Below are 66,338 nucleotides of genomic sequence, written 5' to 3' on the forward strand. Positions count from 1 at the left end.
AGCGGTGGTGGCTGCTTCAAGCTGTCGAGACACTGCGTCTGGGCCGAAATGCCCTGGCTGCCCTCCAACGAAATCTCTTCGCTTCTCAAGCGTTGGGTGGCCGCATGAGATGGCCGCAGACTCGCAGCAAATAGTCTGCAGTGCTACCCGCAGAGAGGCAGGATGAAAGCAGGTCAGCGCTGTGCTGGCGCCTTAGAACAAGCGCGCTCATGCTTGACCTATCAAAACCAAGCCGGGTCGCCCTGGGGGTTATCGAGCAGAGATCAGTCAATCAGAAGGAGGGCGGGAGAATAACTCATGGCCATGGCCCGGCCTGCTTCGTACGGCGTCTGTTCCCGTCATGCAGCCAGCGGCTGTTGCCACGGTTCCATCGTGGTGCGGGTTTGACAGAGAGTGACTAAGCGCCGGCTGTTGCCAGAGCTCGATCTGATGGCGAGGCAGGAGACTGGCGTTGGGACACACAAAACCAAAGCTGTCGGGGGTTGGAGATCCTTTTGTTGAAACAAGGCCTAAGGTGGTATCCATAGAGCAGCCGATGCGCGCGCATCAATGCATCCCGAGAACGTGCCACATCGTGGAGATGCCACTGCATCACGATTGGAATGTGTTGGACGGGAGCGGCGGCGAGAAGCGCTGTTAGACGCTGAATCGTGCATCGAAGGGTCGTCCAGATTGGGTGGTGGTCGGATTGCTCTGGTGTTTGAGAAGCAGCAGGACAGGGGAGCTGACAGAAGGTTAATTGGAAAGCTTGCTGGAGTCCTGACATGGAGGACGATTTCATCAGGGCGTCTATGTCTATCCACTCTCAAACAGTTGTGCCCTGTACTTCCAAGACTTCGTACGACATGCCAGATCGTGATCCTCGCTGACGAAGCCTCCCCCAGCTCCATGTGCAAGCCACCCCAGATCTTCGCCGGACGGAAATGGCAGCGATTTGCGCGTTGAGAAGCATTGGGCAACCTCCGTCGCCTGAAGTAATATTGCTTTGGCGACTGCTTGTTCTGGCTAACCAAAGCCTTCATTTCAAGAGAACCAGCCAGGTGAATATGCAATCTCACCGCATCTCCTGCTCTGCACGTCTGTCCGTATTCATCGTGCCCTGAATTCAGCGCCGAGCAGGGACTCGACAATAGCGCCGCGGTATTCTCTCGACCGCCACGTCGCTGCGATTCCTGGTGTCCGCTCCTGATCTCCATGGGCGAGCCAGCATCAAGCTCTGGGACAAGGGATCGCGTCATTCCCCGGTTTTTGGGCCCTCACTCTCCCCCGTACTCGTATGTAGTACTTGTCATGCTCGTAGCCGATAGCACACGCAAAACCACGCGAACGGTAACGGCCAGCCGAGTGGGAAAGTGAGCAACAACAAGACCATCCATCGTGACCTGTTTTCTGGGTTTCTGGGAGCTCGAGGCCGAGGCTAATGACCTGAATCACCGACCGGAAGGAAGCTTAACAGGGCCCGGTCCAACCACGCCGCCTGTCGCGTCCCAGCATCTCCATCTCGTTCACTAGCACCAGTGACTTGTCAGCGAGCTAGGGACGTTCGGCCATCCCAAGCCTCTGGGACCAGTTCGCGCGATGCCGTGGATGGGTTGATGGGTTTCGCTCGTCCATGCCACTCTCTCTTGTGCCCTCAAGCCGCCCTTAGCACCGAACCTGGGCGCCCCGGCCAATCAGCTGGACACAGCGCTTCGTGCTGCGTACGTGGCTGTCGAATCACAGTCGTTCCCGACGACCAAAGCGGCCTAGCAGAAGCGCCCGGAGATCTTCCCCTTGAACCACAAGACCTTGGATATTATGCGGTAGCCGTACGAAGCACGGAAGTACGAAGCAGTCAGTCAGCGGGATTGAGTCTCACCCCTCGTCCAAGGACTTACCATGCCGTTGCTAGCAGTCACGTAGGACTGACTGTATCCGCTGCTGGCCAGCTGAGTCCTGCTTTTTTTTCTCTTTGCTTTTTCTCCTTCGTGCCCTGTGACGTGGCAAAGCTGAGCGAAATAATAGTGTTAAAGAGAAGAGACGCCCTTGAAGTCGTCAAGTCTACGGGGTGCCTTCGATAGCTGTAATACGGCAGCAGTCACTGAGCGCTGCACCTTCTGCTTTAGCGCTCAAGTGGTCCTAGGCGTGCACCTGGAGTACTTACCTAGTACCTCCCCAAGCGAGCATCTGCCGCCGCTCCAATGGTCGCATCCGCGTACCCGTGCGCACACCCCCTCCGCTTCGCGCTGCTTTAACAGGCAAACGCCCCTCTGGTTCCCCGTTCCTTCCCTCAGTGGATTTGGAGCTCTGGTGGTGCCTGCCTGCACTTTGAGCCTCCGTCATCACCATCACCAACAGGCAAGAGCCGGAGCAGAGTCAGAGCCAGAGCCAGAGCCAGTTCGTTCTTTCCAGGGAGATCCATCCGGCTCCCTCGCTGATGCCTGGATCTTCTTTTCTCCCTCTTTTCTTTTGCCTTCTCTTCCTTTGTAATCTCCAACCTCGAATCGTCACCATCATTCGTTCTCACTTCGACCCTGTAATCTCTTCGTTTCTGCTTCTTCTGCTTCTGCTTCTGCTTCTGCTTCTTCCGCTTTGTCCACCTTGTGCTTCTTGTCTCGGCGCCAAAAAAGAGCCCTTTCAGCGCACGGCGCATAGGCCACGACGTCAACCCACCCAGGCACAGGAGCAGCAACCTCAGGCCTCTCGTCGAACGAACAGCCAATTTCCTTCTCGCGCGCTCCGTCTTCCACTGCATCCCCTGCTCCCACCCCCCCTTGGGGAATCCTCCTTGCGGCCTCGTCCAATCCGCTCAACCATCGGCCAGCCTGCAATCGGCGTCGAGCGGCAGGGATATCCAGCGCCCCATCCAGGCCACCGGCGCATATCCAAAACACAGCCCCTACCCGAGCCTTACACTGCCTGCGCTGCTTTGACTGGCTCTTCTCAAACAAGCCAAACCCCGTCTCGCCTTTGCCGCCAAACCCCTCGTCCGCCGGGGTCTGCTGTCTCTGACGCTCTCCAACACCCCTCCTTAGGAACACGCCCCCCGTCCGCTGCTACTGCTCTGACTTCTGCCAACCGTCCAACACAATATAATCACCGCGGTCTGCCTTCTTCGTCCCCGCCAACTTTTTCTCTGGCCTCATCTCGTTGCGTATCTTTCTCTTGAAGGGCATCACTGGTTATAGCTTTGAAGCCTTGAGGCTTACAAGCTGCCACGACCGCTTCCCGTCTCTTATCCCATTTACCTTACTTAACTCCGGCCATCGTCGACTACCACCAGCCCACCACTACTACTACGGGATTAGAAGAACAACTGGAATTCACCACTCACAAGCAAGCACTCTCGCACAACCGAAGTCATCGCTTGCGTATCATTCACGCCTTCTTGTCATCAACTACCAGTCATCTCAACAACCACCGCCATCATGCCCGCAGCCACAGCCAGGCCCAAGCTGGGCAAGCTCGCTACCCCAGTGACGAGCACCTTTCCCTCGGACGTACATTCAGCAACCGCGGCCACTCCTCGGTCTGCTCTACCGTTCGCCTACAAGCCTGACCCAAGCTATATCAAGACACCCATTAGCCCACCATTGGCCTACACCGACTTCCTGTCCAAGGCCCTTACGCTCGGCTCACCGGCTTTTGCACCGGGCGAGATCTCCCCCGAGTCCGCACCGACATCTGCCGCCAGCGACAAGTCGGAGACGTCCTCGACCGACGAGCGCCCCTCTCCGACTTCAAGCGCCGCCAGCAGCAAACCCTCGTCGCCAGCGTCGGCGACGGCGGTCCCTCCCACTCCATTCACGGCGCCTCTCCCCATGTCGGCTCCTCCTACTGGAGCGCATTGCTTTCCCAGCTTGAAAGTGCCGCCCAGTCCTGCCATCTCCAATCTCGACTCTCCCATGAGCTCGAGACTCATCGGCTCTCCGTTTAGCGCGGGATCCATCCACTCCGTGTTCGATTGGGACGCCGCTCTCAAGGCTCGCCTGGAAGCGAAGAAGCCAAAGTCGTCACGGAGTGTACGGCACATCCGGGAGGTGGTGACGAGAACCGTCACCTACACGCCCAAGATGGAGCCTGCTCCCCGAGGCAAGAGACGGAAGGTGGAGTAACGAGGAGAGGAGAGGGAAAGCATGCTCCGAAGCATGCTTGAATCACACAACGCCTCCGACACTCTGCTTCTACCACATCTCGTTTTGGTGATGGCGATGCTATCCTCCTGCACACTTTTAACTAACCAACACCCCAACTGTATACCAACCATGATCGACGACACTGGGTGTTTTCACTTCTTGTCTTCCCGACTGCACGTCTCCCTGGAGGAGACCCAAAAAAGCATGATGCCAGAGAATTGGAAGGGTGAGCTGCTTCCAATTCTCGTTTTATTATTTTTTTCACGAAACCTTCAGCACTAATACGCTGGTCGAAGCTGAAGTCGACGATGTGATGGATTACATTTTGGACCTGGGAGGGTCCCGGAATGACACTGCTACTGGCGTATCATGGACGAGTGGTGGGGGGAGTTTTCTATTATTATCTGTTCCCATCTCCATGTCGGCTATCTCGATATCATTTTCTTTTGTTATCGCATTCCTCCATTGTGTGAGGGCCTGCGAGGGTGGAGGCTTTTTGTTTGCTGTTCTTCTGCTTTGGAGGAACAAGGGATTTCCTTCGGAGTTTGTTGGCGTTTTTTCTTCTTCTGGCACGGATCCTCGACATCTGGCGGGCGCTTCTGCAACGCTTCCGCAACGCATCGACCAGCTCGATAGTCAAGCCGAGGCCAGGGCTAGACTGTGGATAATGGTCTGCTCGAGTCTGGGCGGGGGCCGGCAGAGGGTCAGGCGATGCCGCGTGTGTCACCGGGAGCGGGAACCAAGAGGGGCCGGTTGTTTGCGAGGTCGCATAGAGTCGGGGTCGGCGGAGGCAGTTTTCACCCTTGGATAACCAGACGGGCCAGCTGCACAGCGCAGACAGCATGCCCGTAACGCGCATTTATACACTACTTAGAGAGACAGGGAAAAGACTATTGAATGAATGACTGCAACAAAGAGCGTGCTCTGTAGCGCATTGTGACGGCGCTGATGGGTGCGGTATTCTCCGATTGCGACGCAAGATGGGCCATGGCAGATGGGTTATGACATGTATATCCATCAATTTGCCCAGTCTTACGACATGTCGTCGGGATGGCTTGCAGGTAGTGCTCCCGTGCGGTGCGAAGAGCCAATCTCGGTATAAGAGGCCTCGTTCATTCGCTGCCGTGGTGACGCTTTACCCTTTTGTGCCCTCTTTCTCTACAGCAGTACTCCGTAATGGCGCTCCTCTATATTATTTCACGCAAAGCTGCAGTACTGGTGCCATGGCAAAGTGGAAGAGTGAGAGTGCGAGAGAGACTGGGGAGGATTGGTGGTCGCACAGGCGGTCGCATGAGGGTGGGCGCCTGAGCATGTGCGATGACTCGGAGTGGGATGGGGACTTTGTATGCGCATGTGCAAGGGCCTTTTCTCTCTCCCTCCCTCTCTCTCTCCCTCTGCCCTCTTGTCTGCTGGTATTATGGAGAGGGATGTAATACTTTGGTAAGTGAACATTTGGTAAACGAGGGGTGAGGATATGCAATAGTAGTTTGCTTTGATGTCTGGAGCTGGGGCCGTTTGGTTTCGGTGCTTTGTTTGCTTTTGTGCAAAGTTACCTAGGGCTTGCGTGTAGTATTCGAGGAGAGGGAGGAATCATGCCGTAGAACCGTAGGGACTCTGATAAGCCCTGTTCTACCATCCTTCTCTTGTGCGTCAATGGCTGCTATGAGATATATCGACGGATACAAGAAGACCCTCTTTGTTTGAAGGACCCCCTTCAGGGACACGTCCTCCGGAAATCCACGCCCTCAGAGAAACAAGGACAGACGTTGACATTCCGACTCCCGTAGGCCCGTTCACTTTGTCCCGTATAGTAGCATCATGCTATAGTAGCAGTAGTAGTAATATGGTGAGCGCTTGTGCGTGTGCGCGGCCGAGTGGATGAGTCTAAGGCCGGATAATGGGCCGGGGCGGGAAGATGCTTCCCGCTAGGTCGCGATGCGAGAGGCCACCGAGTTGCTGCTTAATACTTTTGCTTATTTTACCACTTGCTTGTACAAGTATGCTAGTATCCCGCCTGTCATGTTTTGTGATGTTTCGTTCTTGTGGCTTTCTGGTTGTTGGTATTGTTTCCTCCATCTTGCATCGTGACGCCGTGATTTGGTGTGCCGCCCTGTTTCGTTTCGTCGAGTCGTCTATAATATCTCGCTGAGCGGCTATTCACACGTCTTGTTCCTTGCCAATATGGATCGATAGGCTGTGGACTCAAGAAACACAGCATAACAAGCAAGCGCATATTCCTCCCTTTCCTTCTGGCTGGGCCGTAGCGAATGAGAACCGCCCAAGTAAGTCTTCGTCTATCTTTTTTTCGTTCGAGTTCGTCCGTCAGTCCCCCTTGCAACAACTCTTGTCAATCTCATAAACTCTCGTCGTTCAAGCATTCATTCTCCCTGTCGTGCATGGGCTTAGGTCATCATCATCCATCTCTTCCACACGCCCCCCCTCTTCTCTCCCTCCCTCCTTCATCAAGGGGGACAAAGATGCTCGTCATAGCAGCGTGCCGTCTCTGCTCGAATCTCCTCTCCTTGGCTGCTGCTGCTGCTGCTGCTGTTGTTGTTGTTGCTCTTCCACCAATTTGTCCCTTCTCCAGGTTCCCCATGCTTCTTTGTCCTGTATGTGAACTTGCAAAGCAGCTTCCATCCTTTTTCGATCGACTACACCCACCAATTCCTTCATCCTTCTCCCGGACACACCATCCGTCGTGCGTCGTGACGTTTGCCGACGTCACTGCTCACACACCCTCTCTCTCACTTCCGCCTCCGTCAACCACAGTAGGTACTCCTCCATACCCCTGTCTCCTCTTCGTAGTCTAGGACCTGGGGCTAAAAAAAAAGCCAAGCAAAGTCATCGTGAGAGAGAGAGAGAGAGAGCCAGTCAGCCTTAAAGCGGCGTCCCGCCCCAAGAAGAAACGATCCCAGTGCCACCCCTGTTCGTGCCAAAGCGGACCTCTAAGCGCCGTTGAGCTCCCGCAGGCCCGCACCATTGGCCGGCGTGGAGATGTCTGTCACCCACCCGTCAGGTCCAGTGTCCATGATTGGCCGGGATCTAAGCGCCCTGATATGTGGGCAACACATTCATGTTCAAGACAATACAGACACACTAAGCCGTCGCTTCCTGTGGCTTTCGGAAGGGGGCCCTTTTTCTGCCTGTTGCTGCTGTAGCCTTTCATGATGCCTGTCGTTTTGTCTGTATGGCCTGTGCGAGGGCGTATGTCGGCAGTATGTACGCAGACGTCTTCTTATGGAGCAATCTTCATGTAATTCGTAGGGCCCTTCTCTTGCTGTGACAGTGCATGTGGCGAGAGATTGCTGTAGCTGCTTCGAGCGGCGCTTGCCTACTCGTCTACCTTCGAGCAAAGTAACTAGGAAGCAGTACACAGCAACAATAGAGAAGGGGAGGGCAGGTAGCCATAAGCACCCATTTCCAGGCTCCGAATCTGTCCGTAATGTCAAGATATGGTAGAGAGACAGCAAGAAGCAAAAAACTCAATAAGCGAAGGCTGCCTCGTGGGCATAAAATGGACCCAAAGTCCAACTATCGTCCCCTCCGCAAGGGGCCGCCGGTTTAGTGCTGAGATTTCCATCTTTCTTTTTTCGACCATGGCTCTCGTCAGGCGAGGCCAACTGCCGAGTTACCACGCAAAAGGTAATTCTCCTTCACGCGAGGCCTCTTGTCCGCGGGACTAGCATCGGTTCACCGCCGTGCTGGGACTCTCTAAGCTTCTCTCTGTCCTCCACCACAACCCCCCCTGCTTGCTTTGCTCTTTGCTTAGCCTGCTCTGCTGTCACATCCCTCTCAACAAGTCGATTCGAACTCGACACATCGCTGTCCCACCAGGCTATGTGTGTTGGTTCGTCGTGCTGTTAGAGCCATAATGTGACGGTCGGTCATGCGAGTCACGCTGTTTCGATGTCGCCATGTCTTCTCATTGGTCCCGGTTTCCCGTCAGACTAGCAAGATTCTCTCGAGAATCCTACCCATTTGTATGATGAGTGGTCCTGAAACGCGAGAGCACAGAGAGGCAGGGGTGGTCCTGGCCCGTATCACCTCTGCTGAAACCGGGTTAAGCCGACATTGGAAGAAGAAGAGGACTGCAGAGGAGCTTCCGCGCCGCCCAGATGGAACATTCTGAGACAGGTTCCATTGCTGCTATATTTGGAACCACGCACACGCACGCACGACCGACGGTGACGGAAGCACCTTCGTTTCCATATCACACGGAGCTCCGGTGGGGACCCCTCTCCATAAACCACCGGGGAACAGCATCCCACATCCCACGAAGGTCTTCATTCTCTCGCGACTCGCAGCTGCACATGGCAAATCAAGATCATCCCGCCGGGGCTTCGATGGCTAGGTTTCCCAAGTCGCCAGGGTGGGAGGAGCAGGTCAATGTCCACGCCTCCATCTCCACCCTTTGCGTTGAGCACCCTCCATCCATCACAACTGAAAGTATATCCCCCTCCCTCTTCTCCATCGCAAGGCATACAATCCTGTAAGCGACTCAATGCGGGCGAATGGCTACTAGTCCACTTCTCTGATCTCCTTTGCGACGGCGTTGCAAAGAGCGACTTTGACCCCGGCTCCAGTGAGGACGTGGATCCATAGGCGCTGCGTGTCGCTCAATCTGTCGTTTGCGCTCTTGACCTCTACAAACATGACCTCGCCCTTTGCCCTTCCCGGCTCCTCGTCTGGGGCGTCTGCTTCGTCGCTCTCCGCCAGTCGCCAAAGGACAAGGTCCGGAATGCCTCCACCTCTCTGTCTGTATTCCTGTGCCATCACCTTGCATAAAGCGGCTAAGGCGCTACCTTGGAAGCAGCGCACTAGTTCCGTCAAGTCCTCCACCTCGAAATCCCAATTGAGCCCTATCACACTGGTTCGTCGTTCATGCTCCTTGTCCCATACCCCACGAAGGATCCGTTCGCCCTCTCCATTGGCAATCTCCACGAGTCGATGGTTGATCTCCGAGGCCCGGGCAGGGAAGAAGGCGTCCGTGTGCAAGTCCAGCGGGCAAGTCTGAAAGGCCGTCTGGAAAACGTTGGGGATGTAGAAAAACAAGATGTCGTAGAACAGATACGCAAACAGGGTACGAATGATACCCCCCTCAGCATGGTAACCCTTCCACCCCTGTGACCGAAAGTGACCAAGACACATCTCTTCCACGCTGCACTCACCGCCAGAGTTTGATTCGTCCAACCAAATGGTTCTGGTGCTTGGAGCCTGTCCTCCTGGCCTCGGTGGGGTAGTTCGCTTCAGTTGGATCCCTTCAACGGATAGCTCCAAGGGGTCAACAAGTCGTACATGTCCAAAGTCATGTTGAAGGCGTTTGGGAATCCGGAGCCTCTTTTCCAGTTTGACCAATCGCTTCTGTAGGTCATAATGGTGTATGAGATGGCAATCGGGGTCTTGAAGTCCTGTCTCACAGGTCGAGACTGCTATGGCTCTCCATCGCTTCTTCTGTTGCTCCAAGTCGTTGGTGACAGGGTTTGGGTCGAGACTGGCCATGTAGTGTTCTTCCAGTAGAGCCTTGCGTTGATACCACGCCCCCCTCCGAGCCAGGTGAAAAAGCCGTTGATCCAGCAACTCAGTCAACAATTCATGTTCTTTGAGGTACTGCTTTAGTTTGCCAAAGACAAATGCGGCCTTGACGAGGATTCGCGTGTATGAATGAGCGGGATTGAATCTCCGGAGATAGGCGCCCTCCCCCATTTCGTAGACTCGCCGCTCTTTCTCCGTTTCTTCTTCAACCAAGGCTTTCCAGCGGGGATACACCCGCTCAAAGATGTTGAGAATTTTCTGTGAGCCTCTTTCATCCAGGGGTCCGTTCGATTCAAGCACACCATCCACTTCCGCTTCCATGTGTATCGCCGCCTCATATTCCAACAGGTGAGATCGAGACGCGAATATTGTTGAAGACCGACAGACGAGGTACTCGGGAAAACTCCGTCTAGCAATCTTGGCCAGTATAATCGTCGTCAGGGACTTCTCCGTCCATTCTGTAGATCTGTAGAAGACCAAGTGAACCCTCTCAAACAATTTGAATGTGACAGGCGATATTCGAATGCACGAGCCAACAATGGCCAGAATCTTGGCTAGAAAGTGCTGCTCCCGATTCGAATCTTCCCTCTTCAGCTTGCCTACTGCTGATATGGCAGGGTCGTTTCTTCCAGAGGTGCTCGAATCCCCGCTATTCTGTCTACTGATACCCAGGGCCATTAGGCCGGTCTGTTGCTGGCTCATCCGGCACAAGGCCCTGATCATGTCCGCCTTCGTCTTGCCTTGGACTTTGGCTTCTTTGGCTAGAGCTTTGAGCTCGTCGAGGTACAGGAGCGAGGCGGCTTCCTCGACTGTATCGAGATGGTCTTCCGAGGCATCGGCAAACGAAAAAGTATCGCAATCATCGGGGGTTTCCAGGTTCACAGATGGCAGCTGGCTGTCTACGAGCGGCTCTGCTTCGTCTTCTGGAGGTAGAGGTCGACGTTCCTGAAGCGTAGCAATGGCACTGCTATGATCCGAGATATCGTTGAAATACCCTAGACGAGACGAACGATGCCACGCCGCAGTTTTCCGGAGAAACAGCCGAACGTACCTATCCTCTCCGTTGAGTAGACGAAGGCTTGGATGACATGGGTGAGGACTCACAAGTATTGAGCCTGGTAGTCCAATTTTCTCCATTGGTTGAAAATCTCTCTCTCTTTGCTACTGAATAGGGAGGATTCTTCCTCCAAGACCGTATCTAACGCAAGGTTGAATGCATCGACATAGATCGAGCTTCTTCCTTTCACCCATAACGGAGCAGGCTTTCCTTCTGCACTCTCTTCTCCGGCATTGTTCTGAGAAGATTTGAGAGCCTCATATTCTTCGATTGCTTCCTGGTTGGCCTCGGTTGGCGGCAGGGCATTCTCGAAATCAGTGACTCGGTCCTTGTTCCGGCGCTGGTCCTTTTCATCCAGAACTCTCTCTGTAGATAAAACTTTCGGGTGATCGTCTTCGACTGAAAGCGCACTCGGCTCCTCAGTCTCCGAAGCTGAATCATTGTCCCTCTTCATCCGCTTGGAAGGCCTCCCCGCGACAGTTGATGCACGGCGACTCGAGTTCCCAGCATCTTGGCCCTCAGCATTAGCTTTCGGAAGCCGTTTCACAAAAGCATCCATAATACCCCATTTCAGGAGCAGAACTTCTGAGCATTTGTCAGCCCAAAGGTAAGAAAGAAAGACGTTGAAAAAAGAGAGCCTTGCACAAGCAAAGAGACAGTTTGACGCGGAGGCGTGAATCAGCTAAACGCGAAGTCAGCTGACCCTCTCCAGGCAATTAAGTGCACCGTCTCCACCAACAAGCTTCAAGCTGCTTTCTCGAAAGCGGCATGGCAGCTTTCCTTTCATTCCAGCCTGAAAACAACCAATTGGGCAACTTCTACACCTCCGAATTTCCATAATCATGGCGGACGAGGATACAAGATCAGCACCGGATGTTCCGCAAGTGTCCATCAATGACGAGGCCTCGAATCTGCCGTCCACGCAGCAGAGCCAAGGGAACGCAGACGTGACGATGGCTGATGTACCGACAGACCAAGCAGTAAGACCCGTCTACTATTATATTCATATGTTCTCGTGATTTTGAGACGCTTCTTTGATTGACTGACAAGCATAGCAGTCACCGGCACCGGCTGCTTTCGCTCACAGCCCAGCTCCTGGCCGGACAGGGACTCCGGCGCAAGGATCAAGAGCTCCTTCGGCGCACCCAGACTCGGGATTCATGATGCCTTCCGAGGCGCCTCCGCATGGTGATTCGACACGGCGATACCTGAACACAAAGGTTACCGGTGTTTTGTTGGAAGGAATGAAGATGTTGGCCAAGGAAAAGTAAGTCAATGCGCGGGAGGCTTTCACAAGCTCAGTATTCTTTGACAGTTTTAACAATCCATGTAGGCCGGAAGACCCTCTGCGAGTGTTAGGCGAGTACTTGATACAGCGATCAAAGGAGATGGAAGGTACAGGGTGATTCAATTCATGTGCACGCGTCATTAGAACATGGGACAAGGCACGTTGAAGGCGTTTGAGGATTTCAGATTACGGATCAGGGATTTCAGGATACCCAGAGCACATCTATATCATTGAGCAGTCCAATTGCTTTCGATTTGAGCATCTTTGACTGCCGCAGCTCGGTGTTTCACGACCGACGCAGAAGAATCATGGCTCTAAATGCAGCTTTTCCATAAATGTCCCAAACTCCAAGACCCGAGAACCCCTCCACGACCATGACCGTGACCCTGGCCAGATAACCTGTCGTCCCTCTTTTTGTTTTGTTCCCTCGCTTAAGCGACAATGGTGCTGGCAGTAGCGGACTCGTACTTCCAGGTGGGGGGCAGGACACCGACGGTCTTGTAGTAACGGGCCAGACGGTGGATACGGGACTCGATGAGAATGAGGCGGAACTTGGAGTCCTTGTCCTTGCGGTTGCGCTCAAGGTGCTTGCGGACAGCGACAGCCTAGCGAATTTCTTGTCAGTAATCCGTCGTTTCAAAGAAGATACAACTCTTTCTGAGCATTGCCAAATCTCACCTTCTTGATCAGCATGTACAGGTCCTCAGGAATGTCGGGGGCGAGGCCTATTAGATCACTCTGTCAGTCATGACCAAACAGAGGCACATGAGAGAAGTATCTCATGGAAGATTGTATATAAAAGTCGAGAGGCAGAGTAATGCATGCGTCGGTTCGAAAACATGACACTCTTTCTTTCGCTCTTTGTTCAGGGTTCCGTACCGTTGGACTTGAGGATACGCAGAATTCGGTTACCTGCAAGTTAGAGTTAGCCAAAAAGTTCCCCATTATAGCCTTTCTCGTGGAAATCCGCCCTATCATCCAAAAACTTACCAGTGACGACCTTGACCTGGGAGATGCCGTGGGAGTCACGCAGGACAACACCGATCTGGGAGGGAGTGGCACCCTTCTTGGCCAGCTTGCAGATCTGGTCGACGACCTGCTCGGGGGTGGTCTTGAGCCACGAGGGAGCAGAGCGGGAGTAGGGGATGGCGGAGGCTGAAATGCCCTTGCCCTTGCTGTGAAGACGACCCATCTTGGCTGGTTTATGGAGGTGATGCTGCTTGCTGCTGGACGATGCAAGAAAGTTTGTCGAGGGAGCTGGTCGCGAAAGTTTGATAGTAGCAGGTAGCAAAAGGCGGAACAGTGGCCGTGGGTGTGGCTGGTGAGCCGCTTGCCTTGATTTCCGCTCGAGCACGTGACTTATCCTTAGTCTCTTCAGCCTCGATGTCTCGACCCGCCATTATCTTTCTGTCCAAATTTTTTCCCGCGAAGAGAAGAAAAGGCTTCTGACGCGCTGCGTCTTGCTTCCTCAACGCCTCTCCTCTCTTACCCAGATATTACTGAAAGTAAGGAATGGTACAGAGGTGCATTTGAGCCGGCGAGCACATCGTACACTTTAGTTACGTTGAACTGGTAAGCTACTTCTCTCCTTTTGCGCAAGCTCCTTATGATATCGCGATGCCTTCATGGCAATGCTTTTATGATGACACGAACACATTTTGTTTTATTTTGGCACCTCTTATGTTAGACCTCCTTCGGGTGGTCAATGAATGGACCGGACTTCTGATCCTCGACACTCATTTCACATGTTTCTGCAAAAGACCGCTTCATGCAATAGACGGCTAACATGAAGCAAACAGACACAGATTTACACCAAGTTCCATAGCGATAGTGCCGTAGTAATCCTAATATGACTTTGACATTCCATACCTGTTTGCCTACAATTGAGCCTTGATCCTTTCTTCTTCGCAGCCACATGCGAAAGCACACAAACGCCGTCCTGTTTTTTATGTTTTCGTCCTCGTGTTCCTGCTTGGTAACATCCGAAGTACGTTTGATCATCAAACCTGCAACGCTCCGCCCCTTAACCAAAGCTATCATCAATTTCAATTCACATGGTCGCAGATGTGACTGTCGTGAGCCACTATCAGATACTCATTGAACTGCGGACTACCTTGCCCAGATATTACAGCTGGTGTGCTTTACCAGGCACCGACTTCGAAATTCTCCTGTTGCGGGTGTTAGCTTTCCTCTTTTCTCCTTTTCAACGTGGAGGACAATGGTAGAGTAGACGAACCTCTGGGAAATACGTGGATACCACAGTTCGGTCGGCAAACTTTCTGCCAGCAAGAGCTGTGAGGGCTTTGGTGGCTGACTCTACGGAATCGAACTTGACGAATATCTTGCCCACACCGGCGGATTGTCTGCTGCCGCCAGTCGGCCTGGGTACCTTGAGCTCCACAACCTTGCCAAACTTGGCACACTCGTCCTGGACATCCTCACAGATTTCTGCATCTCGCGTTAGAATCCCAACAGCAAAATAACCGGTCGACTTGACATACCTTCGTAATCATCGTTGTCCAAGAGCTCTTCGGGAGTGACCATGTTCAGAAGCTGAATGACGGAGCTCCTCTCAATGTCGTTGGACGTTTGAGAAGCAAGGCCGCTAATGGCAGTGATGCCCACGTCGAAATTGGCCACCTGGGTTGGTCCAATGCTGGCCTTTGTCACCTTGAGCTTCTTGCCGGCAACATCCATTCCGTTGAGGCTGTTAAGGGCAGGCTCGTTGGCCGAAGAAGGGTCAAGGTACTCGGTAAACGCGATGCCCTTGATTCGCAGTTAGCACGGCTTTCCCTGCCAAATGTCTGCAACGAAGCGTGACTCACCCTGGACTCTTCCGTACTCCGATCCTTCACCAGGACGAATGACTTGGGTTTACCAAATGCGGCGAGGAGTTCGATAATCTGCTCCTCATTAAGGAAAGTGGGGATGTTGGTGATGCACAGCTTGTGCACAGTATCAGGGACGACGTTGGAGATGACCTCGGGGTCGTAGGGAATATCGTCTGGGATGCCGGGCATGACATAGTCCTTGGGTCTGCGAATGTTCAAGCCAGGACTGCCGCCATTAGCGGTGCCGTTTTGCGCATCCTCAGCTTCCATGGTAATGCCATCAAGTGCGAGCGCAACGGTTGCGTCAGACGCATTCCGAAATTCCACCACGGCAAATGCTTTGTCTTGAGAAAACTGGCAGTTGACACAGGGGTCAGGGGTCTCAATGACGTTCAAGCCATTCAGCTGTAGGTTGAAGAACGAGGTTAAAGCCTCTTCGGTCACCCCGCTTGGGACGTTATAGACCAGCAGACGTTTGGCCTGTCGAGAGTTGCTAGCTTTCAGACCGGCGCTGCTGACTTGACCACCGGGCTGGGTCATAAAGGCTTGCAGCTTCGTGGGATCCATCGGCTGCTGGCGAGGAGCTCCTGGAAGGGGGAACATGCCGGAGAGCTTGGCCTGCTCAGCCGTCACGAGATCGTAGCCAGGGGGCTTAATATCCCACTGCGTCAGGCGGCGCTTGCGCTCGAGGATAGGCACGACGTCCGTCAGGTCAGGAGTGGGTTCTCGTTTCTTGGGGGGCGACGGACTGCGGCGTGCCTGCTCTTGCTTTATGAAGGCATCATCACGCCTGTCCCGGTCTCGGCCTCCTCGTCGGCGGTCGTCGTAGGGGTCTCGATCTCGCCGGCTGGGTCTGTCATCGTCGTCACGTCGAGCATCTCGGCGGTAGGAGCCGCGATCACGGTCCCAGTCCCGATCGCCTCGGCGGTCGCGCGCTGATGAGTATCTGTCCTCGCGCTCTCGGTCGCGGTGGTTGCGGCTTGACGAGTATGCATCGCCGTCCTCTCCTCGACGATGTCCACGATGGTCCGGTGATCGAGAGCGTCGGCGGTCGCGGTCTCTGTGACGGTCGCGGCGGTCATCCCTGTCACCTCTAGGGCCCTGCAGCAAACACGATTAGACATGGCGGGTGGAAGCAGCAAATTTGGCATACGAACAGGATAATCTCGGTTTCTTCGCCCCCCATCTGTTCGACGCGAAACTCTGGTTAGCACAGGCGCCTAAAAAGAAGAAGAGACGGCGTCGGACGCGTGTCGTTGTTTACCTCGAGATGAATAGCTGTCGCCGTTCATGATGGACTTGTCTTATCGCTAACGCCAGCGACCGAGCACCGTCTTGAGATTGATGATGCCGGATATCGTGGCGGGCAAAACGGCAGATGAGGTCGCTGCAGATGTTCTTGGCTAGAAGCTCCTTTGCCAATTCGTTGCATCAAAGGCGAGGCTGGAGCTTTTTTGCAGCATGGGCGCTAGTCCGCCTTGGCGCTAGCGGGCCACTCTGCGCCGGCGAGCCTGTCGGATTATCTGCGGCTAGTGCTTTAGTGACGCGCTCAGGGACCCTCGAGGCTCCCTAGCGGCCCCCTATCAAGTAATGCGCTGGACAGGCGTTAAAGTGAACGACTTTCGTTGCTGGCGTATCAAATTGATAATACAGCGTTAACCTGGAGTTCATCTTCCGCCTACCTACTCTTATCAAAATCACCTTGAGGGCTCGACGAGTTGGCTGGAATGGCGATGACACATGTTGCTAGTTGGCGCAAGTTGCCGGTCAGCCTGGCAGAGCTCTGCATAGACACGACGTTGCGGTGCGGCCAGTCGTTTAGGTGGCGGAAACTCAACGATGAATGGTTTGCCTCACTCGAAAGTGCCTTTTTGCCATGCCTTACGTTGTTGACTGACGAAAATACCTTAGGACCTGCACCTTACATGGGAGGATATTATCTCTGAAGCAAGATGCAACACACCTGCACTACAAAGCGACATGGCCGGCACATCAGGCAGAGGCTCCATCATTCAAGGACGACACGGAAGATCTACTTCGCCACTACTTCAGCTTGAACATAGATCTTGCTTCGCTGTATCAACAATGGTCTAAAGATGACCCCAACTTTCGAAAAAAGGCACCGCAGTTTACAGGAGTCCGCATCCTGAACCAGGATGCATGGGAGGCCCTGATATGCTTCATATGCAGCAGCAACAACAATATATCCCGAATATCTCAGATGGTGAGTCGATACAAGGAAGAATCACTCTTCGATGCTTGGACTAACAAAAGTCAATTCTAGGCGCACAAACTCTGCAAATACTATGGCCCATTAATAGGCCACATTGATGGAGAAGCCATGCACGACTTCCCAACCCCAGAGGCGCTCACAGACAAGACAGTCGAGACTCGGCTAAGAGAGCTCGGCTTTGGGTATCGTGCCAAGTACATTGCAGAAACGGCGCGCATCATTGCACAGGACAAACCTCCAGCATGGCTAGACTCTCTGCGAAACCCGGATTTCCCTGCCTTCAATGCTGTGGCGGTATCAGACGGATCGCAATCCACCTACAAAGATGCCCAGACTGCATTACTTTCGCTGACCGGCGTGGGCCCAAAGGTGGCCGACTGCGTGTGCTTGATGGGCCTGGGATGGGGAGAGTCAGTGCCAGTTGATACGCATGTCCTACAGATTGCCCAGCGGGACTACCGCTTCGGCAAAAAGGGCCCCAAGACAATCAACAAGGCCATGTATGATGCCATTGGCGATCATTTCAGAAGCATATGGGGCAAATATGCGGGCTGGGCTCATTCAGTCTTGTTCACAGCCGACTTGCGCGAGTTTTCAGGGCGTATCAAGGTGGAAAAGGTCGAGAAGGTCGAGGAGGTCGAAGAACTTCCGAAAGGAGAAGATATGTCGCCCACAAAAGAGAAGCCTTCGAGGAAAAGGAAAACAACTGTCAAGGTGGAGGAGATACGTGTGAAAGAGGAGGATACCAAAGACGGAGTCATCTTAGAAATAGAGACGGCAGTCAAGAGGAGACGCACAAGATCTCGGCCATAAATAAAAAGATTCGAGTGCTATTTCATGCATTCGCCGTCTCTAATCGCATTGATCAAACGAGCTTATTCATACATTAAATACGTCTCCTCCTTCCATCATATTCTGCTTGTTTCCTGGCCGAATGCACTCCGTGATGCGAAGCAATTGTAGTTGCATTGGTTGCCCCTTTACGTAAGCTCATTGTTAGGCAGAACTCGAGGAGTCGCGCCACGCCGGGTAAACGCCGGGAGCTTCCGTTGGCGGTAGACTTTTTGCCGCCTCACGTCAAAGCTTGGCCTGCAATCCCTATCCAAGCATCCAAAGCCTTCGCAGCAGCCACACCTCCATGCGCAACGATCTCGTTGGGACCACTTCAAGCACGTTAGAACCGGGATGAAGCAGCAAGGTCGATGAGCCAAGATGTCTGATGCGGATTTCGAGACCATCAAGAGGCTCCAGCAGGAGCGCAACGCCGCGGCAGCCTCGTCCAAGAGCTCTCGCGCGTTGGCAGCCTCGAACCAACGCACCGACTCGACGAAGCAGCGGCTCACCGACAGCGCGGACAGCGTTCTGTACGACACGCAGGGGGGCGACAAGTTTGCGGGATATCACACGTCCCTGCCCATGGGAGATGATGACGATGAGATGGCAGACGGCGACAACACGCGTAGGCTCGTGGGCCAGTACACAGCCTCGCGCGAGATGATTGACGAGTTTGCCCGCGGCGATGGCGTCGAAGAAGACGACATCCTCGCCGGCAAGGGCGAGAAGAGCGGGCGCATCGCTGACCGCGAGACTGATTACCAGAAGCGAAGGTTCAACCGCGTGCTCACGCCGACCCGAGCCGATCCTTTTGCTGAGAACCGACAGGCCGGCGCCGCGGAGAATGGAACCAGCTATCGGGAGATTATGGAGATGCGCGAGCTCGAGCGCGAGGAGATGCGTGTGAAGCAGGCTATTCAGGCAGAGTCGACGAACAACCACGATGACGAGGAGCTCAAGCCAACGCTCGCCGAGGGCGACAAGGAAAACGCAGAGGCGGGTTCCACCGAGGCTGTTACGTCGGTACGCAAGCGTAAGAAGCGATGGGACGTCTCGACAACGCCTGCCGGAGAAGAGGAGGCCAAGGAGGAGGCTGCAGCTGAAGCCAAGTCCAAGCGCTCCCGTTGGGACCAGACCCCATCTGTTCCGGCCCCCGGTGCCATGGAGGCTCCCAAGAAGCGCTCGCGATGGGATCAGGCACCCTCTGCAACCCCGATGGGCAATCAAGGCCTTGCAACCCCCATGCACCCGTCGCAGGCTGCCCCGATGCCCACGACCTTTGGCACCGATATCTCTGGACGGAATGCGCCCCTGAGCGACGAAGAGCTCGATCTGCTCCTGCCTGGCGAAAAGGAGGGCTACAAGATCCTAGAACCCCCTCCGGGTTACGAACCCGTCCGGGCTCCGGCTCACAAATTGATGGCGACCCCCGCACCTCAGACTGGCTTCATGATGCAGGACCCTGACCAAGTCAGACTTGGTGGAAAGCCGATGCCAGCTGAGATCCCGGGGGTTGGCGACTTGCAATTCTTCAAGCCCGAGGACATGGCCTACTTTGGCAAGCTCACAGACGGCGCTGATGAGAACGCCCTTAGCGTGGACGAGCTCAAGGAGCGCAAGATCATGAGATTGCTCCTCAAGATTAAAAACGGAACCCCACCGATGCGAAAGACGGCCCTTCGACAGATTACGGACAATGCTAGACAGTTCGGTGCCGGTGCCCTGTTTGACCAGATTCTTCCACTGCTGATGGAAAAGTCGTTGGAGGACCAGGAGCGACATCTGCTCGTCAAGGTCATCGACCGAATTCTCTACAAGCTGGACGACTTGGTACGCCCATATGTGCACAAGATTCTCGTCGTCATCGAGCCGCTCCTGATCGACCAAGACTACTACGCCCGAGTCGAAGGTCGTGAAATCATCTCCAACCTCAGCAAAGCAGCAGGTCTTGCAACCATGATAAGCACGATGCGACCCGACATTGACCACGTCGACGAGTACGTCCGTAACACGACCGCCCGAGCATTCGCTGTTGTGGCCTCTGCCCTCGGCATTCCCGCACTGCTGCCTTTCCTCAGAGCCGTGTGCCGAAGCAAGAAGTCCTGGCAAGCCAGACACACTGGAGTCAAGATTGTTCAGCAGATTCCCATCCTGATGGGATGTGCAGTGCTTCCCCACCTCAAGGGCCTGGTCGACTGCATTGCCCCCAATCTGAGCGATGAGCAGACGAAAGTCAGAACCGTTACTAGTTTGGCCATTGCTGCCCTTGCTGAGGCCTCGAACCCGTATGGTATCGAGAGCTTTGACGACATCCTCAACCCACTGTGGACTGGCGCTCGTAAGCAACGAGGAAAGGGACTGGCTGGCTTCCTCAAGGCCGTGGGATACATCATCCCTCTCATGGACGAAGAGTATGCCAACTACTACACCAGCCAGATCATGGAGATTCTGCTGCGAGAGTTTGCCTCGCCCGATGAAGAGATGAAGAAGGTGGTGTTGAAGGTGGTGTCTCAATGCGCGGGCACCGAGGGAGTCACGGCCGGTTACCTGAAGGAGCATGTCCTGGACGAATTCTTCAAGAGCTTCTGGGTCCGGCGAATGGCTCTCGACAAGCGCAACTACAAGCAGGTCGTCGAGACCACGGTCGACATTGGCCAGAAGGTTGGCGTGAGCGAGATTCTGGAGAGGATCGTTAACAACCTCAAGGATGAGAGCGAGGCCTACCGAAAGATGACTGTGGAGACGGTTGAAAAGGTTGTGGCCAGTCTGGGTGCTGCGGACATTGGCGAGCGTCTCGAGGAACGCCTGATTGACGGCATCCTTCACGCGTTCCAGGAACAGAGCGTCGAAGACATTGTCATGCTCAACGGCTTTGGTTCGGTGGTCAACGCCCTTGGAACCCGCTGCAAGCCATACCTGCCGCAAATCGTGAGCACAATCCTCTGGAGGCTCAACAACAAGTCTGCCACTGTCCGCCAGCAGGCCGCCGACCTCATCTCGCGAATCGCCATGGTGATGAAGCAGTGTGGAGAGGATGCCCTCATGGGCAAGCTGGGTATTGTCTTGTACGAGTATCTGGGTGAAGAGTATCCCGAAGTTCTCGGATCGATCTTGGGAGCCCTGCGATCCATCGTCACCGTCGTGGGTATTTCTCAGATGCAGCCGCCCATCAAAGACCTGCTCCCTCGGTTGACCCCCATTCTACGAAACCGACACGAAAAGGTGCAGGAGAACACGATTGATCTGGTGGGACGTATTGCCGATCGCGGCCCCGAGAGTGTCAACGCCCGAGAGTGGATGAGAATTTGCTTTGAGCTGCTTGATATGCTCAAGGCTCACAAGAAAGGAATTCGACGAGCGGCAAACAACACCTTCGGTTTCATTGCCAAGGCCATTGGTCCCCAGGACGTTCTGGCCACGCTGCTGAACAACCTGAGGGTGCAGGAGCGACAGTCGCGTGTCAACACGGCCGTTGCTATTGGCATCGTCGCCGAGACCTGTGCCCCCTTCACTGTCCTGCCAGCCCTCATGAACGAATATCGCGTGCCTGAGCTCAACGTCCAGAATGGCGTGCTCAAGTCGCTGTCTTTCCTGTTTGAATACATTGGCGAAATGGCCAAGGACTACGTCTACGCCGTCACGCCCCTTCTGGAGGATGCCCTTACAGACCGAGACCAGGTTCATCGCCAGACGGCCGCATCGGTTGTCAAGCACATTGCTCTGGGCGTTGTTGGCCTCGGCTGCGAAGATGCCATGATTCATCTGCTCAACCTGCTCTATCCCAACCTGTTTGAGACCAGTCCCCACGTCATTGACCGCATCATCGAAGCCATCGAGGCCATCCGTGTGGCCGCTGGCCCTGGCCTGGTCCTCAACTACGTGTGGGCTGGGCTTTTCCACCCAGCGAGAAAGGTGCGGACGCCCTACTGGCGTCTTTACAACGATGCCTACGTCGCCGCGGCCGATGCCATGGTGCCATATTACCCCAACCTGGACGACGAGCTCATGGACCGGCCGGAGCTGGCCATTGTTTTGTGATTTTTGCCATGCCATGCTACGTACGATGAAAAGCTGGCAGGGAGACAACTTTTCGTATAATAAGGGGTTTATAGCAAGTTGGGATAGGGGATATTCTGATTTTGCTTGGTTTTTCTTTCTAATAACGCACAAGGGTGGACTACAAGTGGCATGCGTTTAGGCGTTTTCATGTTAGAGTACCAAAAGAAAAGAAGGTGTGCTTTTTCCACTCCCCGTTGTCTTTACAGTGAGATGAACCTATGGATACCGTGTGTATAGCGACGCGTGATGTTGTAAATGCCCAGATTGTTTTGTCCTTGTATGATGGGGCTACACTCGCGGTCAAGTCGAGTTTCTTCAGTTGCAACGTCATACTACCTGTTTGAGCTGTATGTTGGAGAGACAATTGCTGCCCTTTTCTATCGGTGTTGGTATGATGTTATTCGAGCCAACCCGTAGAAAGCTATTCCTGTATAAAGTCCTCCGCTCAGATAGATGCGCGCTTACTATTTGGGAGGAGGGGCGATGTCAATTATTCGCGGCGATAGTATCAAAACGGTCCCTTTTCATGCACAGATGAATCCATGCAGCCCACATTGTGATAGAAGATGAGCTTGGGCAAACGATATGCGTAGTTAACAATACTCTACGAGAAGACGCATACACGCTCCAAGCGTCGATATACTCGAGCAGTGTGACGTTCTTGTTGCGAATTCCATTCAGACACTCCATCTTGTAGGCGTATCATCACTTGAGCCCTACGTGGCCCCATGAGATGTAGAATTACGAAATGGTTCAATCTCTTCCTTGAGTATGTCTATCAAACTCTTTTAACTCTTTCAACTCTTTCAACTCTTTCAACTCTTTCAACTCTCGGTCTCTTAACATCTTGCTACTTATCTCTCTCTCTCTCTCTCTCTCTCTTTTATAGCTGGACTCTTCCCCACTCTCTCTTTCCTAGTTGAATTCTTCCTCTCTCTGTCCTTATGAGCTGGCAAAGCGCTTTTCCAATTCTTAAAAACAGGATAGATGACGTCTCTAGTATGGACTATCCCATGACCTATCTCTTCCAATCACTTATACACGATGCTCTAGATAATATCAGATCCCTCGATGGCTGATTATCCCATCTCAATAAACGTTACGCAGGCGCTCTGGTCATTAACTGTCCGCTAGAGGCCATCACGCACGCCCAGAGAGAGCTTCGGTCGGTTTTGTCCAAACCACGTTTGCCCTTCCTTGACTGGCCAACGGCAAAATCTATGAATTTATGTGATTTATTTCATTCTACTATATATATAATACGTGGACTCCGTAACATGGCCCCCTGACTTGACCGCTGAGGCGAAGCACATTTCTGGTAACAATGGAAGCAGCTTGGAAATCCTCCAGCGGAACTACCTAGAGAAGAATAGTATGGAGACGGGGGCAGCACTTCGGAGATTGATAGACAAAACATGCTCAGATGCCCACATGGAGAAATCAACCTCTTGGCAGGCACAAGTTTAAAAAAAACCGTTAGATGTTCAGTGGAGTGCGTGGTTTGTTGATACGTGAACTGCCCTGTATGTGGATGAATCCCAAGAGAAACATAGTCCACTTTTCCAGATACTAGATGCGTTGTCGGACTCAGCTCCCAAAGCCCGGAATCATTCGTCCGGGATAAAAGTTGACTGACTGACTAAGGTCATATACTGGGTAGGAAACCGAAAAAAAAGAACGCAAAACTACGCCTATCCATGATTCAATGATAGTGAATGACTAGCGAAAGAAAGAGAAGGCAAAGAATGGGGGTTTCTGGAGAAAGAAAAAAACGGTGTGGTGTTTTTGATTACGCGGCTTGTGGGCTGAGAAAGTTGCTTTTGGTGGAAACGTTGGAGATTTGAATCGCAGACGCGGCCGTGGCTTGGCTTGTTACAGATTATTTTTAGAAGAACAAACTTGGGCTTATCCTGCCGCCAAGAGATGCAACTTGGAGATTGCTTGAGCAGATTCTCTCAAGGTCCCCTTAACAGTTCCCATAACAGTTCCCAGTTCTATTATGCTATCTGCACTCCGTAGTTGGGATATCAAAGTGCCTCTGCAACGTTAGCCCTGGATTGGAGGGCGGCGGCCGGATACAGTGTGCTATCAAAATCCCATCCAGATGATGCCTATGGCTTTCTCAAGGCGGCCGAAAGCGCCCATTCAATATGCTCACAACCCTCCTTTCTCCTATCAGAGCCAGTCGCATGAACTGCCGTCCTCTTCTCTACAGTGAGAGTTAAGGGTCCGACCGTTTATTGCTTCCTTCTAGTGAACCTCCTTTCGAACCCTTCGAAATCCAACGCCAAAGAATCATTCGAGCGGCTGAGGCAAAAGCCACCCACGTTGGAGGCTTACTCCAAAGTCAAGCCTTCACGCCATTACTCCATTGTTCCTTTCTCAACAGCCCTCCTAGAAACTAGGCAAGCCACCACCAGGTCCCATTGCCTACTACGTCGGTGGCCATGCTTAAATACGCCAGAGGCTTGCTTTGACAGGACGGAAACACCATCGCCTTGCCGACACACGAGGCAAGTACTTGACTTTGGACGTCGATAAATCTCAATGTCCGCGAGTACGAAGCCAGCCGTTATGATGAGTGCAGCCTCGGCATCATCAGGCGGCTCCCTATGTATGCTAACGGAGAAATAATACAGCGCATGTCCACTGGAGTGCAGCGCAAGTTGCGCTAATGAAAACTCCGGAGCCTACAAGCCCACAGCGACGCACTGTGTACGTACCTGCGTCACAGTGCGTGGTCCATGACTTGGAGGGTACTTCAGTTATCAGATGCTACGAGTCACTGCACCCTGCGCGAAGTTTTGGAGACAGATCGCCATGCGCCAAAAGGGGGCATCTAACGTGCCTGGTTCCCCAGTGGAGGACGGATGCAGTACGAGTATCGTACCTGTACGAGTAGAAGGACGTCGACACGACGCAATGGTCCCCTGCCAAGAGCGTTGGATGGCGCTGCTATCGTCACCATTTAGGTAGTCTCATACTCGTAGGTATCTCCAAGGTACTCTCCATCTCATCTTCCTCTTTGATAGGAAACTCACAGCATCATCTCCCAGACCCGCAGAGACATCACATATAGTAGGTACATACAACCACAGCATGTAAGACGCAACTATCTCTGTTCTCAGTAATACCCATACCTACGTTCGTACAAGCCCAAGCACACACACACAATCCTACAATCAACAAAAACCATCCAATGACGGCGCTGCAGAATGACGTTTCGAGATCCATACTATGTGGGGCGGACGCGCCAAAGCTAGGGACCCTTGTGCCGCAGCCGCTGACGTCACAGTGCCTACTGCGCTAACGCCGTCTCGTGCTAGTAGTCCTGGGACAGCGGATCTGGCTTTGGATTGGGGCGCCTCCATGGCACCTTTCCTCTTGTCTTCTCAGGTATTACTCTGAACAATTCTTTATGTTTGTTTTCTTTTGGCTCTCAAGAGATGAATCTGATAGTGTGCGTGCGGTTAAAATCCGTTCTCACAAGTACTTGGATACATGGAAGAGAAGGGGTGAATATCGTATTTTTGACCAATGAGATGCTTCTTGCTACGGTACATGTAATTCCGAGTACTAACTCGTGCACATTCAGCTGCCAGATTCCATCGCATCAGCATCAAATGCCAGCCCCAAACACGTCCCACCCCAAAAGACCCTCGGCATAAATCACAACCCTCAGCTTCACATGTACACTCAATCTACTCCCGTAGCAGCAGCATCTTGCAAACAGCCCGCTAACAAAAGAAAAACAACAAAGAAAAGGAAGGCGGCGCATGAACATGTCAGATTGGAACAAATCAAACGGCGATCCGATACGATCCGATTGCCCATCTCGACTAAACCGTTGCAAAAAGCAAAAATGCCTTCAAATCTCGCGCCCCCCATATCACATCCCAGTCCCCTGAATATACCCGCTTCCCCTGATTCGCCCCGGTATTTCTTTTTTGTTTGTTTGTGCGTTCTTTCGAGATGTTCCCACTCCCCCTTACAAGCCTTTACAAGCTTTTGACGATTTCTGCAATGGGAAGGCTGAGGAGAAAAGATGACGGAATGCTACATGGGCTGAAGCAGCTTCACATCAAATTGTCTCAGACGAGAGGTCCATCGAGTCTGTTTGGGGCGTTATTACTGCACACGACTCAACATCTTCTCTTTGTACATGTATGCAAAGCTGCCATACAGCTTACTCTCAGTTGTTACACCTCGTGTATCCATGGCATTGAGTGGCACACATACATTGTACAGTAACGAGGCTCAACTGAACCTCGCACCACAAAAGCCAAGCCAAGGTATCACCTCAACCAAGATTTCTTCAACGTTTATTCCCACATGGCACAAGCAGAAGTAAAATCCACCCTCACGATACGTCACTCACAACTGGGGGTCCATGCATACATACATAAGGTACCTAGTAGCACTAGGTAGAACGCCCCTTTTCTGCAATCGACGGGGAAGACGGAAAACGTGTAAGAAAACACATCAAAGAGCAGCGCATACAGGGAAGAGAGAAATGCGGGAAAAGCTTGTTTTGGATGCACACCCCCCTTCCCTTCCTCATCCCTTGTCCGTTCTCCCTTGGGGGCTGTCTTTGAGAGACACTGTACGGAGTACAGATAGGCAGTACATATTACTGTCTTTGATGATGATACAGTGTTCTGTATGGACGAACGCGAAGGGGACAAAATCGCATCCAGAAAGCTTAGCCTGTACGTACTTTTTTGCAGGGCCGCCCTTCACTGCAACCGCATACAACATGAATATGCGCTTGTGGTTGGACATGTGCAGTCGATTATTACTTCTCGTGCTTGGATGGGTTTGGAATGGCGCGACTACTACAAGAGGCATCCGTCGCCGAGCTGCATATCAACTCGGACGCCCAATAATATGCTTCGTCATCTCCAAGCGCTTGACGATGACTATTAGCACTGTGCCACCAGCAACGACAGGCAAGACGACCGTCAAGTGCAATGACACAAACCTCCAAAGGCAACGACAACAGCAATTGAATCAACTTCGAGAGAAGCAAAACAGAAGCATCCCTTTGCCTGACAGACGCTAAACCCGCTCGAAGGGAAGCCCGTCTAGGATTATATGCGCCACGCAGTCAGTGGCTCACGGGACCGGGCGCCACCTTCATCGGTGGTCGCAAACCGGCCGTTTTTTCAACAGCATAACGGTGACGGCAAGTCTCATTGTTTCTAATATGGCCTTGTTCCCTTTCCGTCTCTCTTATTTGGTGCCTTGTGACGGCTGCAGACAAGTAGATAGGCACGAGGCTGCGAAGGTGCAGCAGTGATAGCATCATATTCAACCCAAAGAAGCAAAATAGCCTCCACTCCCGCCCATCCCCCCATCGTCACCACATACGTAGCAAACGCATCATAGCGTCACAGCCCAATCTTCCAAACCACACCAAAAAACCGCATTTGACCTTTGATATCGACAAAGAAAGAGATACTAGCATCAAAAATCGAGATTCGCAAACTACCGAACAGTTCTCCGCTCCCCCTCTCCCGCGAAACGGCATCACATGCGCCACCATCAAATCACAAAACAACCAATCACTCTCCCTCACGTATCAAACGGTATTAACCCAACTAACACGCAAAAATACCAGCATCACCTATATATTTCATTCTTGCCTCGGCAAATCACGAAAAGCATCAAATAGCTCTCCAACTTCGAATCCCAAGCTCATTCTTTCCCCTCACCAGAAAAACGCAAATCACCGCCAAATACGTCCTCGAAGCTGCCCACTTCAGGAAAAGTGGCAAACATGTCGGTTTTCGCAGCCGATAGCACCCCAAGATCTAACGGGCTTTTCTCCAAAAACGTTTCTGAACAAAAAGACCGTACCACTTGGATGATCTCGCTACGAATCCGTAACTGTTTTCTCCTCATTCAAACGAAACGACGTCGCCAGAGAAGCGTCACGCAGTCGACGTTTGATTCGGCGTGGCACCGTTTTACCCGGCCGCCTACCCTCGATATCACCACACCTTCATTCACCCATCGCTGCTCGCCCTAACATACATACAGTACGCAGCCTCGTATCAAAAAAACACCCGGATTGCCAAATTCCCAGGGAATTGGCCACCTCGCTTCGCCAAAATACCCATCTCATCCCATAACCCATACAATACTCCATCGCAAACAGCACTCCTCCATAATCATCCCACCCAACCACCACCACAAAAAACCCTGTCCCTTGTTCCTCCCATCCCTCCCCCTTCACACCACACCCAGTAAAAAGCCAAGAGCTTCACACAAAGACGAGAAAACAAGCATCCAAGCATCCCGGCATACGACACCCCACAAAAGCTTGTCCGGTCTTGACAACGTCTCTCAACGGGTCCCTCTATCCCGAATCAAGCAGTGATGATCCAGGCTCTGAAACGCGCCCTCCATTCCTCCTTGAGCAAGTGATCGGCCCCTTTTTGACGAACCCAGTACGTACATGCCGAGGAATAATACAGTAAGATACTCATCTCGAGATGAAATTATCACGCCGCCTTTGAAGATTGTCGTTCGAGCCAGTACTGCGACGTGCAGTGATATCCCCCCCTCATGACAGTCGGACTCTTGAACCTCAGCTAAACTCGAGCTACGAGAAACAATCAAACAGAATTACATCAAATTGCGTCCATGAAAATCAACCAAAACCTTCAAACCCATCAGTATCACCATAAGTTACCATCAAATATTATCCCTGCTACCATCATTTCACCATTCCACACCTCGCGTACAGAGTACAGTACACACAAAGCACACACACTCCATATCCCCTTTGCCCCTATCCCAGGATTGCCCAAGATAGATATCCGATTTAGCCTACAGCCAGAATGACAAGTATCAATCAATCATAGATGCAAGAAGTCCCAAGTGTCCAAAAGGACAGCTTACTGTGCGTGTAAGCGGCAGGCTAAAGCATCGCCAAATGCCCAAGCAACGCCTCTCCCGCGTGCGTGCTGGCGATCGCCGTCCGCCATTGATGCGAAATCTCTAGCCAAAACGAGGCGGGCTTTCGCTCGCACATGCGTTGGACAACCTCCTGGCCTCCACTCGAGCTTTACCCGCCTCTTTGGGGCATCCTCGCCGTGATCGACACCCGTCATCCGGGAAGAGACTCGGCTGTTCCTCGCCCAGTTTCCACCTCTCCTGCTCTCCTGCTCTCCTGAGCTCTCCTTGCCTGCTGCTCCTGCTCCAAACAGACGGCTCCGTATGCATCATGAGTCGTGTAAACACAGCAGACTCAGAGATCATCAGGGACCAACCACCAGGGACCGTTGAACGAACCACCGAGCCAGTAAGCAAAATCAAAGGTGCCAGAAAGATGGATTTTTTTTTGAATTTCGTGTATTCAACAAGAGATTCACAGTGCTATCAAACGGGTATATCATCGCCGTGAGAAAGGGCCTATTGATACAATGCTAACCCGCCGGGCGAGGCCGCGTGGTTGCCATCCTTTCCATCCCTCCCACCCAACCCTGTTGTCATGATGATATAAGGCTTCAAGTTGCTTCCTTTCGCAATCAATGGAATCGAGCAAGGCTAAGCGTAACACCGACTTTACGCTGAAAGAAATCCCTTCTGATAGAAACCCCTTGCCCCAAACGCCGGACTGGAAGACCTCGTGTATCCCATCGTTCCAGTCGATTTGTAGTCCTGTAAAGCCACCATGCCAGCTGGCACACGAATAGAAAGTCCTGACTGAGATAAATAAAAGAAATCAAAGAAAAGAATGAAAAGAAAAAAAAAAAAAAAAAGTAGAATAGGCATCACACGCCCATCAAGAGATCCCCCGGTGTGATGCCTGATTTCCAATGCGTTGCATTGGTGTCCCTAGCCAGTGGGATGAAAGTTCATGTGCATAGCCGCGCCATCTTCGTCAAGAACCCCTAGCGTCTTGATTCTTTTGATCCCACACCCTCTAATTTAGTGTCATGAGATGAAGTCGTCCGATTGTCCCAATTAAAGCATAGTAAAGGTTGATCTCTTCAGCGGCAACCGCTCCGCAGCCGCATCTCATGCAACTTCTATGCTGCTACAGATGATCCATGTGCGGAAGGCGGTGGCCGCCGAAAAGGTAAATGATGAAAGGGTTGGCCATACAAGGCCCAAAGTCGTGAAGATTTCTAATGATACAACCCAGATCAAATCGATTGAGGGCGACTTAATCCGAGTGATGGTCCTCTGAGCCAGCCTCGGACCGGGCATCGCCTCTGTGGACTTTTCGGTGGCGTCGCAGGTTGGAGACGACGGAGAAGTGGCGTCCACAGCCCTCGACTTCGCAGGCGAATGCTAATAACGACAATGAGCTTCCTTTTCTTGATAAAGGTAATAGTGGCATTGATGACTTACGCTTCTCGCCAGTGTGGCTGTACATGTGCGTCTGTAGCGAGCTTGGTCGTGTGAAGCGCTTGTCACAGACCTTGCACTTGTGCTTCTTCTGGGTGCTGGACGACACCTTGGAGCTGAATTGGCCCATCATGGATTGGGGCGCAGGAGGCATCGATGACATCATGCCCTGAGGTCGAGGGAGCGTTCTCGAGCCTACAGATTCAATGTCTGAGCCCGCGGTTGAGTAGTCGGAGACGGAGTCGCCATAGTAGGAGCTGAAGTTACCGGACGAGGAGATGGAGGAGCTGGTCGAGTGCGTCGACGGGAAGCCATAAGAGTCCACGGAAGATCGGTCGTTGCGGTTGCCGTAGATGTTTCTTGGCGTCTCCTGGCTCATGGCGAGCATGCCCTGGCTGGCGTCAAGGGCTTCGGCGAAGCCTCTTCGGTCGTCAGCGTGGACGCTGTTGGAAAAGGTCAGCTTGGCTTGGTCCATCTTTGTTTCCGTCTTCTGGAGACAACTCACTGTTGAGAGAATCTCCGCGAGGCATCTGTTTCGTGGCCAAGGGTGCTAAAGGTAGGCGGCCGCACAGGAGCAGGTGCGTATCCCAGGGCATCATAGGGAGTAGCTGAAGGGGGTGCAAAGTGGCCGTGGACGGGAGAGGCCGTCGTGGCGTAGGTGGCGTCCGCATAGGCAGCAGACGAGGTCTGCAGGCGGTTCAAGTTGAGCAAATCTGGAAACGAGGATCGGTGAGCAAATGCAAACGACGCATCACATTACAAGAGGGTAGAAAGACACAACGTACCAGCTGAAGTCGTGTGGACGGGCATTGAAGCGTATGATGATAAAGGAGGTGCTGCGCTGCTGGTAGGGGCACGCGCACTGTGAGACTTGTGCACGAGATTGTGATTGAGAGAAGGCGGCTGCGGACCTCCGACATAGAGATTGCTTCCAGCCACGGCAGCGGTTTGAGATGGCGATGGTGAAGAGGACCACGGGTTGGAAAAGGCCGGTGGCTGGCCGTGAGTCGGATAGTCAAAGTTCATGACAGGCCCGAATCGCTGCTGCTGCGGTGTATCCAGCGTCATTGTCATGATGTGTGTAGTGGTGGTTTGCTAGGGATGGAAGAATTGGTGTTGGACGATCGATGATGCAGTGCAAGGTGAAATGTCTTTGGAGGGCTGGTGTTGTGATTTGATCTTTTGTTGTTGTTCTGTTTCGGCTGTGTCTGAAAGTGATGAGCAGGACTCGGGAAGAGAGTCGTCGGTCTTTTCGGGAGATGTGCGTGTGTGAGAGATTGGTGCGTGGCAGAGGGAGAAGTAAGGTTTGTTGATCGATGCGGGATCCCGACTAGGAAGATTGCCAAGTCGGTAACACAGTCCAAGAGCCAAAGAAGATCCCGTCTGGAGTTGGGAAACGGTGGGATCAGCGAAGTCTTAAGTGTGTCCTTGGGGGCCTGTGAATTGACGTGCGTCAGTTTTAGCGGATGGCAGAGGAGGTCCCGGGCTGGTCTGGTGTGACGACTCTGGCTGTGTGGTGCAAAAGTGATCGGCAGGCCAATGTCCCTTTCGCAAAGCCCGAGGCGACAGGGTTGCTTGCGATGAAGTAGGGTGATGCTAAGGCCCTAGGAACAAGAACCGGCCGGGGGGGGGGCTGCAGGCTAGTTGAATTAAGTGACGAGCATTTGGGAGAAACCCACAGGGAACCACCAAAATTCCGTTATGGAGCAGCGCAGAGGCCAAATCGCGGTGGAGAGGATGGAGAAGGCGAAGAGGAGAGCCGACAAAGAGCAGATGCTGGCAGAGATAGGGATGACGAAGGATTTTGGGTGAGGGAGGGACAGCGGCGACCAGAGGGGAGTGAAAAACAAGTTTGGAGAGTGCTGCTACCTACTTCCTGGTAGGACGACGACGGGGCTCCAGAGCGGAACAGGGGAAGAGCTCCAAGTGGGCAGCGAAAGGCGGGTTTGGTTTGCTGCCAATGCGGTGTTTGCTGTGTCCCTGGCAGCTGTGTTTCTAATCTGATGCAGCAGGCACGGCGCAGTAAGGGTATGGCTGAAGATGAAGTTGATGTATCAAAGATGTGTGCTGATTTGGCTGTGGGTTTGGTGACGATGATGCTGGCGGCGGGGAGGAGGAGATGTAAGGTAATAACCTGAGAGGACGAGGAGGAGGCGAAGGAGATTGAAATGCTGGGTACCTTGAAAATGTACAGTACAGTCTGAGGTACCTTACCTCCCCGTCTTTGGCTGATGTCGAGGTTCCAAGCTGCAGCTGGTCTGTGGCAAGTTTTGAGACAACGCGCAAGACAGCCAGGTACTTGAAGCTGGTATTTGCCGGTACGGGCGAGGGGAGGGACCAGCAGGCGCACGATGATGTATGTACTGGGCACAATGGAATGAAGCGAATCCAGCATTCGAGGGGCGAAGAGAGGAGATGGCTTGTTGTCACGAGTAAGGCGAGTTACAAGATGCAGAACAACGACGCAAGACTCGAGAAGACTGAGGTCGGCTCGGTACGGAGTACAAGTGCCGTCTCTGCTCAACAGGGCTTAGCAGCATGGGCACAGAGACGAGAGCGACTGAGTACCGAGTACTGGGTACCGCGGCAATTTGGAGGCTTCAACAGGTGCCATGCTTGGATCATGTCGAGGAACAACTTCTCCGTCACCAGTACCTCTGGACAAGAGGCAAGAGGCAAGAGTAGACCCAAACGAAGCAGGCACCATGGGGGACAAGCAAACGCAGTGAAGGAAGCTGCCCTCCAGTGCGTGCGTGTGTGTGACCTCCTCGGGCCAGCTAGCAGGAGCCATGATGTCGACAGCGAGACAAGCAAGACTAGCCAGCCAGCCAGCGTGGATCTGAAAGGGGGGTGGAGATGCAATCTGTGGGCCTGGGAAGGCACGACAGGGGGAGGTGTGGACACACGGGCGGGGTGAGAGAAGGCAGGCAGCAAGGCGGCGAGCACATCCACGAGTCCCGGTACATGCGGGACTGGGGATTTCTCAGCGGTGCGGCTGTACGAGTGCGGGTAGCAGTACTTCGGTGCCTGTGGCTGGACGAGGGAACTCCAAGGTTTGCGGCTTCCGTTGACGTTGGCTCGCTCTTGCTTGTCCCGAATTTGGACAGCCACCGCTTGCTCTTGCAACTGGCAGCGGCAAACCGAAACGGTGATGATATCAGATCCGGTTTTGCAGGGCGCTCACTCAACCCTCGATTCCAGCATGAAAGTGATTGAGTTTATACTTGGCATGTACTCCGTACCGCGAGAAAAAAGAGAGAAAGACTGGCAACGAATTGCACTGTGACGCTGATACAAGTGTGCTTGTACACGTATGAGCAGTGTGGAGTTGAAGCGGCACAGCAGTTACGAGGACAGGCAGGGAACAGCTCGAAAGTACATCCCCTGCTGGCATGCGCTGCTGGGATACCTCTGACGGCCAGTAGCAGCTCGCACTGGCTCACACGGTACGAGTGCCAACCCAGTGCCAGAACCCGGGACAGGGCAAAAAGAGGCGCCGCAGGGATCTGGTCAAGAGTGCGGGTGGAGCAGCAAGCAGGGAAAATCTGATGCTTGTTGGATAAGGCTACGGCAGTTTGACCAGGGGCCTGCGACAGGTGGACTGTTGGCCACTGCGGAGAGAATTTGGAGGAAATTATGCAGGGGGGCAGCCAGCAAGAATGCCGAATTGCGCAGAGCGTTGGCGGTGCGGCGTGTGTGTATGTACTCGTATACTACCTTATGTTCGGAGAAGCTGTTGCGACATGGACGAGAGTCAACAGATAACATCGGCTGGTAGCTTTGCTATTCGTCTCGATATTGCTCGACAAGAATTCACACGAGAGATTCAACATATAGCAGTAGTCCCAAAGAAACAGACGGTTTGTGGGTGATGGGAGGATGCAACACAAGCACAGCAAACTAAAACATACTACCAGAATTCGTCGACAAGTGAGCCACTACAATATAGTAGGTGGCCGTATCGGAAGGGGTAAATACCTGCCGGGTACGGGGTCGGAGGCCAATTCACTCGAAAAGCCATCCCTCCAAGCATCCTCAGTCCGAAAGTACTGAGATTCCATCCGTTGACTCGATGAGCGAAATTCCTCGTACGGAGTACGGCGGCTGTACTCCGTACGGACCCCGTGCGGAACACGGAGCGACAGGGATCCAGCCCGGCTCCGGTGGGGTCCAGCTCTCTGGGCCGACGGCCGGGCGTTGACGCAGCTGCAGCCCTGACGTAAAGGGCGCCCCTCTCTTAAAACGTTGCCGTGGCCGCTGCTGGAGGCTGGATATTATTACTCGCGAATCCAAGGGGAACAAAGCACGGCGTCGACGCCGTCTGGGAGTGGGTGGGGGAAGCGATATGGAAGGGTTGGGACACAATCTACCGAGTGATGCACGAGACGTGCAAAGGGAGATGGGTGGTGGTGAGATGAGCAGACGGCATAGATGAGATGGAGCTGTGAAGCCCAATGGCTAGATGAAACCAAGCTGTCAAGTACAAGAGAAGAGTGGAGGGAGGAGTCGGCGAATATGTCATTTAGATAATCGGAACTTGCCAGTGTAAGCAGACGCAGAGATCAAACAGAGACGATTCCTAGCTGTGAGGTGTTGGTTGGCGAGGCCGCTATTACAAGTACTATCTTTGTACGGCATTCATCGATCAAAACAGAGTCAGATATATAATACCACGGCAACATACAATCACACATACGTATGATAACTTAGACTACAGATCCAGCCATCTCAGCGCACACGCAAAACGGTGAGCATCTTTGCGGGGACCGTGACCTGCGTCTATGACCGTTTCGGTGGATCTCATCACGATAACCTCCCCCCTCCCATCGACAATTCACCACACCTGAGCATGACTGTATTTCGACTAGCTGACGCTTGCCTGCCTGCTTTTCCCCGCGCCAAGCTCCTCCAATCCTTTCCACCCCAAGCAACGGGATGGCATCGTGGTCGACGACGCAAAGACCGAAACAAGATCCAAAGAGGCTGGCCGCCCCCCTCCTCCTCCCTTCTCATTCCCAAACCGGGCTGCCGGATGGAAATGCCCGTCATCGTCATCTCATGGGTCGGGTGTGTGCAGGGCAGAGCACACTCTTCCGTTTCCAAGTTTCAAGTTTTTTGTCTCTTTTCCCTTGCTGTCTTTTCGTCATTGTGCTTGTGCTTGCTCCGGGATGCTGCAGCTTGGCAGCTTTGGGATCGGATTTTCAGCCTCTTCGAGATGCATCGTCACCGTCACAAGCTACACGACACGTGCAAAACGCAAAACGGGCTCGGGGAAGCGCCCATCACCCTCCCTCCGTTTTCTCTCATCCCTACAATATCACCACTGCCAGCGAATAAACGCTGTGTTGCTGCCACTACGAAAGTTCTTTGTCTGGGTTGAGGTAGGGCGAACCAAGTGCTACAGCATTCTTGTTCCCTTACTTTCTTCCTTTTCGCCTCACAACATGCTGCACATGGTATGGACGCCCCCCCGCTCACCCAAATTTACAGCATGCCTTAGTCCTCACCTCTAGTATGTATTGTAACTGTATTACCGCTGCAAACCAGCCAATTCGCTGAAGAAGACGCATCCAAGATGATACCAATCCTTGCCAGAGCGGACCACGCATTCCCACATCCTCATTCGCACGGAAGCACCTCGACTGCTTCCCATTCGCCGCGGCCCGCCCGCTTCAGCGCGCAAAGTCCTACATACTAATACGCATACGCAAGACGATACACACAACCCCATGGATCTCATTACGAGTACCGTCGACACTGTGCGCTTGCGGCACTCGCCAGCCAACACAGTGCGAAAGCAAAGACCAAATCCCAGTCCCTGGACAAAACGGCGTCTCCAAAAAAATACGTCACCAGCTGCCACCCCCTTACCAGAGGCTTGCGTCTTTTAGGCTTGACGGACAAGTTTGGCGCTGGCGCTGGCGCAGGTTTGGGTTCCGGGGTGGCTGCTGCAGGCTTCCGCCGGGAATAATGTAAAAGTCGCCTACCAAGGTGGCCCCCATAATCGAAGCTGATGTGCGCCTTGCAACAAAGTTTACGAGATTCAAGTTGATGCGGGATGGACGTGAAGCTACGACCAAGAGAGAAGGCGAGTAAACTGTGGGAGACTGTCGACAGCTGAAACGTCGTACGGGGATTATAATGTCGGAGCTAAATATAAACACCCGACCAGATGTACAATGACTGCCCGAACGGGAAGTCGGAGCGTGAGAACCCAGGCCAAGTGGTTGGCAAGCACAAGTGCAAAGGACGGAGATATGAATGCAATATCTTTCCCGACAAACCTGGTGCGAATTGATTATTTCTCTCATAGCCAAGGAAGAAAAGGAACGAGAAGAGAAGAAAGGAAAAAAAAAGGAGAGGCATACTGTGCTGGTGCACCCATGATTCCGCTGATGACTTGTGCCTCCCTACCGGCCGCTGGCTTCCCGCAATCGGTGTTAACATGGCCGCTCCAGGGATATTTCCCACCTGCGAACCACAAGATGCAAAGGAAAAGGAAAAAAAGAGCGTTCCCGCTAAAAAGCTGGGGCCCATCAAGAGGGATCAGAAAAAAGACAGGGCTCCACCACTTGCGGCTTCGACCCCCGGCTTCGACTACTGCTAGCCTGTTGCTTGTCTCTGCCCTTTGGTTCCCTGTCGTTGCCATGTCCCCCCGTCACTTCGGTTCGCTTGTGGCTGGACTATAATTCTCGTGGCAGAAGAAGCAGAAATGGCTTTTCTAGAAGAGATGGAAGCCGATGAAATGTGCCCTAGTACCTCCGTAGATGCTGAATCTCAGCTCTTGAGGATGTTTGAAGAGATACGGGATCTTGGAGACACGGCCGGGACCAGGTTCATTAAGAATGATGGGGGACTTTTGACTGCTGATATTGCCCTGGGGGTTCACTTCCAGTATGAAGACGATGCTGCCACATGCTGTGTTCCCGCACTCACACCAGAGCTACCGTATTGAAAATTAATTCATTTAGGCTGCTGCTTCCGTGTCATACACCATAACGGTGCTCCATACTACGTACTAACACATGCACAACCAAATGATGTTGAGGCTGCCTCAGCTATCAAACTAGTATACTGCACTCGGAGGAGCCGCGCCAATAAATGGTCGCCTGACTTGAATCCGTGTGAAATGGTCATTTGGGCATGCTCAATCTTGCCGTTCATTACGAGTACATATGCCCTCTGTTTCGTTTACGGTTTAGGAGGATAATGGTAACGACAGCCCAACCATCAGAATACGGAAGTGTCATTTTGGCAGCCACGGCACGAGATGAAATCACACACTTTTTGCAAGGCCAGGGTCACATCTGATTTGGGCCTTTGCCGTGGGCTGGAGGTGCCATTACGGCGGAGATGCGTGCTACGGGTGGAGATGAGATACAGGCGTGGCATCTCCCTTTTGGGTCTGCCGGGTACGAGGACGCGAATCACCGTTGTTCGTTGTTGCTGTACATGCAGACTTGTATGATACTGGCCACCACGTCTCTGTATCCTATTGTTTCCCATGCTTTCTTTTGATTCTCCCTCTCTCTTCATCACATTCCCACGCTCTCCCTGGAGTTGATGTCGTGTCTCATCCAAGTGAGACGCCAAGGGGAAGAAGAAACGAACAACAGAGGAAAGATCAGAGAGGAGGAGGAGAAGCAGACGTTGTCTGTCACCCATTCTCCCTCTCCCATGAACCGAGGATTTGGGTGCGGAGGCGGTAGGCCGGATTGGGACACATGAAACGCGCCACTCGGGCTAGGGCTCCCTTTTCTCGCTTTTTTCTCGAAGGGTGTCGATGCTCCACAAATTCAAGTGAGAATTGACAAGATTGCGATGGGTTTGTCTGGTGATGGAGCAAATCGCTCTGGTTGCCTTTTCGGAGGTGCTGTTTTGACTAGATCATGAAGAGAATTACTCAAAGGAGAGTGCTCATGATAGATTATCGTGAAGACGGAATCTTGAATATTCGTGATTGGTAAGAGGTCACGACGTACGAGACTTGTAGACTGCAAGTTGATCGCCTGGAGACGCCGATATGATATATACAATGCGGGATCAAGCAAAGGGGCCTCCGAAGTTCATGCTTGGCAGAAATCACCTACAAAAGGATGATGGCATTCACTCGTACATATCAGCACAGGCACGATTCAAGCATCGGACTTACGCGAGATGGGCAGCAGTCATGGTTCCTCCATCCATGGGTGCATGCTCCCTCCCCCCTCGAGATTGAATCCCAGATACCCGATATATTTTGGCGTGCGACGATCGTCCGCGCCAATACCGGCAGATGCGGGTGCCGGCCGATGCCACTCCGCCTGCCGCATACGATGGTGGCATCGGCTTTTCGGTTTCCTGGTCCTGATCTGATGCCATTTGGGAAGCTGCCACAATGTGTAGTTTCGAGCATGTGCATACTCGTATGGGCCTTTGTCAGTGCCTTGTATCCGAAAGGGCATGTGCAAGCCCGATAAGATACTATTCTTGATGATGTATGATTTTAGCACTGCGACTTCGTATTGCTCTCCATCTCTTCTATTTTCATTTTCATTTTCATTTTCCTTGTGCTACTTCTGTTCAATAATAACACTTGTTTTGCTCACGGGGGGATGCTTGCGTTGCCCTTGTGTGGAGACGAGTGCTAATTAGGGCATCGCCAGCAGCCATTCAGCAGGCCTTACGGGCTGTCTCTTCCATCCCGTCGAAATTGCATGGACATGGCCCCGGGGCAAGGCTGGCGAGCCTAAATTAACAAGTCACACGCCGGCGAGTCCCAGGTCGCCGACCAGACAGGATGCTGTGGACACAGGCCTCTTTTCCAAGAGAAAGGGATGGTGTGAGTGAATTGAAGTCGTCTTTCCTCCGCACTGCAGTCGCCATCGCCTTCAATCTACAATCCCTGTTTCCTTGCGGTCTTCATGACCATACATATCGATTGAATCGGATCTCATCCACAGAATTGCTCCTATACATGTATACTACAGTAAAGGAACATCCGGGGCTACTGTGGTAGATACAAAAGTGCCGAATTCTAAACGATGTGAGAATCCATCTCATAGCACGTTCTTCGTGCTCACACCGCCCTAGTCTTACCGTTTCTCAGGCTCAGTCCTTTGTTTGGGCAGATTGAGCGAGGTGTCAACTATTTTACAGTCACTGGCCGTTCATATCTTACAGCTTTTCTGGTTTCCTTACTACTATTCTCCGTGCTAACAATCTCAAGCCACCCGATAAAACTTGTACTATCAGACGGGAAACGAAAAAGGGCAATGAAAGGCTGTTGTGTAATTAAAGTTGATGCCAAGGTGGAGAGATCGACCTCATAGACACGTGCGGAAAAAGCTTCGACGGCCATGATCTTCAGCTTCTCCTTCTCCTTCTCCTTTCCTCCCCCATTCTTATTCATTCCCCTTGTTCTCTGCCGCAGAGCCAAGAAACTACCAAGAGGCCACGATTAACCAGCCGCATCTGCTCTTGGCCGGGCTTTGTTCCAGAACTGTGTGTGTGTGTGCGAATATGTGTGAATTGCCCTTATCGGGGGTACATGTTCACCTTGGAAGATGCGAATTGGGCCTGGGATCTGGTGTTGCTTGTCTGATACAGATTCATGCGCGGCAGGGATTGAGCCTGAAGAAAGTACAAGTACTACTAGTTCAGACATGGCCTTCTAGTAGAAACTGGAGACCTGAATCAGGTGCGAAGAAGTGCTTGGCGATTTCGCTTCCTCTTTATCCTTCCTTTTATTTTTCCTTCTTCGTTGCTGCTCTTCCTCATCTTCGGAGAGAGTCCCAACATCTCGCCTCGTCCCCCTTATTCCAGGACAGTGCAAATAGTCCCTCGAATCAAGACATGCCTCGGCCAACGACCGCTGGACTGTTTCAGCTAATGACGTCAATCGACTCCCGTTGCTCTTGCCGCTGCCACCCGCTATTCGTCGGGATAGAAATACAGTGCGCATTTGAGCGTCGTACTCGCGGCAGCCCCACACAGCCTGTGCTGTAGCTTGTACAGTGCCATTCTATAGCCCAGGTGTACTGTATTTCCTGCCACCCGTCCAATCCTCTTCGAGGTTGTGAGACAAGCGGTGGAATCAACAACATGGAAATAGTCGCCCTCAGTATTACTTCGTATCGCTTCTACTAATGCAATGCTCTAGGATGACACTATCTCGTCACCAGGAGACAGTAAGCCCCGTGCGATCTGTCCTTACTTCATCCTTGCTGGCACTCTGTGTACGATGAGATCACTGTGCATGGGCTGACAGAGGTTCGTCGTAGCGGCTATGTAGGCCTCGTAGTATCACGACAAGGGCTCTGTTGTTATAGTATGTACGAGGCAAACTGGCTACGTGAGAACCACATGGCTCTCGAAATATTTCCGTCGGAATACTAGACCATCAGCACACCGTCTTCTCACGGCGACTGAGGCCGCACATTACGACAAGTCAGAATCACGCTCAGGCATCATCATCGCCCGCCCAGCTGTCTTACCGACACAAAAGACGCCGAGACATGGCGGCGCCTCCTTTTGCTTCTTTCAGGTGGCCATTGCACTTTTCTTTCCAGCTACCTAGCTGCTGTACAAAGTACGATCGCGTCTCGCTCTCTTGCACCTCTGTCTGTTGCTCCGAGGAGCTCCCCATCCTTCCCTTGCAAGACGCTTTGACGGTGGTGCACATTTCCGTCACCGCGGCGTTGGGTTCATGTTGCTCATACCAACGATACGCAATGCCTGTTTAGATGACGATGCTGTGACACTCAATGTTCAATAAACCAGCCCCCCGGGTTCGGAAAAGCATACGGATCGATGCGAGGCGGCCATTCACGGTGCGGCTGGAACTCGGATCTCGTGGCGGGCATGCGATGGAGGTTGGTATCGCGACATCCCCCTCCCGAACTAACAGCTGAAAGATGCTTCCACCGCCGCTTACCTACAGGTACTATACTCAGGTGAATGACGGTGAGCATTCCAGATATCGGACAGGTGTCAGATGCTGTTGGTTCGCACCTCGTGGAAGGGCTTGATCGGAAAGGAGAAATACAATCGAATCCTTCCGGACACTACCACGAGACAACTACATCACAGCTTTCGTGGTACAAACCCCGCGCGTGCGCCATCCTATTACTTTGGTGCTTGGGTGAACATCCATCACAAGCAAAAGCGTCTATACTCGTGGTATCAAGGCATCAATCATTTGAAGTCTTCCTCGTCTAGCTGTCACCCAACATCTCTCCCCAGCCAACCCCAGCAGGACAACAGAAAATCGGACATCCAGCACCTTGCTTTTTCTGCCTTGCCCTTTTTCTACTTTTCTCACTCTCCCTTGAAAGCAAGTACGAACTCATTACTCCAACCTGCATGCTTAGCTGCACGCACTGCTTACGAATGCGACGAGGTGCATGCGGTTCCATGCAATCATGCTCCTCCATAGCTGCAAGACTACTGCACGACGGGGGGTTTTGAATCACCCATCCTGGATGCATGTGAGCCGGCATAGGCAACACTGCATTCAGCTTACCTACAGAGAGGTGCTTTTCATCAACTTTTCCCTTTTTTCCTTTGTTTTTTTATCTTGTCCTTTTTTCCGTCTTTTGTGCTGTCTGGTTTTCTACTTGCTGATTGTTTCATTATATGTACCTTTTGTGCGTGCAATATCTAACATTTGTCTCGCCTTGCCTTGCTTTCTCTCGTTGATGTGGGATTGTTGTGGTGCCCGTAGCAGTATCATCGTCCAGCCTTCCTTCTCTCTTCTTCATAACACATATCTTTGTATTCAAGAGGCCGAGACATGCGAATGTAAGAATTGCTTACGCTCCGAACCAAAGACATCGAAGCATCAACAGATTCGGCACACTAGGGTCCTAGGTTTTCGCCCAAGGGGGGCCCCCAAAGCAATTGACTGGTATCGAAATGACGTCAAGCATTTCTCTCTTCTGTCTCGCCTTGTCTCACCTTGAGTTGAAGTAGAACAATGAAAAGTGTGAAGTCGGAGGGGTGAAAAGACGAGTATGATGTTCATGCTGAGAAGATGCGCCGACAGTGTGTGTTTGTTTCATGGTGCGTTTCTGCTCGCCAGAGCCGCAACTTACAAAGCTCCAATTGCCCGCTTGGCTAAGCGGTATAGCGTGTCACTAGTAAATACTTGACATGACAAGGTGATCAGTTCGACTCTGATAGTGGGCAACTTTATTTTTGGGTGCTTGGGCGCCCTTTTTCCCTTTCTTTTTTATTTATTTCGTTCTTTATTTTAGAAGTGATATTGATTTGTCATTTGTTACATTTGCGTGAACTAGAATAACTCACTCTCACCCACTGATAACCTTTGAAGCAACACTTCCCCTGATGACATCTATCATCTATCCAACAACTTCCCATCAACGTCCCCCATCAACGAGAGCACACACAATGGAATCCCACGGGTTGTCTCAAACCCCCAAGTCCTGCTCTTGGAATGTCCCATGTGTTTACCGCAAAACACAAAATGACGTATCGTCTTCTACCCTAGGACACGGTGCACATGAGACGAAACGAGGCGAGGCAAGACAAAAGTATACCATCTTCACCTCTGACAAGTGAACAAGGAAAGTAAAAGTCAAAGAAGAGATGTGAATTTATTCTCACATTCCAGTCAAAGCCAAGCTTCTTCGTTGCCATACTCATTTCTCTCCGAACGAGGAGAAGTTGTCTCTTCTTGAAACGAGGGGTGTCTAAACCTCTTCAGACTTCCGAGGGAGATCTGTCTGACGGTAGACCTGCGAGCTTGATAGTCGGCCTTCCTGCGACAGAGTTATGCAATCAACCTTCATTCACATCACCATAGCAGACACCATCTCTGAAGAAAAGCTGTAGACATATTTGACAGCTAGTCATTCACTCTAGAGCCTATAACAAGACCAATCCAACAACACACATCAACACATCCAAACATCTAATCATCATTCCTCAAAAACCTCTCGCGAGAACGCATTGCCGTTACAATAACTCTAATCATTGCCAACCAAATCACCCTCCACTCAGATTAGGCTCCCCTTCTCCTCTATTATAAACCCCTTCCCCTCCTTCAGATCCAGAGATGTCTTTTGACATCTTCCCCTGGCGACGAACCACATCCTTTCACGGTGTCAATCTCACGTCATCAATGGCCACCACGCAAGACGGCAAGAAACACAACGGAGAACCAAATTATTCTCCTCCCAGCACCCAAATTGCCAAAGGAAACGACATTATAGAGTAATAAGAATATAGACTCGCGACAGTCTTTGTGCCGGAGATTGCCCTGGATATATATGATACAATGAAAGGGGACCTCGAAAAGGTCAAGTGATAAAAACGGTAAGCATGGAAACTGGGTATCAAAGTTGAACCCTGACGCATCTATGCGAGAAGGGAAAGGGAGGAAAAGGAAAAAAAAACAGAAATTAAAACTAGCAGTCATGAAGTCGTAAACGGCGAGGAAGAAGCGTCTTTCAAGAGGAAGGACTCCTTGCTGCAGATGCTGGCAAAACGTCATCTTGCTCGGCAGTGATATCTCGTGGAGCGTAGCTGTCTCGCATCGACACGAAAACGGCAGACCTTCGGGCTACTCTCCTCCGTCTTATGAAGCTCTTCTCGTTTTTGTGTAAAAGTCTTTGACATGTTCCAAACTCCTATCCAAACGCCAAACGCTGAATTGGAAATGTATGCTGAAAAAAAGATATTGACTCGCTTTTGAAGTTGCAGCTTTAGACTTGCGGTGCTTCCCCTGGTCGTGTTCTCTCGAGCTGCTCCAGCAGTTCACGCGGCGGTATCCGTTGAATACCACTTCCGCGATCGTACATGGAGGTCGGTGCTGGCGTGTATCCCTCGCGCTTCTTGCGTATCCGATCCAGGATGATTCCGGCGACGACGAGAATGACGATGAGTGCCAGCGAGATGGCAAGACCGATGAGGACAACAAACACAAGAGGTAAGTGTTTACCTGTGAGATGTGAGTTAGTAAACATGATGTATAGCTGATGAGGGTGAAGAACATACCACTGGAGGTGAAAAAGTTGTCCTTTTGAGAAAATACTCTGGCAATGCTTCCAGCTCCGGTATCCGTGCTGGTCAGAGCATAAGGTAGGTAGTCGGTGCCGTTGTAGATGACGGCCGAGGCCATTCCAACGTTGGGGAAGGGGATGGAGCCGGTGAGCATCAACACTTGGCGGTCGTCGAGGATGTCGGATTTGTCATGCGACTCAGTTACTGTAAAGACCTGGAGACTCTGGACGACGCTGCCTGATGGCGGGAGCACAGGAGGGCTCTGCCACTGTTTGCCATCGTACTTCATGATGAAGACGGAGCCATTCGGCGAGTTGCCCGAGATCCAAAGCTGGCCGTTGTCGTCTGAGCCGGGCGTGATTGCGTTGACAGGGCCGGGAATCTGGCTGGCGCCTGTGAAGTCTTTCCAGACGCCCTTCTTGACATCGTACATGGCAAGGAAGCCAGTGTTGGTCCCATTGGTTCGCAAATCGCCGCCAGCAATGAGCTGCGTCTTGCTATACCACATGAAACTGCTGACACGCCCACCCAGAGTGCTGCCAGGTCTCGACCACTGTGCGGTATCGGCATCGTAGGTGCAGACACCGGGGCAGTCCAAAGCGCCAGCCTTCTCGAAGGAGCCGCCTGCGTAGATCTCAGACGAGTCGGGCCTGACAGTGACGACGGAGACTGTCTGATTGCCGCCTAGAAGCGACGCTGGTTGTTGGCTGGAGTAGGACTTTGAGACAACATCGTAGGCAATAAGCCCACTGACACTGCTGCCGTCCACGGTGCCAGTAACGTTGCCTCCCGCGAAAAGGACGCTTCCATGGAAAGCGAGACTTGCGAAGACTGATTCGGAGGAGATGCCTGAGCCCAGCCCGCTGACGGTGCCGTTGTTGGAGTCGTCGATGATCACCAGGTTTTCGATAGTAGAGCCATTGGACGACCGCGCCGAAAAGTGACCTGCGAGAACTGTAATGTTGCTGCTGTTGCCTGTGTAAAAGGCTCCCGCGAGAACACCAGACGTGGGCTCTGGAGACAGGTCTCGTCGCCGCTTGCTGCCAGCCTGTTGAGCCTTGGGCTGGATCTGGACCGGGAACTGACCCAGTCCTTGGTCGCTAAGCATGATGGCGCCGTTGGCTCCCATCTGCGAGGATTCAATGGAGCCTGCGAAAAGGGAGTTGCCAGTAGTGAGGTTCAGCTTGGAAGCAGTGAGCATGCCGTCAAAAGCGGGGGCTGGGCCTTCGAGATTCTGCAGCCAGTTGTCCTTTGACAAGACCCAGACCGCAAAGCCCTGGACAGGAATTGCCTCAAAGCTCCCAAAGGCATCGCACTCGGTAAAGGAACCCGTCAGGGCAATGGCGTCCTCGGTAACGCTGCTAATGTTGACCTGGAATGCAACCACTTGCTCGACCCTGCCATTGACACCAGCACCCAACGCAGTCCATTCCTGGCTCTTTGTGTCATAGACTGCCACATGGTTCAGCCCGGCTTTTCCATTAGATCGTAGGTTTGTAAAGTCTCCGCCAACAAACAACTGCGTGCCTTGCAGGTACATGTCCAACACCTGGCCGTTGAGACCCCCGTTGAGAGACATGACCTTGCCACTGGTATCGATGGCGACGAAGTTGTGGTGCGCGTCTGAGGTAAAGTTGCCGCCTATATAGGTGATGTCTCCCGATGTTGCCAGCGATTTGACGCCAGTGTTGTGGTCGAAGCTTGCACCCAGCTGGTTGACGGGTGAATCGTCCAGGCTGGTTGTGTTGACCTTGGTTTCGCTTGGGTCGAAGTCGAAGAGCCCGTTGAGGTTTCCAGTCGAGTTGAGGAGAGTGAAGCCGACCTTTTGTGCGACAAAGGTCATTTCACTCAAGTCCTGGCCGTCGAGAGGGGTGAGCGTGACTTTGGGCTTGAAACTGTCCGAAGTCCTTTCAATGTAGCCGAAGTAGATTTGATCATATTTGTCAAAGTTGTTAGTCTGGTAAATTGAAGTAGTAAAGTTTGATTGAATGGTGCCGCTGGACATGATGCCGGTGATGTTGACGCGCCCTCGGGTCAGACAGGAGCCATCAGGCACGCAACCTGGAGTATACATGTTGACAGAGTAGTTGCCAGATTCGATAATGTTGGGCGAGAAGACGACAGAGGCGGATTTGGACGTAATGGGACTGGTAAGATGCGCCGCCAGATATTTTGAGTCGCTCTGCAGAGAAGGCGACTGCTTCCAGGGCCCGGTGGCGGAGGCGCTGGAAGGAAACGTGATGTTGCACGCCGGCTCGTTGAAGGAGTTGATGGCGTAGGCGAACATGTTGTCCTCGAACAGCTGCACGCCGTTGAGACCGGCTCCCTTTCCGTACCAGGCTGAGATGTCAATCTCAAAGGCGTTCATGCCAACTCTATTGACGAAGTGAAAGTCCTGAAACTGGACCTTGGGGTCGTTGCTCAGCGGGCACTCGCTCGTGCAGCTCGAATTCTTGCCGGTGGCAGGATCTATATAGGTAAAGTTCATAATGCCGTTGATCGGTAAAGCCACGAAGCGGAATGTCTTTGTGCCCCGTCCGTCCTGATGCGTATTCCACAGCCGCAATTTGGTGGGCTCGAATCCAAAATCGAAGGCCGCCTTCCAAGAGCCAGGAACACCGTCCTGCGCCAGCCAAGTCTTACCTGAGCCCCCAGAGCCGTCGGTGCAGATGACGTTCTTGGGGTCGTCGAAGCCCTTGGTCGAAGCGGTGCCGTCAGCCGAGATATTCGCGGTCGAGAGGTTGATCGCCTGCCCGTCAGCCTTGTTCGGCGCCGTGACGTTGCCCAGACCAGTGAAGCTCCCGCCAAAAATGACATGCCCATTGGACGCCTTGGTGATGGAGCTCACGGGGGCATTGAAGCCGGCAAAGGGCAGATTCGTCCAGTTGCCGTCCACCTTCCATGCGATAGCGTTTGTCGAGTTGCCTCCCTTAAGGTTCCCGCCCACGTAAACTATCCCCTTGTCGTCGTCGCACAGAAGGGCGTTGACCATGCCCTCAAGGCCCTCGAGCGGTGTAAAGGTGGTTGTGTTGGTGTTGTAAACGGCAATGGCTGTCGACTTGATGCCGTCCATGCTGGTGAAGTTGCCTCCGAGAACGACTCCCTCGGCGCCGTCCTGGAGCGTTACCGAGCACATGGCCAGAATGGACGCGTCGGTCGCGGCGATGGGTGCGAGGACGCCGTTCGGCAACTGTGTCAGCAGGTACTCGCTGCCATTCGTGCTCAAGGGCCGTGCGATTTGCTCCTGAAACTGGTAGAGCGAGATGCCATTGAAGTCTCCGGCAATGCCTATGCTCCCCAGTTGGGAAAAGTCGAGATTCGCCGGCGGCGCTGCTGTGATATTAAAAGCTTTTGATAATGAAGGCGCGATGGCTGCCAGAGTCGCAACGCTCGTACTCGACAGGCAAGGGCGTCGCGCCGCCCGGCGTCGTGGTGAGGATAATCGCATGGTGATGTTTCGCGCCGCGCTAAAGGAGACAAGTCGGGTCGTGAAGAGGAACAAAGAATCGGCGGCAAGTCGCACTCTCAGGGCGCAGAGGATAATGGAGACGTTGGAGCCGATGGAGTTCGAATGGTCATTTCAGGGTCGACTGGAGGCTATCGCATGACGGCTTCGATGAGGGCGATGAAGTAATCAATGGCGGCAGAAGCGACAGGGAGGAAGACAGAAAGAAAACAATTAGTACAAGGAAATAAATAGACAGCGGCCGGGGGTATCGATCTGATCTGGCGGAAACGAGCGTAGCGATGGGCCCTGGAGCGCAATCAGCAGGCAGCGGCCGTGAATAGGAGATGCTCGGGCAGAGTCTCGTCGCCCGCGATGAGGATTTTTCGGCGGTGATGGCGATTGAGAAGGTCGGGGCAATTGGCGATGGCGGCGACAGTGGCTGGTCTGGTTGGGCTCGAGCAAGAGGCAGAGCGTGAGGAAAAGCGGCTGGAATGCGGGAAATTGCTGGCTGTTGCTCTGACGGCTCCTGGCCGGGGCGGCTAGCCTTATAAGGTTAGTGGCCTATGCCGGGAGAGGCGCTGAATCAGGAACAGGTTTCTCTTGTCTTCTCTTCTATTGTGCCTTGCTTTTTGCATGATACGACACCACAGAGAAGCTGCGCAGTGATTGATTGATTGATTGACAGCTGAGAAAGACAACGAAAAGCTGAGCGGTGAGGTCACGTCGCCGGCCGGGAGCGAAGCGAGATTGTGCGCAACGAGATCGAATCGGCCAGCGGCTCTCACCAGGTGTCACTTGCACGGAGCACAGGCACAGGTGCTAAGCCTCACTATTGCAAGCAGCCCGTGATACGGAGTACGGCGTCCTGCAGCTCGTATTACTACTACTACTATTACCGCCAACTACCATTGAAGGGATCTCAGTGCTACAGTACTGTTACTGCTGCTGCCGCTCGTGAAGCAGAGCGTCGTGCGACGGTCTGATGATTCGCTGGCGGATGAGACGCCGCAGCCAATCCAGCTGTTCATTATTCTATGGAAGCACAAGCTAAAGAATCGCTCAGCTCGACTGCCTCGGGATCTCGACTCGATCGTTCAAGAGTCGATGCTCTGCTAGTGAGCTTCAAATTAAAAAGGGCCACTGATCCCCCTCTTCCTCTCCACTGCTGGCAACATATGGTACGATGCACAGGGCAGGACTGCGTCAGCAAAGAAAGCTCTTCTTCTTCTATTAATAACTCGGATTATTCTCCGTCTAGGGAACAAGATGGCGAAGCCTCTGTCGGAGACACCCCTGATGGCGTTTGTGACTGTGAGATGCATCGGGGCACGTCTCTCTGCTCAGGGGCACGAAACGTCGGTCCACTCTAGCTTGGGGGAAACACCAAAGGAGATGCAAAACGCAGCTATGTAGTTGTACTGGAGCACCTAAGGAACCACGCACAACCAGGGAGGAAACAAAGAGCAAAAGCTACCATCTACTACCAGGTTCTACTACTAACCATGGCAGCGGAAGAGAGCCGAGAAACGCACAATCCACGGAGCACTCCCGGCTCGGATCACGGCTGGAATGGGCTCATCGCGGCTTGACCAAGTGCTCAAAGTTACTGAGCCAATCTATCGCTTCTGCACCCGACTGCTCGTTGAGCTTGGAAGCAGCCGTGACCACCTGGTGCCGCAGCCATGTCACCAATAGCCGTCCTGGCACTTTGGTTTTGTTTGCTGTTGCACATCTCAGCCGTGGCTTGCATGCCATCGGTATAACACCCTTTTTCTGGTGATAATGCCATGAGTGACGGCGCCGGTCCGTTTACGCGGCAACCTGACGTTTTGCTGGGATAACATTCGGGTGAGATGCGAGTACATCAAGGCCGAGCCACGGGAGCAAGGCCGTTTCACACTGAACATCAAAAGCAAGGGGGGGGCAGAGTGGTGATAAGGTTCTGTCGTGCCTCGTAGAATCCCTTCAAGACGGGTTACCCTCGAAACGCCTACTGCCACAGATAAGAAGCAGCCACGTACTTTGACTCCGAGCCGTTCTAAGCACTGAGACATCATCCGCATCTACCGAGTACTCAACAAACAAAACATAATCACCATCATCCTGTACTCCGTGCGTACTCCATAGACGGCTGCCTCTCGCTACAGCTACTACTACTGCGTCTTGTCCTGCTGCGCGGCCGCCCACCGTGTCTTATACTCCCTCGGGCTCTCAAAGGCCTTTGGATCGCCCGCCCACATCCCCCTGCGCTTCCTCCTCGCCTTGGCCTCGGCCGCCTTGTACCGCTCCTCCAGCCCGCCGTACTCGCCGCCGCTCTTGGCCTCGTACACCGTCGCTAGCCCGGCCTTGATCATCTCCAGGCCGACGTTCTTGCGCAGCAGGAACCGCCGCACGTACACCGTCGCCACGATGCGCTCGTACTGGTCCGTCTTGTAGATGTACGCGCGCACGTTGCGGTGCAGGATGTAGTTTCGGAGCCACCGCAGGGCTTCGTCCGCGTAGGGCTGGGCCGGCTTTCCAAAGTGCGCTCCTTCGGGCGCATCGATGGCGGCGATGCGAATGGGTATCTACAACAAGATTTCCCCGGGAGTCAGCAATCTCTTTTGCCATGATCACAAGGGAGATTGTCCTTACAGTTCGTCCCTTGAGCTCCTTTCTCGTCTCAGGGACCTTCCTCAGCCATCCCCAGCCCACGGCCCTCCCTCCCGGCGTGTGGAACAGGTGAAAGTTGTCGCCGTCGCCCACGCTCGTCACCCTGCCAAACAGGCTCCTGTTGCGAAAGAAGTTGGGCCTCACGTAGGCGGCGCCTGGGATCCGGCGCAGGTAGTTGGCGTACAGCTGCAGCGCCGCGAGGCCGACCAGCGAGAAGCCGACCATGGGCGCCCACGCTTTGGTGGCTGCCAACGGGCCTGCATCCTCTCGATTGCCCAGCGAGTCTGCCCAGGAGATGGGCCGCTTCTTGGGCTGGGGGTCTTCATGTGCCCGTTTGCTGGAATCGGAGGCTCCGAATGGCCATACCATTGTAGTTGCGACCCGGAGGTCGGCTTTGGGCGTAGAGTTGTGCTGGGTTTGAATTTGATGGTCTCAGTTGAGGCCGTGGCTTGAGGCTGGGTTACCTGCGGGCACCGTTTTTACAGTGGCGTGTTCACTGTAAAGCGCCAACCCGGATGAGCCCCTATCCGCATAAAACAGCTACCTGGGAATGACTTGGCTGTAGATGAAATGGCCAAGCACCTGCGTCCATGGTTAATGCTTAATATCTCGTCTGATGGACGTGGTGATTGTAGCACCAAGAATCTTAGACAATGCAAAAGTTGTATGGAAAAAGGAGTAATGGCTATATAGTTCCCATCATGAAATTCATCTACACCCGCCCATAAATCACCACCCCCAAAACGACTCCCAGCTCCTGACGAGGCTGCCTTTACCGACATGCGACACCAAAATCTACCTTTTGGCCGGAGATTACCTTTTGGAGGGAGAAGGAAACGGACGTCAAGCCCTGACGTCCTCTTTAGCTGCCTTGCACCTTGAAGGTCCTGCCGCTGGCCGTCTTCCTTTCTCGTTCCTCGTTGTCCGGGCGCGCGCGACGCAGCACTTTCCATCGTTAGCATCACGTTGCCATAGAGATGCGGCAAATCAAACTCACCCTGCAGGAAGTCTGCGGTTCGCTTCCTCATTCGGGAGTGGATGTAGGCCTTGGAGGCCTTGATGTGGTAGTGGAAGTTGTCTCGGAATGTCTGGATATGGGAGATGACAGCGGGCATTCTCGCGGGAGTGAGGTGCCTCGGGAAGAGAACTTGGAAGGGTTAGCACGACGAGCCCAATTGGACAACCCAATCATCTCCTTACCGAATGTGACGTATCCAATCTCTCCAGATCCGGTGTCTTGGACGCCGGGGACGCCCTGCAGCTCAAGCGGGGGGTCGTTCCTGAACAGCACCTGCGGCGCATTCTGGATGGCCCGTCTTCGTGCATCGACAAACTCCTGGATGAAGACCTTTCCGTACACCCGATCGGTTTCCTCCCGGAAGATTGTGCTGAAGATGACCGTGACGCGATCGTGGCTGGCCTTGACGTAGATGGCCTCCTCCTCTCGGTAGTGGATGGCCTTGACCTCGCCGCCTTCCATGACGCCCTTGGGGGCATCCTCTGAGCTGAACTTGGATGCCTCCTCCTTCAGCGTGTAGTGCTCCTCGTATGCCTGCTCGAACGGCGCAGCCATGGCGTGGCGCTTCAACAGGGCGAACTGCATCGCCAACGCGTCGCGTTCCTCTATGTGCTCCGAGTGAGTCGACGGCCCAAAAGGCATTTGCTGCTACGCTACGAGGGACAATGGCCTACCCTTGGACTCCGGCAGGTTCTCCAGGTCGACCAGCACTGAGAAGTCATAGCCGGGCTCGACCGGGACGACGTACTGCCCATATTCGCGCTGCAGAACCTGCTCGGCGCCGTACTTGGCGAGGTCCTTGAAGCATCGGATCTGGATAGACAGCAGGATTTTGGTCTTGACCTCAGGAGTCGAGATGTGGAATGTCACGCCGTCGAAGTCGGATACGGTCTGGTCGATGTGGACGGGCGGGGCTCTGTATGCCGCGGTCAGCTGGGCTCTCGCTCAGGGCAATGGGCTTGTGTGTACCCGGAGAAGCGCTCGGTCAGCACCGACTGGATGAGGGCGTTCTGGTAGTCGAGGAGAAGCATCGTGGGCGGCTGGGCTTCAAGGGTGGTGGTGGTGTCTGTCTCAGCGTGTCTTTGTCCGGGTCGTCCTGGAGCTTGGTTGAGCGACTCCGACCCCCGTGGTGGGGCTGAGCTACGTTGCTGAAGACGTCAAGCTCGGGGCAGCTCACCACGTGACAGGGAGTCGTCTAGTGGGCGAGCGCCCGTAAGCTAGCGCTGTGGAGCGCTGGAGGCTGCTGGGGGTTAGTGGGCGGTGCGGTTGCTAGTGGTGCAGCGAGTTGCGTGGCTGTTATCGATAAGCGCAAGGAAAAAAAAAGTTATCTCGACTCTGCGCAATTGGCTAGCAGCGGCATGTAAATGCAAGATCCTCTGGTGAGAGCAGACGTCAGCGTAGGAGGCTGAAAATTGCCAATCATGGTCAAGTCATACCTGTAAGTTGCTGATGTGCTTGATGATATGATGTACAGCAAGGATTAGGACAATTGCTCTGACCATTGGGGCAGCAAGTACGAGCACGCCAAGTCCTTTGGCACGATCCTCTCCGGCTCGTCGAACCTCGTCTGGACGTCCAAAGATCGAACGGGAACCGGCGCCGGCCAGGCGATTACGGCCGCCAACGAGGAGGTTCTCTGCTGGGACATCAAAAAAGGCGAACTCATCAGCCGATGGAGGGATGAGCGGTGCTCCTATCCCGTCACTGCCATTGCGCAGAGCGGCGTGGACAAGGACATGTTTGCCGTGGGCTACGAGGACGGCAGCATTCGCATCTGGGACAGCAAGATCGCCACTGTTCTCGTCAACTTCAACGGTCACAAGTCCGCGATCACGCACCTCGCCTTTGACAAGTCCGGCGTGCGGCTTGCCAGCGGCGCTAAAGACACCGACATCATCGTCTGGGACCTCGTTGCGGAAGTCGGACAGTACAAGCTTCGCGGACACAAAGACCAGATCACGGGCCTCAGATTCATAGAGCCCGAGGCCCAAGTGAGCGACGAGGCTGGGAACAAGGCCATGATTTCCAACGGCGATGACGCGCCCGAGGGCTACCTCTTGTCCACCGGCAAGGACTCTCTTCTCAAGCTCTGGGACCTGTCGTCAAGGCATTGCATAGAAACGCACATCTCGCAGACCAATGGTGAATGCTGGGCTCTCGGCGTGTCCCCGGATCTGAGCGGCTGCATCACCGCAGGCAACGATGGAGAGATGAAGGTGTGGTCACTGGATGCAGACGGGTTGAGCTCGGCGGCCCGGCGGGTAGAGGTCGTCGCCTCCGCACAATTCCTGCAAGACCGCGGGACCCTTTTCCGACAGAACAAGGACCGAGCCACAGAGGTCATCTTTCACCCTCACAAGGACTATTTCGCCGTCCACGGTTCCGATAAGAGCGTCGACATTTGGCGTATCAGATCAGAGGCCGAAGTGAAGAAGGCTCTGGCCCGAAAGAGGCGGCGAAGACGGGAGAAGAAGAAGGACGCCAAGCACGATGACGAGGACATGGAGAATGCAAATGATACGCAGGACGACGTCTCGAAAGCCGACATCAGCGACGTATTCGTTCAGTACGTCATCGTAAGAACAGGCGGCAAGGTCCGTTCGGTCGACTGGGCGCTGCCGACCGGCCAGAAGCAGATCCATCTGGTGGTGGGAACCACGAACAACCAGCTGGAGTACTACAATGTGCAGCCCAAGGAGAAGGGCGATAAGAAAGCAAAGGACGACATCCCAGACTACGCCAAGGCGTTTTCTGTTGAGATCCCCGGACACAGGGCTGACATCCGCGCCTTGTCACTAAGCTCAGATGACAAGATGCTGGCGTCGGCATCCAATGGCTTGTTGAAGATTTGGAACATCAAGACTCAGACCTGTATCCGGACCTTTGAGTGTGGATATGCCCTCTGCTGTTCGTTCCTCCCTGGAGACAAAGTCGTCGTTGTGGGAACAAAGAATGGAGAGCTGCAGCTGTTTGATGTTGCGTCCGCATCGCTCCTAGACAGCGTCGATGCGCACGAGGGAGCCGTCTGGGCGCTGCAAGTCCACCCTGATGGGCGGTCCGTCGTATCTGGAAGCGCCGACAAGACTGCCAAGTTCTGGGACTTTAAGATTGTGCAGGAACAGGTTCTGGGGACAAAACGAACGACGCCCAAGCTCAAGCTTGTGCAGTCCAGGGCGCTCAAGGTCTCCGACGATATCCTCAGCCTGCGGTTCTCGCCCGACGCCAGATTGCTGGCAGTGTCGCTTCTCGATAGCACGGTCAAGGTTTTCTTCGTGGATTCGCTCAAACTGTACCTCAACCTCTACGGACACAAGCTGCCTGTGCTGAGCATGGACATTTCCTACGACAGCAAGCTTATTGTCACGAGTTCCGCAGACAAGAACATCAGAATCTGGGGTCTCGACTTTGGCGACTGCCACAAGGCCTTGTTTGGGCACCAAGACAGTATCCTGCAAGTGGCTTTCGTCCCGCACAACTCGGACGGCAACGGGCATCACTTCTTCAGCAGCGGCAAAGACCGAACCATCCGATACTGGGACGGAGACAAGTTTGAGCAGATTCAGAGGCTGGACGGCCACCACGGCGAGGTATGGGCCATAGCCATGAGCCATAGCGGCAACTTCCTCGTCACTGCCAGCCACGACAAGAGCATTCGCGTATGGGACGAGACGGACGAGCAGATCTTCCTGGAGGAGGAGCGGGAAAAGGAGATGGAAGAGCTGTACGAGAGCACTCTGACGGCTTCTCTGGAGAAGGACCAGGAAGGCGACGAGAACGGCGAGGTTGCCGCCGCCGGAAAGCAAACCACAGAGACGTTGATGGCTGGTGAGAGGATAGCGGAAGCTCTGGAGATGGGCATGGCCGACTTGAACCTGCTGAAGGAGTACGAGGAGGCCAAGCTCACCAACCCTCACGCCATGCCGCCGCAGCGAAACCCCGTCTTCCTCGCCCTCGGCAACATCACCGCCGAAGCCTACGTCATGTCTGTGCTCCAGCGCATCAAGGCTTCCGCGTTGCACGACGCCCTGCTGGTGCTCCCCTTTGCCTCCGTCCCCATCCTCTTCACCTTCATCAACATCTTCGCCATGCGGTCGATGAACATTCCCCTGACGTGTCGGATCCTGTTCTTCATGCTGAAGACGCACCACAAGCAGATTGTGGCCAGCCGGACGATGAAGGTGATGATGGACGGCATCCGCACCAACCTGCGCGCCGCGCTGAAGAAGCAAAAGGACGAGATGGGAGTCAACATTGCGGCGCTCAAGGTGGTGGGCATGCAGATCCGGGACAAGAGCGTCAAGGAGTACGTGGACGAGACGTGGGAGGAGGAGAGCAGGGAGCGGAGCGCAAAGAAGCGAGCGTTTGTACATGTTGCTTGAAGCTGCACCGATGCTGTAGTGAGGAAGAAGGAGTGCATCGTCACATGATAGAGTCAACGGCGAAGTCTGCCCCTTGGTGCTGGCTTAGGAGTTATCTGGTTAGGATTTTGAAAAGAAATAAAGACGTGATTTTGAGTTAATATGTTTGCTACCCGGCAAGCTTTGTGACGTTTATGATTGGGCCATGGAGCTCTTTTTTTTGCTCAGCCGTTGAGTACCTGGCCAACTAACATAGGTATGCAGCTATTTTTGTCTATATGAGCGTCCCGTATTGCCGACTCTTATGATTTTGGAGTGTTGATGGTACAAGTATGTAGGAGCAGCTCCTCCGGCTATCGCCATCTTCTTCAAGCATTGCCAGTCTCTCTAATCGCCGCCATCCCCCAATCCATTAAAACAAGGTCTCTTCTGGCATACACGCATAAGGTAATGGTTGTCGTGTAATAAATACTTCATCTAGCGCAACAGAATTGAGACCAGTTGTCCAACGATTAATAGCGCTGCATCTCTCTAACGTCTAATGGCCCATCTCCCACCGAAGCCATCACGACAGATATCATCACGTGACCTCACAGCTTCTGAACGCCCTCTTCTACCTTTAGTATGGAACTCATGTGTGGGACTTGATTGAGCTGTGACAACTTCACTCGACGAAAAACAGCAACGATTCCCCCCTTAAACACACTGCGATCCCGGCGAAACACTCATACCCGACCATCTCAAACTCTCTTCACTCATTTCCTCTTACAGGCCTATCTGCAGCGAGCAACTCCAGCAAAACTCGACACACGTTCACTTTCGTCTCAAGGAACATCATCACCACCCCGCCTAACGAAAGCTTTCAAAAAACCACATCGCCATCATCATGCTCTTCTTCAGGTATCGTCTCCCACAATCCCAGCCACACATATTAAACGCCCCTTAACTCAAGGCGCAGCTTCTTCAAAACCCTCATCGACCACGAAGTCACCGTCGAGCTCAAAAACGACATCCAGCTCAAGGGAATCCTCAAGAGCGTCGACCAGTACCTCAACATCAAGCTCGACGACATCCAGGTCGTCGAGGAGCTCAAGTATCCCCACCTGAGCTCTGTCAAGAACGTCTTCATTCGGGGGTCCGTCGTGCGGTACGTGCATCTGCCTGCGGCGTCGGTGGATACGCAGCTGCTGGAGGATGCGACTCGAAGAGGTAAGGCACACTTTTCTTTTGAAGAAATGTAACTTTGGGGATCATGGGGTTTTTTCTTGGTGAGACTGACTGTGTTGGTTTTTCAGAAGCTGCTGCGCAGCAGGCTAAAGCGAGATAAGGAGGGTTTGACGGCATGAGATGGGAAATGGAACTATTAGCTGAGGGATGAGAGACGTTCAATGCTTGCTTGAGCTTAAAAAAACCTATACAAATGAATCGTTCTTGGAGCGTCGGCGTGTGATGGAAAACCACCTGCATTTGATGGATGGATGGCTCATCATCTGGGGTTCTGTTGCAGATATAAAGCAAGACATCTGGCGTTTCTCATGGCATGGGCAACAGACCATCGGGTTTCTCACCAGCATCGGTTAGGGACGTGTTAATAAAGCTTTACAACACCCCGGCTTCTCCCCTTTCTGTTATTATAATCCAGGTTCACCACCAAGCTCCCCCTCCCTCGCCGGCTTTCCCTTCCCACAACGGTATGCTCTTTTGATGCTCGTCGTCTTCTCCCTCCACCAACGGCCTCACCAGCCCCCCCTTCCTCCTCTCCGTCATCCATCTATCGATCCAGCCCTTCATCCTCTTCCGTGACTGCTCGCTGCCGACATTGACGGTGGGAATCACTTTGTCAATGCGCAAGCCCATGACAAACATGGCCAGCTCGCGAAAACTGCTATGCTCGGAATACGGCACGCCAAAGCACATGGCTTCTTTCGTGCTCCCCCTCTGCGCTACGAGGTCTTTCGCACCAAATCTTGTCCTCCAGCCCTTCCCGTGGAGAAGCTGCTGCGTCGATATGCTGCTCGGCGGAGTGTTGGCTCCGATCGCCTTGCTGCCGTTCCCAGGCCGGAAATTCCAGCCGCTGGGGCGGAAGCCGATGATGCGACTGAAATGTGGCCTGTAGCTGTCCAGGTAATCCTGCAAGGTTTCCGCACGAATCTCCATGAGCATCTGCATATGCACTTGAGCTTCCACAGGGTCAGATGTCAGCAGCGCGGTCAGCTCTGGGTCGTCGAGCTGCTTGCATATCTTGATCTTCGCTGGAGAAGCAAAGATCTTGGAACCAAGGGCTTTAGCTATGGCCACACAGATTCTCTCTTTTCCGATGGAGTAAGTGCCGCAAATTACGAGGAGGCGCTGCTTCGGTCGAGAGGGTTTTGGCTTCGACTGGTCATCAACTTCTGTTGCCTTGTCGCTCTGAAAGTATTTGCTCATGGTGCCTGTTTCAGCCGACTTCTCTGATCTCTGCCAGACATCATCGGCGCAATTCGAGTCTGCCGACATGGATGCGCACATGTCCGCACAAGCTTGGATGACGTCCCCTTGAGGAGGGAAAGAGTATCGCGGATTCAAATATGTCGTGTCGAGGTAGCAAATGTCAATCCGCTGCTGCTTCGTTTTCCCCGATATTGAGTCTATTACATCGGGTTTGAGTAGGGGGTGCCGTATGTGCTGTGGACAGGCCCGGAAATCGCCACAGTGTAGTATCCTCTTTACCCTCTTGTTTGGTCCATTTCCAAAGGGCTTTTCGAAGAGAAACAGAGAGCTCCCGGGGCAGTGGTTCGCCGGCATCATGGTGACAGTTGCGCCGTCGGTTCCGGGGATGTCGTAGGACTTTTCAAACTCCAGCTCAACAACCCACTTGGCTGCTGTCCGAAGCTGCTGCTTGACCAAGCTGCCCGTCACCTTGCTGCAGTAGATTGGGCCGTGCCGCCAGTTTGCCGTGAGGCCGATGTAGTGGTCGCTGTGAAAGTGGCTTAGGAAGTAGGCCTGGCATCCCTCAACGGCGCCGTAGCGGAATGCATCCACGCATATTGAGAATCCCGGCATGATTTTGTAGAACGGACATGTTCGTTCGTAAGCAGGTCGGCCTCGAGACGCCGTTTCCGTCGCCGCCGCCGTAGCCCAGGCTGAATCTTCTGCATTGCCTGACATGAGCTTGGAGAAGGCGCTCTTTGGCTGTTTGTCGGTGTTGATTTCGAAGGGGTTTGCCTGGCCGGGCCTGGGTACGGCCGCCCGGGCAAATCTTTTGCTAATCTCCGCAGCCTCTATCTGGGCGACCTCCTCCTTGACTCGTGCCTCTTCCTCCTTGATTGGCGTGTCATGTCTCGTAGGAAGTGGAATCGGATTGCCATCGAGGCATGAGTTGACGTGTCGTGTAGCTTCGTCGGGAGAAACGCCGAGCAGGCTGCCGCCACAAATCGGGCAATCCTCCACCGTGGCTTGATCATTCAAGAGGTCTTCAACATCATCGCCTGGAATTCCGTCTTCTTCCGCTTCAAGACGAGCCTGCTCCCGCATGAAGCGCATTTCCCGCATCTCTTCGCCTTCAAACTCATCTAAGCCGAAATCGTCCAGGTCAGCGAAATCCCCGAGTTGGTTAAATTGGGCATCCGTCGAGGTTTCCTGCTTGAGCAGCGGCGGCGGTTCATACTTGACATGGGCATCCTTGGAGGGTGTAGCATCGCGGGATGGCTCGCGTTGAGCAGAGGGCGCCGTTTGTGCGGCGGCGCTCTTCTCGGGCAGCGACATTACAGGCTTTGGTTCGGGTGCGTTGTTGTTTGCGTCATCCACATCGTCATCTTCGCTATCGGATTCTATGATGAAGGGTGTCTTGATCTGACGTTTAGGCTTCTTCGGCTCGTCTCCGTTCGCAGGCTTTGCCGGCTTGATCGTGCTATCCTGGGCGGGTGCTTCTTTTGCATCTGTTGTGTCTTCCTTCGCCACTGGCGGGGCAGGTTCTGGTTCCTGGCTGACTCTCCTCTTCTTGTTCGGCCTCTCAATCTCGTTGAATCGAGCCTCTTCATCGCGGACGTGCGGCTCGACTTGATTAGCTGTTTCCGCAGGCACGGCACCGACAAAGAGCGAGTCCTCCGGTTTCGCAGCTTTCTGGAAAAAGTTGAGGATGCTGGCGTTTGGCTTGGCGGGTTTCTTTGCAAAGCTTGAAGCTGCTGCTGGCTTCTTCGAGAAGCTTGAGCGACTGGCCTTGGTAGACGTGACCATGATGGCGGATTCTGCGGCCGAACGGCTACTCTGGGTTGCTCGTGCTCGGCCTTCTGGGTGACTTTTGGTGGCATTACACGTCGATTTACAGACCCGCGTAATGGCTGGATCGTGAATTCACGAAGTCACGTGCGCCTTAAGTGGCGGGGCTGGCACTAGTCTCTATATCACAAAGCGCGAGGACCTATTTTTAGCCGTGGAGTTTATAGAGAGCTGGAGATCTTTGCGACTCAATTGCAGATTAAGATCTGTAAAGTAGAGATGGCAGATCCAGTACAAGGCAAAGGGTATTGTCATCGGGACTAGGCATTTTATGATAGTATTTTGTCGGCATATAAATGCGCACTCAAGATCAGCTCAGTACTAGCCATGCTCGCTGTTGTCACGGTGCAACACCGCGTAGACGCCCGCTGACGACGAGGTACCCCGTGCGGTCTAAAAGATGTCCCGGCTCAGGCTTCCGAGTTCCCAAGATCTCATCCCCGGATTGATGACGTTTTTTTTGGTAGAATGTCGTCCTGTTGCTCCTTATCAGCGCTGTAAATCCTTACATAGAATCTACTCTGAACTGCGTCCTTGCATCCCTGGTTTCAGCTGACTAGCGCAGGTATCTGGGCGTCACCCTGTTTGTTCCAGGAATAGAAGCGACCATTTGGCTTCTACAAGTGCTACCTCGCCTGCTTCAACGTCGCCGGTCAGCTATTTCTTCCTCTCACCTGTCTCTATCAGCGGAAACAAGCTATCAAAATCACCATCAATCAATACGTCTTATTCAGGAACGTTGATAGTGCGTTATAGACATCATGTCGTGTAAGTTGCACAATCTACTGCTCCATCCCATGGACGACTAAGGTATTAGGACTGACGTTCACTCGTAGCCTGGCTTACCACCACCGCAACGCTGCAAAACGTAACAGCTCTGCCTGCCGGCATCACATACGCCAAGGCTCTTGAGACTGTGCAGAATCAAGACCGTCACATGCAATGCGACTCTCACATGATCAAGTACGAGCCCATCCCTCGGCCGTCCAAGGTCGCGTCTCCCACGGTCCCAGCAGACAGAGGACTCGTCGCCGCCAGCGAGCCCCTGTATTACAAGGTGACGGACAAGGTGCACACGCTGCCCGCAGGGCTGTGGGACTCCAATGTCGAGAGCACGAATGAGTTTGTGAAGCTGGAGAAGGGCATGTTCGTGAGGCTGTACAGTCCGCTCAATGTGGTGATGGAGACGGTCTGGACGGTGCGAGAGACAGAGGGCGGCGGGCTCGAACTGGTCGAGGATGTGCTGATCAAGGCGTCTCGGTTGCTGGTCGGCACGGTGAAGAATATGTGCAGCACCAACTGGACGACATTCCACGGCAAGATGGTGGAACTGATGAAGCAGAGCTCGTCACCATAGAGGGCAAGTAAGGCGTCGTATGGGCGGTAGAAACAAAGCAATGGGGCGACGAGATGCTGTTGCTTGATGCCGCTGTATTTCTGGCTGATGGCCATCAACACGCTTAGGCACTCCTGTAGAGGCACCAAAGATCCCAAACGGTTACCTGTTTTGATACTCTTCCCTTCTCTGAACCAAGGGAAACAAACCATAACTGCTGATTCATCATCAAGCTGGATCATCAAGGAGTCGAATCATTTCCGCAGCCAAAATTGGCAGCTGGAGAAATGAATGGTTGAGGCCTCACCCGGCTAAACCCCGCCTAAGCGCTGCTGCGCCTCAGCCATTCGTTGCCCTCCGACTCGATGGTCAGGCATCGTCTCTGCCAGCTTTTTCTCTTTCGACAAATCATTTGCGTCCACGACAGTTGATTTCCGTCCGGGTGGCTGGTGAGTCTCTTCCTAAGATGGCTGAGGCGAGTCTGGACTGCCCTCTCGAATCCTCTTAAAGAGCGTGCAGAATCGTGTGTCCCTCCTGGTTACTTTGGGACTCGAATTCGGACATCAAAACACCAGCATCATCTGTCCAAGCTTCTGATCGGCATCATCCCTACAGAGGTCCAAGTGGGCCATTTCATGCATCATGTCGCTCCGAGTCCAGTGGCCCGACGTGTCCGGCACCAAGCAAAAGGCCCTTGAAGATGCAAAGAAGATGCAAAATGCCGTCCTTGAGAGCTGCACAAAGGCCGGCAAGGAACCCCCGCAGTATCAGCTGCAAGAGCTCGTCGGCAAGGGCAGCTTCGGCAGGGTCTACAAGGCAACGTCCACCAAGACCGGGCGGCTGGTCGCCGTCAAGATCATCGACATCGAGGAGAGCGATACTCTGAACCCTAAGCTCGCAGACACGTACAGTGATCTGCTCAAGGAAATCAACGCCCTGCAGCTGCTGAGCGACAGCGGCGCCAAGAACATCAACCATGTCATCGAGGCGTTGCCGGTCGGCCAGTCCATGTGGATGGTGACCGAGTATTGCGCCGGCGGCAGCGTTGCGACGCTCATGAGGCCAACAGCCCCCGGTGGATTGCAGGAGAAATGGATCATTCCCATTGTGCGTGAGGTTGCCGAGGCCATTCACTGGGTGCACGGCGCAGGCATCATCCATCGCGATCTCAAGTGCGCCAATGTCCTCGTCACCGAGACCGGCGATGTCCAGCTCTGCGACTTTGGCGTTGCTGGTGTGATTGAGACAAAGGTCGACAAGCGGACAACATTCATCGGCACCCCACACTGGATGGCCCCCGAGCTGTTCGACAAGGAGGCGGCCTATGGAACAGAGGTCGATATCTGGGCGTTCGGCGCCATGGTGTACGAGATTGCATCAGGCCTGCCGCCTAATGTTACCGATGGCATCGATTTCGCGAGGCTGGGAACCCATTTGAAGAACCATACACCTCGACTCGAAGGTGATCAATACTCGGCGGGCCTAAAAGACTTGGTGGCGTACTGCCTTCAGCACGACGCCTCAGACCGGCCCACGATTGAGCAAGTACAACAGCATAGATACATCCAGGGCACAGAGGCATCGCACCCGACATCCTCACTCGTTCACCTGGTTCGAGCCTTTAAACTGTGGGAGGCGCAGGGAGGGGACCGACGGTCGCTCTTCTCAGCTGGCGGCGCCCAGGGCCTGGCTGACCTCTCCATCGCCATCTCCAACGACGAGTGGAATTTCAGTACGACTGCAGCGTTCGACCAGCAGGTCCTCGACCAGGGCGACGCTCAAGATGTCTACGATGTATATGGATCCAAGGTGGACTTCACTCCCGAGGGCTATGACGAGACTTCTCGCCCACCAAAGCCCAAAGGCCGGAGGAGGCCACCCCCTCATCTACCTTCGGTCAAGGCACCCCTCGAGAAGATCTTCGATCCCAATACAATGTCCACATACGAAGAGAACTCGAGAGCTTACTATAGCCAGCCGTTTCAGGCTCCCATCTCAGACCTGCCTCTTCGAGACGAGAGCTCACAGCCGCCGGATGTGAGGGAGTCCCTCATCGACCTCGATGTATCGCTGCATGGGGGAGAACTGTCGCAGTTTGTCGACATGGACACCATCAAGGCCAGTGATTCGCATGCATCGGTGGACTACGGGTTCGACGATCCAAGCTTCATCAATGGCCCGATGAGCGACCCGATCGATCTGAAAGACAACAGGCGCACGCAGGATTGGAAGTTCCCCTCAATGGCCGCCACAACGACTGCAAGCCACCAGGACTTCAAATTCCCCTTCACCAACAGCGTCGCCCCGTCGGACGATGGTCGACCTCAACTCCCCCATCACGTCTCCGAGCCAAACCAACGGACGGCCAGTTTCAGCGAGCTTGCACCGACTCCCTCGGATGATCATCGCGCATCTGTGGGCAGCTTGATAGATCTCGACATGAGCTTTGCCGACTCATCAACGGACTTCACCCGCCCCTCGACCTCTTATTCCGACGTTGGATCCATCAGCGGCTCAGAGATAGGTGGCACAAACCCCTTTGAGCTGGAAAAGCACGCCTCGCTCTACGTCATGAATGCTACGAATCGAGAACCCTCAATTTACATCTCGGACGAGTCGGAGTATGCGCACGTCATCACGAGCATCCCGGACCTCTCGCTCGATGACGAGGCAAAGCACGATGAATCCCACATCAGCAAAGAGTCCAACGTCTCAGCGTTCAGCGAAGGCCGGCCCTATTCCCTGAGCGACTTTGCCGACATGGATCCCGAGCTGCCTCCCGAGCCGGCCCCTGCTCCCAGCACGCCCCAGCATGCGCCGTCGCTGCGAGAATACTCGCCGAAGAGCCGGTCTCCGCAGAGCACGTCCTCGCCTGTTCGGCGTCCTCGTCCTCCCACGCACCAGCTTGACGCTCTTCTTCCTCCGCTGCCGGCTGGCCCCTTGCCACAGGTCATGCTTGGACAAGCTTCTCCCGAGGAGGTCCGGAGCGAGCTGCGGCGTTTGGCTATGAGCCTTGGCGATCACTTGACGACTGTCAATGCGTATATATCTACCTTGCCCGTGCGGAGGAAGAGCACGCATGCGCAGTACTCGCTGGATCCAGAGGGTGGTGCGATTTAGCCTTGTGTTTATTTTTCCTTTCCTATTCGTTTTGAAGGCGGTTGCCGTGACGATTTCTTACACAATTTCAAAGAGAAAGGGGGCTTTTCCTCATGATGGATGCTTGGAGTCACAATATGTCATTTACGGTATGGATGTACAAGTAAATAGCGGGTTATATGCTTTTGTTTACGTTCAAAAAGGGAAGATCTTTTGCAAGTCTGGCAACGGCAGGGTCATACGGCGCGATGTATCTACGCTTAACTTGTTCTGTTTCCATGTCTCAATACATTATTCTAGACACATCGCCCACTTTGTGTTGTGATGTTATACAGACCCATCAAACCCTCCATCCATCAAAATCCAATCATGTTGCCCATCAACAGCGCCTGATACTTTTCAATCGCCTCCCCAAGCTTAATCAGCACCCCCGCCGAAAGCATCTTGACCTCATTCTCCTCTCCGCCATCTTCACCTCTTATCCTATTAAACACCGTCGCAGCCCATTCCCTCGTTTCCACAACCTCGCGTCCCTGCGCCTCACACAACCTGCGCATATCGCCGTCATTCACCTCCAATAACGACGCCATCGCCACGAACCAGCCTTTGAGCGCGCCGAGGTCATCCTGCGTGTGGACTCGTACGGCGAGAAGGAGATCCCACAGCTCGGAGGTGAGCTGCGGAAGGGAAAGGGTAGAGGGGCCGGCGGCGTGGATGATTACGCCTAGCGTTTGGAGGTACAATGCTAACAGGGCGGGATTCAGGATGACGGGCTTGGAGGATCGGAGGGCGACCTGGAAGTGCGCTGTGAGGGGGTAGAAGAAGGATTCTGCGATGAGGGCGGCGGTGGTGTTTGGGATGGAGCGGATTCGGGCGGCCCTTGCTTTGGTCTTGGACTTGTAGCGGGCTGTGAAGGTGGAGAGCTTGAGCATGTCGGGGCCGGTGGAGGCGTCGGCTGCTTTGGCGGCCATGGGCTCCAGGAAGGATTGTGTGAGGGATTGGGCGATCGAGTCTATGGCGGTGGAGGGCAGTGCTTTGAGTTGGGATGGGCGGTTTGCTTCGCCTTGCTTGGATGAGTCGAGGTATAGCTGCTCAATCTTCTCCGGTAGTCGCTTTGAGGGAAACGACGCGGCGGCCTGATACTCGGAGGCGTCGAAGCCGGCGATTTCTCTGGCTGACAAGCCGATGGCCACGAGAACCTGCGTTCGCTGCGATAGGGAGTAGTCTCCCTCGAAAAAGGTCCGAGAAAACCAGGGTGCCATCGATTTCGGCTGGGCGACGATCAAGGCTATCATGCCTTGTAGCTTCAAGTCGCTGAAGTCTTCAATGTCGAACTTGTCTTGCAATCCAACGAGCAGCCCTGCAAGCTCTTCCGCGTGGGAGCTGACTTCCATGCCAAAGTTTGCCTTTCTGCGAATCAATAGCGGTGCCGTCTGCAGGGCCAGCTTTTGTTTGTCGTATGATTCCGTGTCGCGGAGATGTAGGATTAGGTCGCGGATGTAAACGGGGGCCTTTGGCTTGTTGCGCTGGACTAATGTGGCGTCGTCGTCAGAGTCTTCTGGGTCAGAGCCTTTTGCATAGGGTACAAGGTCTTCATCGTCTTCTGAAGAGTCAACCTCTTCGATGATGGCTATCGGCTTGATGGCCGAGATGCTGGGTTCTGGCTTTGCCTTGGCTTTCTTTGCCTTGGGCTTTTGCGTCCGTTTCTGTAATGGGCGACTCGCTGTCTTTGCTGGTGGCCCTGACACCTGTGTCTTGAGGATAGGTTCGATCGAGCCGACCTCGTCGGATACGGTGGTGAGGGACTTGAGCCCCTGCGCTTCTTCGCTCTCCGTCTCTTCCATATGAAAATCAAG

The 66,338-nt window shown here is 53.5% G+C and overlaps 18 protein-coding genes and 1 non-coding gene across 19 annotated transcripts in view; 10 read left to right on the top strand and 9 right to left on the bottom strand.

Annotated features, from left to right (window-relative positions):
* The first annotated feature begins 3,393 nt into the window (after positions 1-3,393).
* Positions 3,394-4,117, top strand: BBK36DRAFT_1205430 (hypothetical protein). Its single transcript, XM_024897358.1, has one exon. It carries the CDS (start codon positions 3,408-3,410, stop codon positions 4,092-4,094), a length of 687 nt encoding a protein of 228 aa, XP_024748759.1. The 5' UTR covers positions 3,394-3,407; the 3' UTR covers positions 4,095-4,117.
* A 4,512-nt stretch (positions 4,118-8,629) lies between these two features.
* On the bottom strand, positions 8,630-11,263 carry BBK36DRAFT_166374 (hypothetical protein; the record flags this gene model as incomplete). Its single annotated transcript, XM_024897779.1, has 2 exons — positions 8,630-10,698; positions 10,752-11,263. 2 exons carry the CDS (start codon positions 11,261-11,263, stop codon positions 8,634-8,636), a joined length of 2,577 nt encoding a protein of 858 aa, XP_024748760.1. The 3' UTR covers positions 8,630-8,633.
* A 283-nt stretch (positions 11,264-11,546) lies between these two features.
* BBK36DRAFT_1160640 (hypothetical protein) lies at positions 11,547-12,110 on the top strand (the record flags this gene model as incomplete). The annotated part of the gene is made up of 3 exons (XM_024894310.1): positions 11,547-11,684; positions 11,763-11,971; positions 12,038-12,110. 3 exons carry the CDS (start codon positions 11,547-11,549, stop codon positions 12,108-12,110), a joined length of 420 nt encoding a protein of 139 aa, XP_024748761.1.
* Positions 12,111-12,423: 313 nt separating this feature from the next.
* BBK36DRAFT_1160641 (ribosomal protein S13, S15 family) lies at positions 12,424-13,184 on the bottom strand (the record flags this gene model as incomplete). The annotated part of the gene is made up of 4 exons (XM_024894311.1): positions 12,424-12,597; positions 12,671-12,717; positions 12,872-12,904; positions 12,983-13,184. The coding sequence occupies 4 exons, from the start codon at positions 13,182-13,184 to the stop codon at positions 12,424-12,426; spliced, it is 456 nt and encodes a 151-aa protein (XP_024748762.1).
* A 663-nt stretch (positions 13,185-13,847) lies between these two features.
* Positions 13,848-16,224, bottom strand: BBK36DRAFT_1135805 (hypothetical protein). Its single transcript, XM_024892764.1, has 8 exons — positions 16,088-16,224; positions 15,981-16,009; positions 14,818-15,924; positions 14,494-14,758; positions 14,229-14,440; positions 14,195-14,197; positions 14,052-14,157; positions 13,848-13,932 (listed from the first exon to the last, which is right to left on the bottom strand). The coding sequence occupies exons 1-7, from the start codon at positions 16,113-16,115 to the stop codon at positions 14,134-14,136; spliced, it is 1,668 nt and encodes a 555-aa protein (XP_024748763.1). The 5' UTR covers positions 16,116-16,224; the 3' UTR covers positions 13,848-13,932; positions 14,052-14,133.
* Positions 16,225-16,550: 326 nt separating this feature from the next.
* BBK36DRAFT_1122498 (hypothetical protein) lies at positions 16,551-17,869 on the top strand (the record flags this gene model as incomplete). Its single annotated transcript, XM_024890953.1, has 3 exons — positions 16,551-16,669; positions 16,735-17,047; positions 17,108-17,869. 3 exons carry the CDS (start codon positions 16,551-16,553, stop codon positions 17,867-17,869), a joined length of 1,194 nt encoding a protein of 397 aa, XP_024748764.1.
* A 399-nt stretch (positions 17,870-18,268) lies between these two features.
* On the top strand, positions 18,269-21,928 carry BBK36DRAFT_1122306 (ARM repeat-containing protein; the record flags this gene model as incomplete). The annotated part of the gene is made up of 1 exon (XM_024890931.1): positions 18,269-21,928. The coding sequence occupies one exon, from the start codon at positions 18,269-18,271 to the stop codon at positions 21,926-21,928; it is 3,660 nt and encodes a 1,219-aa protein (XP_024748765.1).
* Positions 21,929-30,125: 8,197 nt separating this feature from the next.
* Positions 30,126-31,054, bottom strand: BBK36DRAFT_1122097 (hypothetical protein; the record flags this gene model as incomplete). Its single annotated transcript, XM_024890906.1, has 3 exons — positions 30,126-30,253; positions 30,314-30,753; positions 30,816-31,054. Coding segments are annotated over 3 exons (807 nt in total), but the record flags the coding sequence as incomplete, so codon positions are not given.
* Positions 31,055-31,842: 788 nt separating this feature from the next.
* BBK36DRAFT_166389 (hypothetical protein) lies at positions 31,843-33,526 on the top strand (the record flags this gene model as incomplete). The annotated part of the gene is made up of 6 exons (XM_024897780.1): positions 31,843-32,118; positions 32,194-32,259; positions 32,298-32,436; positions 32,505-32,666; positions 32,703-33,059; positions 33,143-33,526. Exons 1-6 carry the CDS (start codon positions 32,012-32,014, stop codon positions 33,524-33,526), a joined length of 1,215 nt encoding a protein of 404 aa, XP_024748767.1. The 5' UTR covers positions 31,843-32,011.
* An 8,870-nt stretch (positions 33,527-42,396) lies between these two features.
* Positions 42,397-42,478, top strand: BBK36DRAFT_t113. The gene has a single exon. It is a non-coding gene; the product is annotated as a tRNA-Thr (tRNA).
* A 1,538-nt stretch (positions 42,479-44,016) lies between these two features.
* Positions 44,017-47,762, bottom strand: BBK36DRAFT_1205462 (hypothetical protein; the record flags this gene model as incomplete). Its single annotated transcript, XM_024897359.1, has 2 exons — positions 44,017-44,252; positions 44,312-47,762. 2 exons carry the CDS (start codon positions 47,760-47,762, stop codon positions 44,017-44,019), a joined length of 3,687 nt encoding a protein of 1,228 aa, XP_024748768.1.
* Positions 47,763-49,915: 2,153 nt separating this feature from the next.
* BBK36DRAFT_1135808 (SNase-domain-containing protein) lies at positions 49,916-50,867 on the bottom strand (the record flags this gene model as incomplete). The annotated part of the gene is made up of 2 exons (XM_024892765.1): positions 50,397-50,867; positions 49,916-50,329 (listed from the first exon to the last, which is right to left on the bottom strand). The coding sequence occupies exons 1-2, from the start codon at positions 50,781-50,783 to the stop codon at positions 49,916-49,918; spliced, it is 801 nt and encodes a 266-aa protein (XP_024748769.1). The 5' UTR covers positions 50,784-50,867.
* Positions 50,868-51,411: 544 nt separating this feature from the next.
* Positions 51,412-52,523, bottom strand: BBK36DRAFT_1135809 (Arp2/3 complex, 34kDa subunit p34-Arc; the record flags this gene model as incomplete). Its single annotated transcript, XM_024892766.1, has 4 exons — positions 52,402-52,523; positions 52,107-52,348; positions 51,615-52,037; positions 51,412-51,561 (listed from the first exon to the last, which is right to left on the bottom strand). Coding segments are annotated over exons 1-4 (877 nt in total), but the record flags the coding sequence as incomplete, so codon positions are not given.
* Positions 52,524-52,750: 227 nt separating this feature from the next.
* On the top strand, positions 52,751-55,811 carry BBK36DRAFT_1135810 (WD40 repeat-like protein; the record flags this gene model as incomplete). Its single annotated transcript, XM_024892767.1, has 2 exons — positions 52,751-52,870; positions 52,943-55,811. The coding sequence occupies exons 1-2, from the start codon at positions 52,854-52,856 to the stop codon at positions 55,809-55,811; spliced, it is 2,886 nt and encodes a 961-aa protein (XP_024748771.1). The 5' UTR covers positions 52,751-52,853.
* A 935-nt stretch (positions 55,812-56,746) lies between these two features.
* On the top strand, positions 56,747-57,031 carry BBK36DRAFT_1122168 (U6 snRNA-associated Sm-like protein LSm2; the record flags this gene model as incomplete). The annotated part of the gene is made up of 1 exon (XM_024890918.1): positions 56,747-57,031. A coding segment is annotated over one exon (285 nt), but the record flags the coding sequence as incomplete, so codon positions are not given.
* A 402-nt stretch (positions 57,032-57,433) lies between these two features.
* On the bottom strand, positions 57,434-60,037 carry BBK36DRAFT_1205481 (DRMBL-domain-containing protein; the record flags this gene model as incomplete). The annotated part of the gene is made up of 2 exons (XM_024897360.1): positions 59,538-60,037; positions 57,434-59,411 (listed from the first exon to the last, which is right to left on the bottom strand). The coding sequence occupies exons 1-2, from the start codon at positions 60,003-60,005 to the stop codon at positions 57,435-57,437; spliced, it is 2,445 nt and encodes an 814-aa protein (XP_024748773.1). The 5' UTR covers positions 60,006-60,037.
* Positions 60,038-60,808: 771 nt separating this feature from the next.
* Positions 60,809-61,404, top strand: BBK36DRAFT_1205487 (hypothetical protein; the record flags this gene model as incomplete). The annotated part of the gene is made up of 2 exons (XM_024897361.1): positions 60,809-60,815; positions 60,884-61,404. The coding sequence occupies 2 exons, from the start codon at positions 60,809-60,811 to the stop codon at positions 61,402-61,404; spliced, it is 528 nt and encodes a 175-aa protein (XP_024748774.1).
* A 621-nt stretch (positions 61,405-62,025) lies between these two features.
* On the top strand, positions 62,026-64,503 carry BBK36DRAFT_1122013 (protein kinase; the record flags this gene model as incomplete). The annotated part of the gene is made up of 1 exon (XM_024890893.1): positions 62,026-64,503. One exon carries the CDS (start codon positions 62,026-62,028, stop codon positions 64,501-64,503), a length of 2,478 nt encoding a protein of 825 aa, XP_024748775.1.
* Positions 64,504-64,838: 335 nt separating this feature from the next.
* The window catches only part of BBK36DRAFT_1121668 (hypothetical protein), a gene marked incomplete at both ends in the record, with an annotated part of 3,071 nt that continues 1,571 nt past the window's right edge, over positions 64,839-66,338 (bottom strand). Inside the window, one exon of the mRNA XM_024890851.1 lies at positions 64,839-66,338. This exon is cut by the window's right edge and continues 197 nt beyond it. Coding sequence (XP_024748776.1) covers positions 64,839-66,338 — 1,500 coding nt within the window.

The sequence above is a fragment of the Trichoderma citrinoviride genome, assembly GCF_003025115.1.
Source record: "Trichoderma citrinoviride strain TUCIM 6016 unplaced genomic scaffold BBK36scaffold_9, whole genome shotgun sequence".
NCBI classification, from domain to species: domain Eukaryota; kingdom Fungi; phylum Ascomycota; class Sordariomycetes; order Hypocreales; family Hypocreaceae; genus Trichoderma; species Trichoderma citrinoviride.

What these genes read in the sequence shown, in the direction of transcription:
- BBK36DRAFT_1205430 (XM_024897358.1), top strand. Translation starts at nt 3,408, where the DNA reads ATGCCCGCAGCCACAGCCAGGCCCAAGCTGGGCAAGCTCGCTACCCCA.
- BBK36DRAFT_1135805 (XM_024892764.1), bottom strand. Translation starts at nt 16,115, where the DNA reads ATGAACGGCGACAGCTATTCATCTCGAG. An exon ending in GAAGAAACCGAGATTATCCT is followed by an intron (nt 15,925 to 15,980) that starts GTTCGTATGCCA and finishes TGTTTGCTGCAG; the next exon opens with GGCCCTAGAGGTGACAGGGA. An exon ending in GGAGTACGGAAGAGTCCAGG is followed by an intron (nt 14,759 to 14,817) that starts GTGAGTCACGCT and finishes CTGCGAATCAAG; the next exon opens with GGCATCGCGTTTACCGAGTA.